The sequence below is a fragment of the Aquarana catesbeiana genome, linkage group LG08 (genome assembly GCF_042186555.1).
Source record: "Aquarana catesbeiana isolate 2022-GZ linkage group LG08, ASM4218655v1, whole genome shotgun sequence".
Classification (NCBI taxonomy): Eukaryota; Metazoa; Chordata; class Amphibia; order Anura; family Ranidae; genus Aquarana; species Aquarana catesbeiana.
This window is the reverse complement of record NC_133331.1, coordinates 294,856,286-294,915,813: the sequence shown is the minus strand read 5'-3', so window position 1 is coordinate 294,915,813 and position 59,528 is coordinate 294,856,286. Positions and strand designations below refer to the sequence as shown.

General features: G+C 46.4%; 3 protein-coding genes and 1 long non-coding RNA gene across 5 annotated transcripts in view; all 4 read left to right on the top strand.

Annotated features, from left to right (window-relative positions):
• Positions 1-2,505, top strand: part of LOC141104795 (uncharacterized) — a 4,600-nt gene extending 2,095 nt beyond the window's left edge. The window contains exon 1 of the mRNA XM_073594548.1: positions 1-2,505. This exon is cut by the window's left edge and continues 2,095 nt beyond it. The gene's annotated coding sequence lies outside the window, so the exon portion shown is untranslated.
• Positions 2,506-23,590: 21,085 nt separating this feature from the next.
• LOC141105000 (uncharacterized) lies at positions 23,591-59,058 on the top strand. The gene is made up of 2 exons (XM_073594807.1): positions 23,591-25,104; positions 57,517-59,058. Exons 1-2 carry the CDS (start codon positions 23,602-23,604, stop codon positions 58,627-58,629), a joined length of 2,616 nt encoding a protein of 871 aa, XP_073450908.1. The 5' UTR covers positions 23,591-23,601; the 3' UTR covers positions 58,630-59,058.
• Positions 33,361-35,283, top strand: LOC141105019 (uncharacterized). Its single transcript, XR_012235522.1, has 3 exons — positions 33,361-34,111; positions 34,921-34,982; positions 35,173-35,283. It is a non-coding gene; the product is annotated as an uncharacterized lncRNA (long non-coding RNA).
• On the top strand, positions 45,131-52,877 carry LOC141104947 (oocyte zinc finger protein XlCOF8.4-like). Of its 2 annotated transcripts, XM_073594753.1 has the most exons (3): positions 45,131-45,888; positions 46,414-46,521; positions 52,481-52,877. In XM_073594753.1, the coding sequence occupies exons 2-3, from the start codon at positions 46,438-46,440 to the stop codon at positions 52,826-52,828; spliced, it is 432 nt and encodes a 143-aa protein (XP_073450854.1). In that variant the 5' UTR covers positions 45,131-45,888; positions 46,414-46,437; the 3' UTR covers positions 52,829-52,877. The 2 variants fall into 2 exon arrangements, with proteins under 2 accessions (XP_073450854.1, XP_073450855.1); XM_073594754.1 differs by lacking the exon at positions 45,131-45,888 and having other exon boundaries at positions 45,922-46,521.
• Positions 59,059-59,528: the final 470 nt, after the last annotated feature.

Genomic DNA, 59,528 nt, shown 5'->3' with positions numbered 1-59,528 from the left:
TGATATACATCTCAGATATACTCCATGGCTGATCTTCATCATGGAAGAAACAGTTGATAAGGAGATCAGAGATCACCAAAGACATGGATGAGGTGTTGTACCGTGTTGGCCATTGATAGCAGGAGAAGATAAAAATGGATTCATTACCTCTCATTGGCTGAGTACATTTTGTGGTGGAAGATTTCATAAACAATTAGAGGTCTATAGTAAGAATAAATCATTGGACAAATGTGGCACGCATTTGCGCAATGGTTATAATTTTGGTAGTATCTTAATTAACATGGTGATTTCCTATAATTGTCAGCTCCATCTAATGGCCATAATGTGGTTTTTCGACATTTTTCCTGATTGAGGTATTTCAGGAAAAATATCCCATTATAGCCACTGGATGGAGATGTTAATCATAGGAAATCAATGTGTTAAATTATAAATATAGTGCCTGGGGAGGGGTCCCCTTAGTCTGCCTGTAAAGTGGCACATCTGTAACATGTATAGAACCTGCTGCAGCAAAACTGACATATATAAAGAAAAAAATGACATTTTCCCTGCAAGCTTTCTTTTTTTTTTATATAAACAACAGTTTGGAAAGCCAGTTTGTATGATGAGGCCTCAATGTAGTGCACTGGGAACAAGAGTAGATATTTTTGGGATAAATTCTGTTGTCTCTTTGTCAGACTTTGGATAGAAGTAACAGGTGCGGAAAAATTGAGCTTTGGGTGCTGGTGGTGCCTTCACACCGTAACCCTATAGAGGTTCTCTTGATGAAAGCAAGAATTGACTTTGCTGTCAAAAAATTGAATTATATGCACCTGTTAAACAGGTGCCGAAAAATTGGTCCTTGGGTGTTAATTATGCCTATGAAACATATACCAAAAAAACTCTTCCCGATAATATCAACACCCACGAAGCTAGGCAGCCTAGACCCTCTTGCAGAGATTGCACATCCCAAAAACATTTAATCAGCATCAGGGGCTTGATAACTGCTGCTAATCCAGGAATTATTCATTTTGATAAATGTCAGCCGGTCAATGGAGTCTGTGGACAGACATGCTCTTTTATCTGTCACAAAACCTCCAGCAGCATCTGAATGGCCGTTTGGAAAGCACGCTGGATGCAGGCAGCCCAACAGCTTAATTGCATACTGGGCAAGTTCTGGCCAGTGGTCTATTCTCATGACCCAGTAATCCAGCGGATTGTCAACTAGAAAGCTCACATGTCTGTTTTTGGCCCCTAGATAATCTCCCGCCATATGATGCAGACACTGCCGATGGGATGTGGATGCTGACCGATAAATTGACTGATAAATTCAGAAATGCATCACTGGGGCGGCCCCCATCTCCACCGCTCCTGTCTTGACCAACAGAAGACTCAAAACTAGCCTTTCCGTGAGACTGTAACCTATCAGAGTTTGGAAAGGGATTACATAAGCTCCTCTTTAAGGTGTGCTCAAGAGGTTTCATCTTTTGCTCCCTCTATGAGGACAGGATGAGGTCCGAGACTTTCCCCATGTAACAGTGGTCAAGAAGGGTTGCCAACCAATAGTGATCCTTCTCCTTGATGTCATATATTCTCTCGTCCTTTTGCAGGCTTTGAAGCATGAGGGAGCCCATGAACTGCAAGCTTGCGCAGGCATGAGAAGCAGAGTCCTCGGGGTCACGTACTACTTCCAAGGGTTCTGGGGACATATGTTTTCCTCTGCTTCAATGTCTCCAAAACTGCCAGAATCCTCCTCTTCCTCCTGTGCGTTCTGTGGCATTGCAAGAATGGTGTCTTTCATAAAGCGAGCCTCGAGAGGAAAGGAAGTCCTCCTCTTCCTTCCGCTGCTCTGCCTCGAGTGCCCTCTCCATAATGCCACGCAGAGTCTGCTCCAGCAGGAACACAACAGGGATTGTGTCACTGATGCATGCATTGTCATGGATCACCATCCATGTTCCTCCTCAAATGGTGACAGTACAGTGCATGCATCGTTTATTAGCAGCCATTAGCTGGGGAAAAAAAGCAGAGCCAGCCTGAGCCTGTCGTTGTGCCATACTCACACAGATACTCGTTGATGGCCCTCTGGCCCCTCAAAGTTGAGTTCCACCTGGTAGGTATTAGACATGTGCGCCGTCAATAAATTAGTTTAGTTTTGTTCCGTTTCGTTTCGTATTAGCCACTAATTCTTATTTCGTAATTGGTGACTGAAATTCAATTTGGATCAGTACGAAATATGAATTTTCGTTAGGTTCGTTAACTTTTCATAACAATTACGAACGTTCGTTATGATGAATTTAAAAAGCAAAAAATACCTTTCTCAATATGGCAGTCGTCTGACTCATTATGAGGGGCTCCCACCATCCCTGTGCTGTGCTAACTTCCTCCTGGGGCTGTACCCCTGCTGTGCTCATTATGAGGGGCTCCCACCATCCCTGTGCTGACTTCCTGGGTTTGTACCCCTTCTGTACTCATTATGAGGGGGCTCCCACCATCCTTGTGCTGTGCTCATTATGAGGGGGCTCCCACCATCCCTGTGCTGTGCCCCTGCTGTGCTTATTATGAGGGGCTCCCACCATCCCTGTGCTGTGATGACTTCCTGGGTTTGTACCCCTGCTGTGCTCATTATGAGGGGCTTCCACCATCGCTGTGCTGACTTCCTGGGTTTGTACCCCTTCTGTACTCATTATGAGGGGGCTCCCACCATCCTTGTGCTGTGCTCATTATGAGGGGGCTCCCACCATCCCTGTGCTGTGCCCCTGCTGTGCTCATTATGAGGGGGCTCCCACCATCCCTGTGCTGTGTTGACTTCCTGGGGCTGTACCCCTGCTGTGCTCATTATGAGGGGCTCTCACCATCCCTGTGCTGTGCTGACTTCCTGGGCTTGTTACTTTGCTGTGCTCATTGTGAGGGCTCCCACCATCCCTGTGCTGGGCTGACTTCCCCGAGGAAGTCAGCACAGGGATGGTGGGAGCCCCTCATAATGAGCCCAGCAGGGGTACAGTCCCAGGAGGAAGTCAGCACAGGGAAGGTGGGAGCCCCTCATAACGAGCACAGGGATGGTGGGAGCCCCCTAATAATGAGCACAGCAGGGGTACAGCCCTGGGAAGTCCACATTCCAGGCAAGTCATTTTCCTGGCCAATCGCATTTCTACCTTTTACTATTTCCTGATTTTATGACTGCAATCTTTTCTAAAGTAAAATTAAAATAAAATAAAAACATTAGGTTCGTTAACTTTTCCTAACAATTACGAACGTTTGTTATGATGAATTTAAAAAGCAAAAAATACCTTTCTCAATATGGCAGTCGTCTGACTCATTATGCTCATTATGAGGGGCTCCCACCATCCCTGTGCTGTGCTCATTATGAGGGGCTCCCACCATCCCTGCGCTGTGCTGACTTCCTGGGGCTGTATCCCTGCTGTGCTCATTATGAGGGGCTCCCACCATCCCTGTGCTGTGCTGACTTCCTGGGGCTGTACCCCTGCTGTGCTCATTATGAGGGGCCCCCACCATCCCTGTGCTGTGCTCATTATGAGGGGCCCCCACCATCCCTGTGCTGTGCTCATTATGAGGGGCTCCCACCATCCCTGTGCTGTGCTGACTTCCCCGAGGAAGTCAGCACAGGGATGGTGGGAGCCCCTCATAATGAGCCCAGCAGAGGTACAGCCCCAGGAGGAAGTCAGCACAGGGAAGGTGGGAGCCCCTCATAACGAGCACGGGGATGGTGGGAGCCCCTCATAATGAGCACAGCAGGGGTACAGTCCCAGGAAGTCAGCACAGGGATGGTGGGAGCCCCCTCATAATGAGCACAGCAGGGGTACAGCCCCAGGAAGTCCACATTCCAGGCAAGTCATTTTCCTGACCAATCGCATTTCTACCTTTTACTATTTCCTGATTTTATGACTGCAATCCTTTCTAAAGTAAAATTAAAATAAAATAAAAACTTTATTGAAAAAAAAAGTTGTGCGTGTCGGTGGAATGACGATATCTGTAGAATTGCTCATAGGAGATGCTTCAGAAGTCTTCGCAGGTCATCAGTTTAGAGTTTGCTGTGAATATTGGATGTGGAATTGTTCTCACTCCCGTGTGCACAGGAATACGTAACATGGAATGCAATCAATATTTTCATACACAGACTGCCATGACACATTCATTTATGTAGGGGCTCAAAATTCTGCAGGAAAAGGGGTTTCAGTGCTTGGGTGTAACTTTTATATCAGAGCCTAAGAAACATGGCAGGGGGGGGGGGGTGAGCAAAAGGAGAAGGACCCCCTTATATCAGTGGTCAGTGTAGTGGTCCCTTACATTGGCAACCAATGAGAGAAGGACCCAGGGCTGGGTGACTCATCATGACAGCATTCTAGTGCCTTCCACTGGTCTAGAAGTTTGGAGAATCTTATAGAACTAGAGGGTGGGGGTTAAGAGGAGCTGCCTTGAAAACTTATAGGGCCTCCCCCTCTGGGGTACCCCCTAGCCTGGGGGAAGGAGTCCTGCCCTGGGCCGGGGCTCGGGTGCTGGAAGGATCCTGCCAAAACACATGGGAGGAGGCTTTCCTAGAGGCACGGGAGCAAGAGAGGACAGCATGAGTAGAGCAACAATGTTGAGGACTAACTGTTAAGGAAATGATTAAGAGCTCCAATCGAGCCCAAGGTTATCTGCTGCTGTCTCTAATTTGAAAAGTGTGGATATGCATGCATATAAAAGTAAACACTCTGAGACACGCTCAGCACCGTTACTTGTTACACTTCTAATTTATTCAAGGCGGTGTTAATGTTTTATACACACAAATACGTCATTGCTATGTTAGTCTAATAGGTACATCTCATTGGTTAAGATAGTAAAGAAGATGGAGAATTTTCATAACGAGGTTTGGCTGTCCTTGGTTTTATCTTCAGTTCCGCGTTCTTCTGATGTGTGGGATGTAGGGGGTACCCGCCATCTTGAGAAAATATAGGAACAGAGCAAACCTGTATACTTATATAATGAGTAAGGAGAAAATATGTATGCACATAAGAAAATAGACATTTTCAGATTACTATTATTATTATTTACATCACATTCCTTCACAATCCCCCCTAAAATGACTATTTTCTCTTTTCTGTCCCTAATACTAAAGGTCCCACTTTGGCCTGGCCCTTCTCCTCAGCAACTCTTTTTGGCTGTATATAGAATTGGGCAGCAACTGTTCACTTCCCTCCTCGATACAGCTGGAGAGGTGCAGTCACGCGCTATCTATCCCTAAAACCCTATAGGATTGTGAGATTATGGACAGGGAGTGACTGTAGAGGAGTGAACAGTTTGTCATCTTTCATCATAAGGGGGTCCTCTTCTTCTTGGTGGAGAAATGTAGGTGTGCTATTGTCTACAGCCTTGCTCATTAACTTTTTATGAAAGGTAGAATACAGCATACAATCAGGGCTAAAAGAACCAGGATTATTAATACCCTTACCCGTATCTGGGCGAGCACCTTCTGCCACCCACTCATCCAGCTAAAGTATTGGTCCCATGGGTCTGTGATACCTGAGTTCTTCTTCAACTCCAGTGACAGATCTTCTAATTTCTTTATAGCTAGAGTAACCTTACCATTTGGGCCAATATTATCAGGAATGTATGTACAACAGGTTCCCGTTTTTTCCTATGATTTTACAAAACACCTCCTTTCCCAGCTAGCACCATGTCTAAGGCCATCCGGTCCTGGAATGTCATGTAGGAAGTGGGGGCTAACTGGTCAGCAATTCGCTGGAGGGCATCTTTAGAGTAATTTACAAATCTCTGTTGGTTATAATATGTGTAGTGTCAGGTCACCTAGAGGCTGGGTGACAGATGCAAACTGTTGGGATCAGGAGTGCACCGCAAGGTAGTGGACCCTACGGGTGACTGCTGCGGACTGAACCCTGGGAGATTCAGGAATCAGGTCTACTGGATCACTGACACAGATCCCACTGGGAGCTAGAGCATAGATTCCCCAGGGCGCGGAGTCTAATGCCGCGTACACACGGTCGGACTTTTCGTCTACAAAAGTCCAACGGACGCTGACGGACTAAAGCTGGCTGGTAATCCGATCGTGTGTGGGCTTCTCCGGACTTTCAACTGACTTTTTTAGCCTCAAATCCGACGGACTTTAGATTTGAAACATGCTTCAAATCTTTACGTCGTAAGTACGACGGACCCCGAAATCCGCTCGTCTGTGTGCTAGTCCGACGGACAAAAACCCATGCTAGGGCAGCTATTGGCTACTGGCTATGAACTTCCTTATTTTAGTCCGGTGTACGTCATCACGTACGAATCCGTCGGACTTTTGTGTGGTCGTGTGTAGGCAAGTCCGTTCGTAAGAAAGTCTGCCGCAAGTCCGCCGAAGGTACGTCGGAAGTATGTCGGACAGGCTGTCGGACTTTTGTAGACGAAAAGTCCGACCGTGTGTACGCGGCATTAGAGCCAGCAGGTGTTCACCAGAGCCTTTAAAGGTAAGGATGGACTGCGCTGCAGTCTGGCTCCAGGTCGCGGCCCCCAGGGTCTCACAGCTCACGCTCACGGTAGACTACAGGAGAAGAGGAAGGAGGCAGCAGGCTGGAACAACAAGGAAAGTAAGGGACAAGCCAAGGTCGGTAACAGGAATCAGATGTAGGAAACACAGCAAGTACACACAGAGGCTAACACACAGTGGTTGATCAGCACTGCTGGCTTGCAGTGCACAGGTTAATATAGGGTTCCCTGATAGGGCCTGGGGTGGGGCCATGCTTAGAGGAGAGGTTACAAAAGCAGTCAGGTGAGGGTCAGCTGGTCTCTAGAGATGAACACATGGAGACAGGTATGCTGATCGACAAGCTCTATTGCATAACCATGACATGTAGTTAATCCAATCTACATTCTTGCTGACAGTTGTTATGGGGATCAAAGACTCAAAACCAGCTTTTACCTGATCCCTGGCTTTAAACTCATCAGGGACCCCCCTTGTAACCCCTATGACATGTATGTATACATGAGGATCAAAGCTTCCGGAGAGAGCTGCTCGCTTCCTCCTCTGACTGTGTGCTGGGTCAGTGTATGTATCAGGGGTATCTTTGGTTAGGATATGGGGCTTTCTATTTTCATCTTTTTTGTATAATGCACTCTGTGGTCGCCCAGTAACTGTCTGTGTGGCATACATATATGTCCTTACCATCAGGGATATCACTGTACCAATGGCATCACCATGAAGGGTCAAACGGACAAGGTACTATGTCACAGTAATCTAAGGTAAAGGTGGTCACATGTGTACCTGAAGAGTTACACCAAAACGTAATTATGTTATCATTTTTGTGATGGCCACCCCCTGGGCCCCCCCCCAGGTCAAACAGAAAAAGGATATGCAGCACCCGAAAACACGCTCTCCTGCAGTGATAAGCGTGCATTCAGGTGTTCTTCCTGGCCAACTTGACTGAGGTAGCTGTGGTCAGCAAAACTTGGAATGGACCATCATAACTTGGCTCAAGGATCTCCAGACAGTAGTTGGTGTGTTCCTGTATCTAATTCAGGATCTGGAATGGAAGAAAACACCTGGACATGCATTCAGGTTAATTCTCGTGATAAAGTGGTTACATAATTAGTCAACACATCAGACTGTAACTGTAACTGTTGTGGAAAGTAACAACCAAGTCTGGGAGCTGAACCAAACAAAATTTCATAAGGGGATAGGGCATGTTTCCCCCGGGGGTGTGTCTGACACTGAACAGGGCAATGGGCTAACTGTCTGGCCGACTCATGTTAGTCTCTTGGGCCATCTTTAACATCCTGTTTTTAGTGTCCCATTCATCCTTTCTACCTTCCCGCTACTTTGAGGGTGGTATGGGGTGTGTAGTGCCAACTGAACCCCCAGTGCTGCCCAAATCTCTTTAGTAAGGGTTGCTTTTAAGGCTGGGCCCTGATCTTTCAATATCACCTCTGGGACCCCAAATCTACATACTATCTCACTCAGTAGTTTCTTAGCTGTGGTCCTGGCAGTCATGACCACTTCCACTAGGGCGTATTCGAATCTGCCACTTCTTGGCACTTGAGAATGATCAATTTACATCCTCTGGAATGGGGTATAGGGCTTTTGCCAGGTGCTTCTTCTGTGCTTCTTCTGTGCATCCTGGGTTACATTTGGTGCAGATAATGCATGATCTGTAGAAGTTGTCGGTCAGTGGAGTAACTCTTGGTGCAACACTTGTTGATAAGAGAGTTCATAAAAGTCTTTGTCAAGTGGGCAGCTCCATGTGCCCATTGCACCACAGCTGGGTACATACTCCTGGGTAGACAAGGCTTCTTGTTGCACTCGAATAGTCCATTTCTGAGAGTTGCTCCTCTCCGTTTCCAGCTTTCCTTCTTATCCGGACTTGTTGTTTCCTGTAGTTCTTTTAGATAAACTCTGTCCACTGGGAAAGTCTGTAAGGTAAGCACGGGGTGGTCTTCTTCTACCACCCTGCTGTCCACTTCCCGTGGACCACCAGCTGTCTGTTTGGCAGCTGTATTGGCTCGATGATTGCCTTAAGCTTCCTTTGAGTTCATTTTGTCGTGTGCTTTACTCAGAATAGTCACTTGGGTTGTGAGAAGCAAGGCATCAATCAAGTTTTCACAAGTGTTCCTGCAGCCATCAGGAATCCTCTGTCCTAGATAACACCATTATCATGGGCAATGCTGAAAGCATATCTTGAGTCCATATGAATGTTGGCTCTTTTTCCCTCTGCCCATTTACATGCTGTAGTAAGTGCTTACAGCTCTGCCTCTTGTGTAGACATCACTGGTGGTAAGGCTTCAGCTTGTAGAACGGTGTTTTCAGTGGTGACCGTGTGTCCTGTGTGGTCATGGGGTGACAAGTCAAGACTCTACTCCTCCTCCTCCTCCTTTCCCCCCTCGAGAAGTGGAAGAAGGGTGGTAGGGTTCAGTGTTTGACAACTTAAGAGAGTAATGCTGTCCAGTAGGAGGGAACACAGGAGTCTCAAGTGTCTGGTAGTGGACAAGTGTTTCGGCTGGATCTGGTTGAATATGGCAACAACGTCATGGGGAGCAAGCAGAACGAGGCAGTGTCCGAGGACCAAGTTCAAAGTTTTGTCAAGCAAGGCTTGTATAGCAAATCCAGCTCGCAGACACAATAGGCCTCCTCTTGCTACCGCATCCAGCCGACGGGAATAATATCCTACGGGGCGTAGGCTGATGCCGTGTGATTGGGTGAGTACACCTGCAGCATGTCCCAGACTTTCAGATACAAAGAGCTTGAGCGTTTTGTCGTAGTCTGGGAGCCCTAGCGCCGGGGGTGGCGCACTTAAAGGCTTCAAACTTTAGATATTTCTTCAGGAGACATCTGGAAGGGTCTGATTGCAGAGCATCAGTAGGAAGGCTTCTGGAATCCATGCTCTGCACTCGGAAATTAGTCCAAGGAAAATGACAGGTGTTGAGCACCACTGCAATTTGGGCTTTGAGGCTCTGCAGCCCTGGTTGGCAGGATAGCACAACAGGCTTTCTGAGGTGACTTCAACAGGGGGTAAGTCAGCTGCACAAAGGAGAAGGTCATCAACATGTTGGAAGAGAATCACTTCCGGCTGTTCCTCTTGTCATGTGTCAAGGATGATAGCCATAGTTTTTGCAGACTGGCTTGGAAAGTTCTGTACCCCTTGTGGCACAACTGTTTAGGTATGTTTCCGTTTCTTTCCGTGGATGAATGCAAAAAGGTACCAGCAGGAGGGGTGAGGGTGGACACTGAAGAAAACGTTTGTAAGGTCCACCTCTGTGAGGTATTTTGCAGTCAAAGGCATCCACAGCAGGTACCTGGTTCTCCTTTAGGGGTTCTCTTCTTGGGGTTATTGTGGTTTCCGGGGCAATGATGCGCCCTCTTTTAGCTTGACTGAAACTGGTGTCACCTTTAAGTGACCGTTGTCTTCCGGTCCTGTGGACCATAGGCACGCAGGGATTCTGTCAAGTACTTCCTGCAGTATTGAACTTGAAGTTTTTTTCTTCATTAAGTGTCATCAGGAGAGGCAGAGAACACAAGGCAGATGAGTCTTCTAAAGATAGGGGAGTATGTAACTTCATCCCCCCTTCAGGCGTGTCCTGATTGAGGCCTGTAGTCTGGACAACACATCAGCTCCTAGTAGATTCAAGGGACATGTAGAGGACACCACAAATCTGGCAAGCAAATCAGGAAGTGGACTGGAGCGGGGCACCCCATCCATTCCTATGCAGGAAACATCAATAGTGGAAAGGAAAGAACTATTAGGCAGGTTCACCGCCCTCAACACACTTTTGGCTGCACCCCTGTCAATGAGGAAAGTGGTAGGTTTTTCGTCTGGGACATCTTGGGGCTCTGCATTCTTTTCTGAAGTGACCCCGTTTCCCACAGTTGTAACAGGTGATCCTTTCCCTGGTATTGGGCAGTGGTGGTGGACTAGTGTAGGCGGGATCTTCGTCATGGGTTACCATGAGGGGCGTTGGTTTTTTACCTTTTTGATTTTCTATACCTCTGGTCACCAACAATAAATCAGACATTTTCATTGAATGGTATTCAGGGCGGGCCACCATCAGGCCTTTTCTGATATCCTCTCTGAGCCCTGAAACAAAAGCAGTTGATAACATGTGTGTGTGTGCCTTTATGAGTCTAGCATGATACTTCTTCACTAGGGATGAGCCGAACACCCACCCCGGTTCGGTTCGCACCAGAACCTGCGAACGGACCGAAAGTTCGCACGAACGTTAGAACCCCATTGACGTCTATGGGACTCGAACGTTCGAAATCAAAAGTGCTCATTTTAAAGGCTAATTTGCATGGTATTGTCCTAAAAAGGGTTTGGGGACCCGGGTCCTGCCCCAGGGGACATGTATCAATGCAAAAAAAACTTTTAAAAACGGCCGTTTTTTCGGGAGCAGTGATTTTAATGATGCTTAAAGTAAAAAAAAAAAAAAGTGAAATATTCCTTTAAATATCGTACCTGAGGGGTGTCTATAGTATGCCTGTAAAGTGACGCGTGTTTCCCGTGTTTAGAACAGTCCCTGCACCAAATGTCATTTTTAAAGGAAAAAATCTCATTTAAAACTGCTTGCGGGTTTAATGTAATGTCGGGTCCTGGCAATATGGATGAAAATCAGTGAGACAAACGGCATGGGTACCCCCCAGTCCATTACCAGGCCCTTTGGGTCTTGTATGGATATTAAGGGGAACCCCGCACCCAAATTAAAATAAGGAAAGGTGTGGGGCCACCAGGCCCTATATACTCTGAACAGCAGTATACAGGCTGTAGGTTTGTTGTTAAGTAGAATCTCTTTGTAATTTTGAACGGGTACATTTTTAACGTGTTTAGCTCCAGCCAAAAAATCTTTTTTAAGCTTTTTGGAAAACATAGGGAAGGGTTATCACCCCTGTGACATTTGTTTTGCTGTCTTTCCTCCTCTTCAGAAGATTTTACCTCACTTTTTGTCCCAATGGATTGGAAAGCATCAGTGGAAAGGAGAAATATTTTTCCCATATTAACTCTTACAGGAGAGAATTTCCCTTCCTAGGGGTAGATTTATTCTCACTTCCTGTTGTCTCCTTCCGTTTGCAAGTAGGAGTCGTTTGTAAGTTAGTTGTTTGAAAGTAGGGTCCTGCCCTATATACTCAGCAGAAATTTGGGCCTTAGGTGTTGCTGTGGCCACAACACTGTAAGCCCTCACAGGGCTCTGCTGTGAAATATTAGATCAAGAATTGTAATTACATGCCCCTGTTGAACAGGAGCTGAAAAATTAGGCCTTAGGCACTGGTGCTGGTGCCACAACACTGCAACCCCTCACAGACACTCTAGTTGGAATGCAGGAACGAGCCCTGCTGCAAAGTATTGCATCAAAAATTGTAATTACACGCCCCTGTTAAACAAGGGCTGAAAAATTGGGCCTTAGGCACTGGTGCTGGTGCCACAACACTGCAACCCCTCACAGAAACTCTAGTTGGAATGCAGGAACGAGCCCTGCTGCAAAGTATTACATCAAAAATCGTAATTACACGCCCCTGTTAAACAGGGGCTGAAAAATTGTGCCTTAGGCACTGGTGGTGGCGCCCAGAACCAAAAATGCTCTTACAAGCTATCAGCGTGATGATTGAGGAGGAAGAGGATAATTACTCAGGAAGAGTCACTCAGCATCAGCATAGGCAGTCTTTGAAGGGATCTGAGATTTCAAAAAAAATTATTCGGTTACATCAGCATCAGGTGCTTGGTAGCTGGTGGTGATCCAAGACTCATTCATTTTTATGAAGGTCAGTCGATCGACCGAGTCAGTGGACAGACGCACCCTGTGATCGGTTACCACGCCTCCAGCAGCACTGAATGTGCGTTCTGAAAGAACGCTGGATGCAGGACAGGCCAGTAGCTCAATTGCATACTGTGCAAGCTCTGGCCAGTGATCCATCCTCAAGACCCAGTAACCCAGAGGATTTTCGGTGGGAAAGGTGTCCAAGTCTGATCTTGCCCCTAGGTATTCCTGCACCATGTAAAACAGACGCTGGTGATGGTTGCTGGAACCAATCATACCTTGGGGCTGCGGACCAAAAAATTGTCTGAACGCATCGGTCAGACGGCCACCTTCTCCACCGCTCCTTCTTTGACTGACCGAAGCCTCAGCAACACGTTGTCCAGAAACAGGAGTTTGTAACCTCCCAGTCTCTGGGAACGCGTTGCACAGACCTTTCTGCAAGGCCTCCCGAAGATGTTTCATCCTCTGCTCCCTCTGCGATGGCAAGATAAGGTCCGCAACCTTACCCTTGTAACGTGGATCAAGGAGGGTTGCCAGCCAGTATTGGTCCTTCTCCTTGATACCACGAATACGAGGATCCTTACGCAGGCTTTGCAGGATCAGGGAGGCCATGCAGCGTAGGTTTGCTGAGGCATTCGGTCCGGAGTCCTCTGGGTCACTAAGGACGACATGGTCCGCAGCCACCTCCTCCCAGCCACGTACAAGTCCATGTGTTTCTTGGGACTGATCCCTTAAAGACTGCTGCTGATGCTGAGTGCCAGGCTCCACCTCCATACTGACACAATCTTCCTCCTCCTCCTCTTCCTCCTCGTCCTCTTCCTGTGTGATCGGCGGGCACGCAGGAACACTGTCTGGATAAAGGGGGCCTTGAGAGCTAAGGAAGTCCTCCTCTTCCTGCCTCTGTTCTGCCTCAAGTGCCCTGTCCATTATTCCACGCAGCGTGTGCTCCAACAGGTGGACAAGGGGGACAGTGTCACTGATGCATGCACTGTCACTGCTCACCATCCTCGTGGCCTCCTCAAATGGTGACAGGACAGTGCATGCATCCCTGATCATGGCCCACTGGCGTGGGGAAAAAAAACCAAGCTCCCCTGACCCTGTCCTGGTGCCATAGTCGCACAGGTACTCATTGATGGCCCTCTGCTGCGTGTGCAGCCGCTGCAGCATGGCCAACATTGAGTTCCACCTGGTGGGCATGTCACAGATTAGGCGGTTCTTGGGCAGGTTAAACTCCTTTTGGAGGTCCGTCAGCCGAGCACTGGCATTATATGACCGGCGGAAATGCACACAGACTTTCCTGGCCTGCCTCAGGACATCCTGTAAGCCTGGGTACCTGCCCAAGAACCGCTGCACCACCAAGTTAAGGACGTGAGCCAAACAGGGCACATGGGTCATTTGTCCCTGTCGGAGGGCAAAGAGGAGGTTGGTGCCATTGTCGCAAACCACCATTCCTGCCTTAAGTTGGCGTGGCGTCAACCACCTCTGAACCTGCCCCTGCAGAGCTGACAGAACCTCTGCCCCAGTGTGGCTCCTGTCCCCCAAGCACACCAGCTCAAGCACCGAATGGCATCTTTTGGCCTGCGTACTTGCGTAGCCCCTTGAACGACTACGGAGCACCACTGGTTCCGAGGAAGAGGCCATGGAGGAAGAAGAAGAGGAGGGGGTGGAGGAGAGAGGTGTGTCACAATCATTAGCATTTTGGAGGCGTGGTGGCGGAACAACCTCCAACACTACTGCACCTTGTCCTGCATCCTTCCCAGCTGCCAGCAGAGTCACCCAATGCGCCGTGAAACTTAGGTAACGTCCCTGTCCATGCCTGCTGGACCATGAGTCAGAATAATAATATAATAATAATATAATAATAAGTAATATGCACCTTACCGCTGACCGCCCTGTCCAGCGAGGCATGGACATTGCCTTCCACATGCTGGTAGAGAGCCGGAATCGCCTTCCGTGAGAAAAAGTGGCGTTTGGGTACCTGCCACTGAGGAACTGCACATTCCACAAACTCACGGAAGGGGGCAGAGTCTACCGACTGAAAAGGCAGCAGTTGAAGTGCTAGCAATTTTGCCAAGCTAGCATTCAACCGCTGGGCATGTGGATGGCTGGGAGCAAACTTCTTTCGGCGGTGCAGCAGCTGGGGCAGGGAAATTTGCCTGGTACAATCTGACGTCGGTGTACCAAAATCAGATTGCCCACAAGTACGTGGCTGTGACACACCTAATTCTACACCTTCATTCCTCTCAGTGCAGGTCTCAGAGAGGACTGAAGGTCTAGTGGGGTTGGAAATCTCAGCTGATGAGGAGCAAGCAGAGGTCCTCTTTGTTCTTTGGTGTGGGTCTTTTAGATACGCTTGCCAACGAACTGCATGGCAGGTCAACATATGTCTGGTCAAGCATGTGGTACCCAAGCGGGAGATGTTTTGGCCACGCGAGATACGCTTGAGACATATGTTGCAAATAGCAGCGGTGCGATCTGATGCACTCGTCTCAAAAAAGGCCCACACCAAAGAACTTTTTGAATAACGCGCAGAGACTGCAGCGCCCTGCACATGTGGAGCTTTGGGGTGTGATGCAGTCAATGTGCTGCCCTTAGGCTGGCCCCTGGAGGGCATCCTGCCTCGTTGGTGATGTGCCGCCTCCTCCTCCTCCTCCTCCTCTTCTCTCCTATCAGGCACCCACGTTGAGTCAGTGACCTCATCATCCCCTCCCTCCTCATCACTGGAGCAAACCTGGCAGTATGCTGCAGCAGGGGGAGCATGACTGCCAGATTGCTGTCCTTCTTGGGCACCCCCTCTGTCCGTGCTCGTGTTACTGCCTTCATCGAGCTCAGTATCATCATCAGAGCCTTCCAAACGCTGGGCATCCTCCTGGAGCATGTACCCAACACTGTGGTCAAACAGTTCGAGGGACTCCTCAGGAGGACATGGTGGGGCTAGGGAAGGAGTCACTGATGACATTGAGCCGAGGGAAGAGGCCGCTGCTTTGCCAGACAAAGTACCCTGGGCATGGGTGAGAGAGGATGAGGAGGATGAGGACGGCTTGGTCATCCACTCGACCAAGTCTTCCGCATGTTGCGGCTCAACATGGCCAGCTGCCGAAAAAAAGGCCAAGCGTGTCCCATGGCCACGTGCTGATGAGGATGCACCGTCTCCACGACCAGCACTAGACACAGAGCTTGCTTGCCCTCTCTTATTGGCTTGTGACTGTCTGCCTCTCCTTCTTGGCCTTCCAGACATACTAATGGCCTGTAGCTGCACTAAGCTGGGATATATATATATATATATATATATATATATATATATATATATATATATGTACTGATACTGCAGCTAGCAAAATCAACTGCCTGCCTGTAGTATGAGAACACCACCAACCTTCTACAGGTAGCTTTAGCTGAACACTGTGAGCAGGGCGCACCCCACTAACTTGTAGGTTTAGCAGAACACTGTGAGCAGGATGCACTGCACTAACTGTAAATAGTCTAGCTGCCTGACTGTGGTACTAATAGGATCAAAAGAACACCAGCAATTTTATTTAAAATACTGTAACAAGACAAGCCTGCCTGTCAGTAAGAAGATAACAGGAACGGATCTAGCTGAACACTGTGAGCAGGACGCACCCCACTAGCTTGTAGGTTTAGCTGAACACTGTGAGGTGGACGCACCCCACTAACTTGTAGGTTTAGCAGAACACTGTGAGCAGGACGCACTGCACTAACTGTAAATAGTCTAGCTGCCTGACTGTGGTACTAATAGGATCAAAAGAACACCAGCAATTTTCTTCAGGTAGCTGTATTTACTGTAACAAGACAAGCCTGCCTGTCAGTAAGAAGATAACAGAAATGGATCTAGCTGAACACTGTGAGCAGGACGCACCCCACTAGCTTGTAGGTTTAGCAGAACACTGTGAGCAGGACGCACTGCACTAACTGTAAATAGTCTAGCTGCCTGACTGTGGTACTAATAGGATCAAAAGAACATCAGTAATTTTCTTTAAAATACTGTAACAAGACAAGCCTGCCTGTCAGTAGGAATATAACAGGAACGGATCTAGCTGAACACTGTGAGCAGGACGCACCCCACTAGCCTGTAGGTTTATCTGAACACTGTGAGGTGGACGCACCCCACTAACTTGTAGGTTTTGCTGAACACTGTGAGCAGCACGCACCCCACTAACTTGTAGGTTTAGCTGAACACTGTGAGGTGGACGCACCCCACTAACTTGTAGGTTTAGCTGAACACTGTGAGCAGGACGCACCCCACTAACTTGTAGGTTTAGCAGAACACTGTGAGCAGGACGCACTGCACTAACTGTAAATAGTCTAGCTGCCTGACTGTGGTACTAATAGGATCAAAAGAACACCAGCAATTTTCTTCAGGTAGCTTTATATACTGTAACAAGACAAGCCTGCCTGTCAGTAGGAAGATAACAGGAACGGATCTAGCTGAACACTGTGAGCAGGACGCACTGTACTAAATGTAAATAGTCTAGCTGCCTGACTGTGGTACTAATAGGGTCAAAAGAACACCTGTAATTTTCTTCAAAATATTGTAACAAGACAAGCCTGCCTGTCAGTAAGAAGATAACAGGAACGGATCTAGCTGAACACTGTGAGCAGGACGCACTGCACTAACTGTAAATAGTCTAGCTGCCTGACTGTGGTACTAATAGGATCAAAAGAACACCAGCAATTTTCTTCAGGTAGCTGTATTTACTGTAACAAGACAAGCCTGCCTGTCAGTAAGAAGATAACAGAAACGGATCTAGCTGAACACTGTGAGCAGGACGCACCCCACTAGCTTGTAGGTTTAGCTGAACACTGTGAGGTGGACGCACCCCACTAACTTGTAGGTTTAGCTGAACACTGTGAGCAGGACGCACCCCACTAACTTGTAGGTTTAGCTGAACACTGTGAGGTGGACGCACCCCACTAACTTGTAGGTTTAGCTGAACACTGTGAGCAGGACGCTCTGCACTAACTGTAAATAGTCTAGCTGCCTGACTGTGGTACTAATAGGATGAAAAGAACACCAGTAATTTTCTTTAAAATATTGTAACAAGACAAGCCTGCCTGTCAGTAAGAAGATAACAGGAACGGATCTAGCTGAACACTGTGAGCAGGATGCACTGCACTAAATGTAAATAGTCTAGCTGCCTGACTGTGGTACTAATAGGATCAAAAGAACACCAGTAATTTTCTTCAAAATACTGTAACAAGACAAGCCTGCCTGTCAGTAGGAATATAACAGGAACGGATCTAGCTGAACACTGTGAGCAGGACGCACTGCACTAAATGTAAATAGTCTAGAAGATAACAGGAACGGATCTAGCTAAACTGAATACAGTGTATATATATATATATGCAACACCTGGGATGCATATATATACACAATACACTTTAAGTGCAGCTAACTGACTGACTGTCCTGCCTAATCTAGCTAACTCAAATGAAATGACACTGTCTCTCTCTCTCTCTCTAAGCACACCGGAACACACTGCACAGGGCCGCCGTGCAGGCGGCCTTATATAGTGTGGGGCGTGTACTAAATCCCCTGAGCCATAATTGGCCAAAGCCTCCTTGGCTTTGGCCAATTATGGCTCTCTGTTAAGGCGGCGCTGTGATTGGCCAAGCATGCGGGTCATAGTGCATGCTTGGCCAATCATCAGCAAGCAATGCACTGCGATGCCGCAGTGAATTATGGGCCGTGACGCGCCACACGAATTTGGCGCGAACGGCCCATATCGTTCGCAATTCGGTGAACGATCGAACAGCCGATGTTCGAGTCGAACATGGGTTCGACTCGAACACGAAGCTCATCCCTATTCTTCACAGACTCCCCTTTATCTTGGGTAATATCTTGGATTGTGGTCTTCTGATCCGTCAACTTCTCCTTTGCCCAGTCGTGGAGTTGTGCACAGAACTCCACGCCTGAGGTGTAGGAAGTGGCACTTGTCAGGCAGGCATCATTGAAGGCCATCTGCATGACTGGCCAAAAGACATATCCTGCTTTGATTTGGCATAGGCTGATCAAGTCTCTCCAGGCAGCTGAGTAAGTTTCTTGTATCTGCACTATCCTGTGGTAGAAGGGAATTGGCTGCTTCTCTGGGTCAGGCAGACTTGTCACTAAGGCCGCTGCTTGTGATAGAGTAAAAGCGACATACATCACTGGTGCCCCTTCTGGTAACCGAGACTGTTGTTGGGGCGGGGGCTGGCAAGGGGCACTGTTCTTTACGGTTGCCAGCATGTGTTTGAGATGCTCTCGGAACTGTGAGTCCGGAGCCGGATTGGGGGTTAAATCAGTGGGTGGCCTTGCTGCCTGCTGTTGGGCTTCCCACTCAGATGCTTCTTCATCATTAACATATCCGGCCTGGGAATGTGATGCTCCCGTATTGGGGAAGACAGGTGTGTGGTATGTACCATCTTGGTTTAAAACAGGGAGGGCTGGGTACAGGCTGTTTAAGCTTACTGGGTGTACCAAGATGGCCGCCGGCAGGAAGTGCACTGGACTGGGTAGAAAGTGAAGGCATGGGTGCACTAAGATGGCCGCCGGGCTGAGTTGTCACAGTGGGTTGTGCTTGGGTGGTGAGAAAGGAGTGGTTGTTAGACGGAGGGCAGTGCTGTCCCTCCCCTCCTTTGTTTCAAGTTCCAACATATCATCAGCTCTGTGATACACATACATAATACAATCGCCATCTTTCTTAACTTCCTTTATCCAATTTTCTTTATCACACAGGATTTTTCTCCCTGTTTCTTCAGCAACATAACTTTCGCCACTTCTTTCAACTTTGTTAACTATTTCAACATCTTCTTCTCTCCTTCTTTGCAATATCACTTTCTTTACAATATCACTTTCTTTTCTCTTTCTCGGCTAACGGCTTGAGAGTAGAATACATACAACCAATGGGGTTAATGTTTTTTCTCAGTGTTCTTATCAAAAAATTCCTTCGGTGGGGGCACTTACTGCGCTCCTAGTTGCTACTGTTTGCTATAACCCTGTAATGTACCGTTAATCTCAGAACAAGAACAAACACATCAGGGGTAATAGGGAGCAACGTAGCAAACAGTAAATCACAAATACACTCACGACAGGACATTACACCTGCCACTCTTCGAACTGCAAAATTTCAGCAGGCTAAGATAACCCCAGGGGCAGACATCACCCCCTTCACAAATAAACCCGTTTTATAGACGTTTGCTACAAGGGAAACCAACTCATTCCAGAGACCGATAGTTCATCTGGAGATGAGAGCACACATTCACACATGTAGCACTTTAGACTGCAAAGCCAGCAGCTAAAATAACCCTCAAAGGTTCGTTAAAAACCTAGAGTAATCCGTCTATAAACGTTTGCTACAAGGGAAACCATCTCATGTCAGAGAGCACACATTCACACATGTAGCACCCTTAGACTGCTGAGTTTCGTAGCCCAAAGAATGGCAGACAGTGAACAAATACAGTCAGCAGAAACCCATTGGCAGGTTCGTTAAAACAACCTCAGGCGAGGAAATACCTGCCTCTAAGACAGTCTCAGCATACCGACAGAATCCAGCCGTCAACCGAAAGATAAGAGAGTCGTACAGTGGTAAGAATATAAATCAAACTCACCGGTACTGTTAGGGCTGCGCAAACCCCTCTGTCTCATCAATCAGTTAACGCCCGAATGCTTATCGCGGTATAACTTCGACTGTAGCCTGAGGTCCCGGGTTTCGGCACCATCTGTTAAGGAAATGATTAAGAGCTCCAATCGAGCCCAAGGTTATCTGCTGCTGTCTCTAATTTGAAAAGTGTGGATATGCATGCATATAAAAGTAAACACTCTGAGACACGCTCAGCACCGTTACTTGTTACACTTCTAATTTATTCAAGGCGGTGTTAATGTTTTATACACACAAATACGTCATTGCTATGTTAGTCTAATAGGTACATCTCATTGGTTAAGATAGTAAAGAAGATGGAGAATTTTCATAACGAGGTCTGGCTGATCTTTGGTTTTATCTTCAGTTCCGCGTTCTTCTGATGTGTGGGATGTAGGGGGTACCCGCCATCTTGAGAAAATATAGGAACAGAGCAAACCTGTATACTTATATAATGAGTAAGGAGAAAAATATGTATGCACATAAGAAAATAGACATTTTCAGATTACTATTATTATTATTTACATCACATTCCTTCACATAACAAGCGGGGGAGATTGCCACATGTAGCCAGTCTCCCTTGAAGACAGCGATGTGCTTAAGTCTTTAAACCTTACCTAAGAGATCTCCTGAAAGTCAACCAGGTTTACTGGTGACTGGAAGACTGCCCCTCTTACAGATCATTGATATCAGTTGTTACTGAGAGACAGAAATTGTTCATTGCTCAAGGAACCCCTAGAAACCTTTGGAGGAACTCTGCCTGAGAAAGGCTGGACTAGGCAGTAATATATTTCTCTCCCCCTTGGTGGGAGTGGAGATGGCCCCATCTATAAGGATATACAGTACATACACACAGCACAAGGCCGTGTTCACACTACCAGACGTTTCTCCGGGCTGCAGTTCCTCTGATCTCCACGAGGTGGTGATCTCACTTCTACCATAGAGGAAGTCTCTATGGAAGACAGGAAGTGATGTCAGGTACAGACAGGAAGTTCCGGGTGAGGGTTGAGTCGGGAGGAAGTAGAGAGGAGACATTGCTGGAAAAGGCAGTAGAGGAGGTAATAAGATCTTATTTTCTATTTACACCCAGTAACCCCCCGTCATGTCCGTCCTCTTCCTCCATAGTCACTGTGATGTCTTTTATCTCCAGCAGATGATGATACACACATATATAGTGTGGGAACCTAAATTAACCCCTTCAGGGCCAGAACATTTCCCCACCTATGGGGTAGGAACATTCCCTTCATATTAGAGATGTGTCACCTTTCCCACCAATCACCTAATCAGTCTATACTAACGGGTTATACCATTTTTATTAGTGGGGGGGGTTACAAAGAGACTCATAATCAGCTTTCTTAAAAACGGACTTTACAAAAATAACTGCGATTCATCGAGCCAAAAACATAGCAAACCCTAAACTGAATGTTCCTCTGTATTTAATCCCACCAGGGACCGTTCTTCCCTGATAGAAACCCTCATATTATCCCCCATACGTCCCCATCCTATTATTGTACAACCCGTACAGTCCAGATCATTCTCTCTTATCAATTATTAGTCTACAGGAAACCTGTACAGATCACATGACCAATGAGGATGGAGGAGGACTGGAGTCACATGACTGAGAAGATTCTAAACCTCACCCTGGAGATCATCTACCTGCTGACCGGAGAGGTGAGGAGGATTCTGGGAGGTCACATGACATCACTCTTATCTCTATTAATAAAACATAGACCTGACCGGAGAGGTGAGGAGGATTCTGGGAGGTCACATGACATCACTCTTATCTCTATTAATAAAACACAGACCTGACCGGAGAGGTGAGGAGGATTCTGGGAGGTCACATGACATCACTCTTATCTCTATTAATAAAACACAGACCTGACCGGAGAGGTGAGGAGGATTCTGGGAGGTCACATGACATCACTCTTATCTCTATTAATAAAACACAGACCTGACCGGAGAGGTGAGGAGGATTCTGGGAGGTCACATGACATCACTCTTATCTCTATTAATAAAACACAGACCTGACCGGAGAGGTGAGGAGGATTCTGGGAGGTCACATGACATCACTCTTATCTCTATTAATAAAACACAGACCTGACCGGAGAGGTGAGGAGGATTCTGGGAGGTCACATGACATCACTCTGATCTCTATTAATAAAACACAGACCTGACCGGAGAGGTGAGGAGGATTCTGGGAGGTCACATGACATCACTCTTATCTCTATTAATAAAACACAGACCTGACCGGAGAGGTGAGGAGAATTCTGGGAGGTCACATGACATCACTCTTATCTCTATTAATAAAACACAGACCTGACCGGAGAGGTGAGGAGGATTCTGGGAGGTCACATGACATCACTCTTATCTCTATTAATAAAACACAGACCTGACCGGAGAGGTGAGGAGGATTCTGGGATTCTAACATGATATTCCTATTGGTTCCTCAATACAGAGATTTCCTCTGGTGAAGTCAGGTGATCATATGACCATCACAGTGCCTCCATGTGACTCCCTAAAACCTGAGAGACAGAAGATTCTAGAAGTCACCAAGAAGATGATGGAGCTGCTGACAGGAGAGGTGAGGAGGATTCTGGGAATTCTGGGACATTATCCAGTAACAGACAAGGGATGTGTCTGGATGGTGACTGTATCATTGTGTGTGTCAGGTTCCTATAAGGTGTCAGGATGTCACTGTCTATTTCTCCATGGAGGAGTGGGAGTATTTAGAAGGACACAAGGATCTCTACAAGGACCTCATGATGGACAATCAGCCGCCCCTCACATCTCCGGGTAAGAGGAGACTTTATTGTAAAGGAGAGAGCAGTACGGAGGCTCCACCTAGATCCCCCATCATCTGATAAACACATAGAAACAATGTATTCAGTCAGTGTGTGTGTTTCCTACAGATGGATCCAGTAATGGGAACCCACCAGAGAAATGTCCCCGTCCTCTGTATTCCCGGGATTCCACACAGGAAGGTCACACCATCCCTCACTGTTACAAGGTTGGTGGCATGGAGCATCTACAAAATGGACCCGTGGAGGTGGTTTCAATATTTTTTCTATATAATCTCACATCATTGTAGATTATATTTTACAGATGATATTTTCTCTCCTTCTCTTGGTTTAGGGTGAAGATCTGATAGATATAAAAGTTGAGGTTAAATCAGAAGAAGAAGAGAGGTATGTGAGGGATGATCAGCAGTCTATGGAGGAGGATGGAATAACGGGGACATTTATAGAGGAGGACACTCCTACAGAGATCAGCACAGGTGGGTCATTAACACTAAATACATTCCTCCACCCATACTGCTCACTGATTGGTCCAGAGTAGGGCGGGGACTGGGTGATATCAGCCTGTAATCCCCTGGTCACTTTCCTGAGCTGTGTTCCCCGTCCTGTATTCCTGTATTTCTCTCGGATAATCTTCCTTCTCTGTGCTGCAGACACATTTTATGTATCTAGACTGGTGGGACTCAGCCCCGCTGTTATTCATGACTAAATCATGGACTAAATAAGGAAGTGCAGGACTTCTTGTGTTGGGAAGATGGCAATGAGTGATAGAGGGGGTGGGGACACTCGTCCTATAATCCCCTCATCACTGTCACTCCTATAAAAGACAGTTCTCGTTGTTTCCTCACTCTCTGACTAAGGTCCATGAATAAAGAAATGATCTGGTAGGAGATCAGAGGACCCATTTACTAGTTACCTTGAGGGGGGAATTGTAAGATCCTCAGAGACAAAGCTGCTTGATGTGGGCGGAGTCCTGGTTTAGGGGAACCAATCTGCTCATGTCTAGTAATAATCTTTGTATTTCTATTTTAGTAGATGGACGGGAGATGAGGAAAACCTCAGAGGATTGTCTCACTTTGTCTCCAGACTGTAAAGTAGAAGATGAGGACCTCACACAGTATAGTCCAGGAGAAAACCCGACTACCTCAAATGTCCATCCGGCACCACACAGTGTAGATGGACCATCGTATTCCTCTTATCCTGAGGAACCTCAGACTGTGAGGGACGGTGCCGGACCATCGTATTCCTCTTATCCTGAGGAACCTCAGACTGTGAGGGACGGTGCCGGACCATCGTATTCCTCTTATCCTGAGGAACCTCAGACTGTGAGGGACGGTGCCGGACCATCGTATTCCTCTTATCCTGAGGAACCTCAGACTGTGCGGGACGGTGCCGGACCATCGTATTCCTCTTATCCTGAGGAACCTCAGACTGTGAGGGACGGTGCCGGACCATCGTATTCCTCTTATCCTGAGGAACCTCAGACTGTGAGGGACGGTGCCGGACCATCGTATTCCTCTTATCCTGAGGAACCTCAGACTGTGAGGGACGGTGCCGGACCATCGTATTCCTCTTATCCTGAGGAACCTCAGACTGTGAGGGACGGTGCCGTCCTTCCAAAACATAAGAGGTTTTCCTGTACTGAGTGTGGAAAATGTTTTCCAAAGAAGTCCAATCTCTCCATTCATCAGAGGTCGCATACAGGAGAGAAGCCGTATTCCTGTCCTGTGTGTGGGAAACTTTTTTCAAATAAGTGGTATCTTTCCACACATCAGAGATGTCATACTGGGGAGAAGCCGTATTCCTGTCCTGAGTGCGGGAAATGTTTTTCAGATAAGTCCAATCTTCACACTCATCAGAGATCTCACACGGGAGAGAAGCCACATTCCTGTCCTGACTGCGGTAAATGTTTTCTACAAAAATCTGACCTTGTCAAACATCAGAGGACTCACACGGGGGAGAAGCCGTTTTCTTGTTCTGAGTGTGGGAAACATTTTTCAAAGAAGTCCAGCCTCAGCAGACACCAATGGTCTCACACGGGGGAGAAGCCACATTCCTGTCCTGAGTGTGGGAAATGTTATTTAGACAAGTCTAGTCTTTACAGACATCAGAGATTGCACACGGGAGAGAAGCCGTATTCCTGTCCTGAGTGCGGGAAATGTTTTTCACAGAAGATCATTCTGTACAAACATCAGATGTCTCACACAGGGCAGAAGCCGTATTCCTGTTCTGAGTGCGGGAAATGTTTTTCAATGAAGTCCAATCTTAACACCCATCAGAGATTGCACACGGGGGAGAAGCCACATTCCTGTCCTGAGTGCGGGAAATGTTTTTCACAGAAGTGCATTCTTTACAAACATCAGATGTCCCACACGGGAGAGAAGCCGTATTCCTGTCCTGAGTGTGGGAAATGTTTTCAAACTAAATCCGGTCTTAACATACATAAGAGATCCCATACAAAGGTAGAGCCACTTTCTTGTCCTGAGTGGCAGAAGTGTAACCCACCGAAGTCCTCTGTTTACAGTCATCTGAGATTGGACACGGAAGAGAATGAACTTTCCTGGTCTGACTGAGGGAATTGTTCCTCACTGAAGTCCTGTCTTCTTGTACATCAGGGGTCCCACACAACCCTCGAGGTGTATTGGAGTGCGGGAAATGTCTTGTATATGAATGTTGCTGGACATGTGGGGAAGAAACACACCCTGATAGACACCTCAGATATACTCTATGGCTGATCTTCATCATGTAAAAAACAGTTGACAAGGAGATCAGAGATCACCAAAGACATGGATGAAGTGTTGTACCGTGTTGGCCATCGATAGCAGTAGATAAAATAAAAATGGAGTCATTACCTCTCATTGGCTGAGTACATTTTGTGGTGTAAACACTGCAAGAGGTCTGTTTTCTCAAGTCGTCTTCCAGGACGAAACACGTTAACCCCACCACTTAAAAGGCGGCTCTTTAGGCCTTTTAAAATAAAAATGGAGTCATTACCTCTCATTGGCTGAGTACATTTTGTGGTGTTAACTCTTGCAAAAGGTCTATTTTCTTAAGTCGTCTTCCAGGACGAAACACGTTAACCTCACCACTTAAAAGGCAGTAAAAAATAAAAATGGAGTCATCATTACCTTTTATTGGCTGAGTACATTTTGTGATGTAAGATTTCACAAACACTTAAATAATGTACAAAACACATGTGGTCATCTGCGCTACCAAAAATATCTCCTGTTACAACAATACAAACCTGTTTGTGGCAAAATGGGAGGAGGACGTCATCTATACCAACAGGACAACCAAGTTGGTCTTCTGGGGGAGGTATATAGATGACGTCCTCCTCCTATGGGAAGGCGACATGTTGTCGTTAGAGACGTTCCGGGAGCAGCTCAATAATAACACCTTGGGCTTTTCTTTGCAATACGAGGCCAGCCAAACTCAAACCCATTTTTTTCGATCTTAATATTGAAATCAGGGGAGGTTCTCTAATCAGCTCAACATACTTTAACCGCTTGCCGACCAGCTGCCGCAGTCGTACTGCGGCTACACGGCTCGGCTGCGCGAATCGCCGTTATGTTACGTCGCTAACATAAGCGGGCCCTGCTCCCTCCCCGAGCCGATGCGAGTGCCACCGCCGGTGTTCCCACGATCGCTCGGGGCACACGGAGAACCCCGAACTGTGTGTGTAAACATTACAGTTTCCGGTTCTCTGAGGGGAAAACTGACAGATCGTCTGTTCATTAACAGATCGCTGTTCATACTGTGTGTTTCCCTGCACAGTCCCCATCCCCCCTTCAGCTAGAACACACACTAGGACACACATTAACCCCTTCACTGCCCCCTAGTGTTAACCCCTTCACTGCCAGTGACATTTTTACAGTAATCCGTGCATTTTTAATCGCGCTGATCGCTGTATTAATGCCGAAAGGTCCCAAAAATGTGTCAAAACTGTCCGACGTGTCCGCCATAATGTCGCAGTCATGATAAAAATCGCTGATCGCCGCCATTACTAGTAAAAAAAAAAAAAAATTATTAATAAAAATGCCATAAAACTATCCCCTATTTTGTAGACGCTATAACTTTAGCGCAAACCAATCAATAAACGCTTATTGCGATTTTTTTTTTTTTTACCATGTTTTTTTCTATATTTTTTGGGGATGTTTATTATAGCAAAAAGTAAAAAATAATGCGTTTTTTTTTTTCAAAATTGTCTGTCTTTTTTTGTTTATAGCGCAAAAAATAAAAACCGCCGAGGTGATCAAATACCATCAAAAGAAATTTCTATTTGTGGTGAAAAAAGGACGTCAGTTTTGTTTGGGAGCAACGTGGCACGACCGCGCATTTGTCAGTTAAAGCGACGCAGTGCCGGATCGCAAAAAGTGCTCCGGTCTTTGGCCAGCCAGATGGTCCGGGGGCTGAAGCGGTTAAAACGTAGTGACCGGAATGGCTTTATTGGGCAGGGGAGTTGCCATCACCCTACGTGGTGAAGATCAGTACCCAAGAGCCAGATTGAGGCGGAACTGTACCGGGATGAATTTTTCCAACTGGCCTTGTTCTTGGAGGTTTTTCGATAAGGGATATTAAGGGATATAGGCCTGAGGAACTGGATGGGATCATTACAGAAGTGGGAAATATGGATAGAAGTGTTATTTTGGGAGGTAGGTCAAAAACCTAATGCAAATCAGAAGGATCATCAACTTTTCATTTGTTACCACAAATTCCCACCAATGTTACGATATTGAAACCCACTTCCATACCACGCGGATTCCAGCGCTCTTCTCCTACATGTAAAAATCTTTTTTTTTTTTTTGCTAGAAAATTACTCAGAACCCCCAAACATTATATAATATATAGATATCTATATATATTTTAGCACACACCCTAGGTAATAAAATGGCGGTCGTCAACTTTTTATGTCACACGGTTTTCGCGCAGTAATTTTCCAAACGCAATTTTTTGGGAAAAAAAAAAAATCATAAATTAAAAAAAAAACAAAACGGTAGTTAGCCCAATTGTTTGGTATAATGTGACAGATGATGTCACGCCGAGTAAATAGATAAGTCACACGTCACGCTCTTTAATTTGCGCACGCTTGTGGAACGGCGCCAAACTTCGATGCTTAAAAAATCTCCATAGGTGACGCTTTTTTTTTTTTTGTTTTTTTACAGGTTGCCTGTTTAGAGTTACAGAGGAGGTCTAGGGCTAGAATTATTGCTCTCGCTTTAACGATCGCGGTGATACCTCACATGTGTGCTTTGAATGTCGTTTACATATGCGGGCGCGACTTACGTATGCGGTTTCCTCTGCGTGTGAGCTCGCGGGGACAGGGGGGCGCTTAAAATTTTTTTTTTTTTTTTTTAAACTTTCACTTTTTAAAAAAAAAATTTGATCACGTATATTCCTATTACAAGGAATGTAAACGTCCCTTGTTATGCCCCGTACACACGGTTGGATATTGGTCGGACATTCCAACAACAAAATCCTAGGATTTTTTCCGATGGATGTTGGCTCAAACTTGTCTTGCATACACACGGTCGCACAAAGTTTTCGGAAAATCCGATCGTTCTAAACGCGGTGACGTAAAACACGTACGTCGGGACTATAAACGGGGCAGTAGCCAATAGCTTTTGTCTCTTAATGTATTCTGAGCATGCGTGGCACTTTGTGCGTCGGATTTGTGTACACACGATCGGAATTTAAAGGATTGGATTTTGTTGTCGGAAAATTTTATAGCCTGCTCTCAAACTTTGTGTGTCGGAAATTCCGATGGAAAAAGTCCGATGGAGCCCACACACGGTCGGAATTTCCGACAACGAGCTCCGATCGCACATATTCCGTCGGAATGTCCGTCCGTGTGTACGGGGCATAATGGGAATAGTGCTTGATCGGTCCTCTTTATGGAGAGATGTGGGGTCTATAAGACCCCACATCTCTACTCCAGGCTGGAAAGCATCAGATCGAAAAAAAAAGATTTAACGAACTGCCGCTTTCTAGCCGAGATCTCGGCTTTATTTCCTCCCGGCGGCTCGGACGTAACGTCATAACGTCGCGCCCAGGCCTCCGAGAGTCCTTGAGATTGCCAGGGACCATCTGTCCCTCAGTTTTCTCTTTGACTTCCTTCCGGCACTGGCCGATTCCTTCTCCGGGTCCCCGATCGCACGGGCGAGCCTGGAGAAGCACCAGAGTGCGGCAGGAGGGGGGAACGTCCCCTCCCATCGCCGGTATGGTGTAGGGAGTCAGCCGCTGAAAAAAATGATATCTGGATGATGCCTGCAGCTGCACCCATCATCATTCAGATATCACCACTGAAAGCCCAGGATGTCATATGACGGCTTGCGGTATGGAAGTGGGTAAAAGAATAATGTCTAAGCACTGGAGGGGTATTGAAAAACAACAGGCTGTTGGGTTGGTTCTTCCTGACCGCCCACAAGTCATCTTCAGGGATGTTCCACCTCTGGGGCTTCAAGTTGCACCAAATGTCCTGGATGCACCGAATAGTGTTTCCTTTTTCCAAGGATTAACCACTTACGGACCGCCCGCCGTCGTCGTACGTCGGCTCTTTGAAGAGGAGTATCGTTGTTATGGCAGCAGATATCTGCCATAACCCCGGTATGCTCTTCTTCAGTGGGCGGTCCGCTTTCAGATAAAAGTGGTCTCTGTGACGGATTCACCGCAAGATCACTCTCCCGCCGCACTCCGGGGGTCTCAGCCGCTTACCGGACCCGCCGGTAGCGGTGGAGACGATCACGTCTGCTCTCCTGATGGCCTGGCTGCCGAGTGAGGGGAAGATGGCCCCTTCTCGGCCCCATCGCATTGACTGGCGGAAGCGACGTCAAAACTTCACTTTTGCCCAATGCTCTTAAAAAAAAATTTTTGGAATTTTTTTTTTTAAATGACATTATTTATTATTATTTTAATGATAATATTTTTTTTCTTTATTGCATTTTAGTGTAAATATGAGATCTGAAGTCTTTTATACCCCAGGATCTCATATTTAGGAGGTCCTGTAATGCTTTTTTTCTATTACAAGGGATGTTTACATTTCTTGTAATAGGAATAAAAGGGACCCAATTTTCATTTTTTTTTAAAAAAAGAACAGTGTAAAAATAAAAAAAAAAAGTAAAATTAATAAGAAAAAAAAATGTAAAGCACCCCATCCCGCCGAGCTTGCGCGCAGAAGCGAACGCATACGTAAGTCGCGCCCGCATATGAAAACGGTGTTTAAACCACACATGTGAGGTATCGCCACGATCGTTGGAGCGAGAGTAATAATTCTAGCCCCAGACCTCCTCTGTAACTCAAAACTGCGAACCTGTAGATATTTTTAAAGGTCGCCTATGGAGATTTTTAAAGGGTCAAAGTTTGTCGCCATTCCACGAGCAGGCGCAAATTTTAACATGACATGTTGGGTATCAATTTACTCGGCGTAACCGTATCTTTCACTATATAAAAAGAAAATTGGGTTAACTTTACTATTGTCTTATTTTTTAAATTAAAAAAAAGTGTATTTTTTTTTTTTTTAAAAGTGCGCTTGTAAGTACTACTTTTATTGAGATTGATGGGTTTTACGCCCCAATGGAGGGGGAGTTTTGTGAGAAGAGCGATCTCCTGAACGGAGACCCGCTGGATCTATGAATTAAAATGTTACGTCACTTGCGGTTTGAATGTGGACTGGGACGTAACTTATTTTATTAATAATGGATAATGTCTGATTTGGTTTCTGATTATCCAATTTTTATTACTAAGTCTGTTTTATTGTCTTTTTTATATTAAATGGGTTGTATTATTCTAAAATGTCCTCTTCACCTGCTGGATGTTCTTTTTAGAGCTTTGATGAGAGTTTGGGCTAAGTTTTTTTGTTTGATGTTTTAATTTACATTTTTTTTAATTGATAAAACGTTTTTCTAATAATGTACAGCAAGAAGTATTCATACCCCTTGAAAGTTCCCACATTTTGTCATGTTACCCCCAAAAATGTAAATGTATTTTATTGGGATTTTATGTGATAGACCAACACAAAGTGGCACATAATTGTGAAGTGGAAGGAAAATGATAAATGATACAAATAAATATGTGAAAAGTGGGGGGGAGGGGGGCATTTGTATTCAGCCCCCTTTACTCTGATACCCCTAACTAAAATCTAGTGGAACCAACTGCCTTCAGAAGTCACCTAATTAGTAAATAGAGTCCACCTGTGTGTCATTTAAACTCAGTATAAATACAGCTGTTCTGTGAAGTCCTCAGGGGTTTGTTAGAGAACCTTAGTGAACAAACAGCATCATGAAGGCCAAGGAACACACCAGACAGGTCAGGGATAAAGTTGTGAAGAAGTATAAAGCAGGGTTAGGTTATAAAAAAATCTCCCAAGCTTTGAACATCTCACGGAGCTCTGTTCAATCCATCATCGGAAAATGGAAAGAGTATGGCACAACTGCAAACCTACCAAGACATGGCCGTCCACCTAAACTGACCGGCCGGGCAAGGAGAGCATTCATCAGAGAAGAGCCAAGAGGTCCATGGTAACTCTGGAGGAGCTGCAGAGATCCACAGCTCAGGTGGGGGAATCTGTCCACAGGACAACTATTAGTCGTGTTCTCCACAAATCTGCCCTTTATGGAAGAGTGACAAGAAGAAAGACATTGGTGAAAGAAAGTCATAAGAAGTCCTGTTTGTAGTTTGTGAGAAGCCATGTGGAGGACACAGCAAACATGTGGAAGAAGGTGATCTGGTCAGAGGAGACCAAAATTCAACTTTTTGGACTAAAAGTAAAACGCTATGTGTGGGGGAAAACTAACACTGCACATCACCCTGAACACACCATCCCCACTGTGAAACATGGCGGTGGCAGCAGCATGTGGTGGGGATGGTTTTCTTCAGCAGGGACAGGGAAGCTGGTCAGAGTTGATGGGAAGATGGATGGAGACAAATACAGGGCAATCTTAGAAGAAAACCTGTTAGAGTCTACAAAAGACTTGAAACTGGGGCGGAGGTTCACCTTCCAGCAGGACAACGACCCGAAACATCCAGCCAGAGCTACAATGGAATGGTTTAGATCAAAGCATATTCATGTGTTAGAATGGCCCAGTCACAGTCCAGACCTAAATCACATTGAGAATCTGTGGCAAGACTTGAAAATTGCTGTTCACAGACGCTCTCCATCCAATCTGACAGAGCTTGAGATATTTTACAAAGAAGAATGGGCAGAAATGTCCTCTCTAGATGTGCAAAGCTGGTAGAGACATCCCCAAAAAGACTTGCAGAGAAAGGGGGTTCTACAAAGTATTGACTCCGGGGGGCGCCATACAAATGCCCCTCCCCCCACACTTTTCACATATTTATTTGTATCATTTATCATTTTCCTTCCACTTCACAATTATGAGCCACTTTGTGTTGGTCTATCACATAAAATCCCAATAAAATACATTTATGTGGAGAATTTCAAGGGGTGTGAATACTTTTTCAAGGCACTGTATAACTTTTTATGCACGGGGAACCTCTAGCAATATGAAATTGTATCCCGCTTTACTTTTTTGGGGTGTGGGAGTGCATATGGGACTGCGGCGGTCCCTTGTTTTTCTGCCTTCCGGATGAAAAAAAAAAACCCATCCTTCTTTTTTCGTTTGGTGGAGTTCGGTTGATGTAATATCCGGGTCTTACGGAAATAGGCGTGCTTGTGTAGAATGGCCACGCTTCTGACGATATCCTATTGGATGAAACGCATCGGACTGGGTCCTCCAGGCGCAAGCACGTGGTGAGCCGCGGCAGTTCGTTATTTCCAATATTTCGTAACTTCAGATAAATTCGTATTCGTTGCGTTCACTAACAGCCAAATTTGAATGGAAATTCCAATACCTTATAATTTAATAGTTAATAATAGTTATTATAAGTTAGTTAGTTATCTTTTTCGGATTTTTAGTTATATTTTTGGATTTAGGAATTTTCAATTTTTTTTTGAATGTTCAAGATTTCAAATTTTCGGAATTTTAAAATTTTCGAATTTCGTTGAAAAACGAATTCGGAACCAAACAAATTGCACGTGTCGCTGTGTGTACGGCGTAGAGCTTTTTCGTGAAGCGGTTGTTAAATAATGTAACACGTTGTGTATTGTACACAAGTTATTAACGACTCCGCCTCCACATTCCAGACAAGTCATTTTCCTGACCAATCGGATTTGTACCTTTTACTATTTCCTGATTTTATGACGGCAAACTTGTAAAAGTAAATTTATAATTAAAAAAATGTATTGAACGAAAAAAAATAATTCTGTGTCGGTGGAATGACGACAAACATCACTATCTGTAAAATCTCTCATAGGTGAAGCCTTAAAAGTCCTTACAGGTCATCAGTTTAGAGTTTACTGTGAATATTGGGCCGAGAATTGACCAATGAGAGAAGGACCCCCTTATATGAGTGGTCAGTGTAGTGGTCCCTTACATTGGTGACCAATGAGAGAAGGACCCCCTTATATCAGTGGTCAGTGTAGTGGTCCCTTACATTGGTGACCAATGAGAGAAGGACCCCCTTATATCAGTGGTCAGTGTAGTGGTCCCTTACATTGGTGACCAATAGGAGAAGGACCTCCTTCTATCAGTGGTCAGTGTAGTGGTCCCTTACATTGGTGACCAATAGGAGAAGGTCCCCTTATATCAGTGTAGTGATCCCTTACATTGGTGACCAATGGGAGAAGAACCCCCTTATATCAGTGGTCAGTGTAGTGGTCCCTTACATTGGTGACCAATGGGAGAAGGACCCCCTTATATCAGTGGTCAGTGTAGTGGTCCCTTACATTGGTGACCAATGAGAGAAGGACCCCCTTATATCAGTGGTCAGTGTAGTGGTCCCTTACATTGGTGACCAATGGGAGAAGGACCCCTTATATCAGTGATCAGTGTGAGAAGGAAATTCTTATATTGTCATCAGTGGGAAGACTGCCCCACCTTACTGATCATTGATGTAAGTTGTTTAGAGTTGCCACCTCATCCCTTTAAACCCGAACACCTTTGAATTACACAGGTTTTGAGGCTAATTAAATGCAGATAAGGCACCAAGTGAGTTTAATTACCACCTTAATCAGCCACAGAAGCTGTGTAATGCATATGTGTTCGGGTTTAAAGGGATGAGGTGGCAACCATAAAGTTGTTACTGAGAGACAGAAATTGTTCATTGTTCGAGGAACCCCTAAAAACCTTTGGAGGGACCCTGGCTGAGAAAGGCTGGACTAGGCAGTAATATATTTCTCTCCCCCTTGGTGGGAGTGGAGATGACCTCATCTATAAGGATATACAGTACATACACACACAGCACAAGGACGTGTTCACACTCCACAAGGTGGTGATCTCACCTCTACATCCTTCCCAGACAGGAAGTCTCTATGGAAGACAGGAAGTGATGTCAGGTACAGACAGGAAGTTCTGGGTGAGAGGTGAGTCGGGAGGAAGTAGAGAGGAGACATCGCTGAAAGTTGCAGCAGAGGAGGTAATTAATATTATTTTTTTTTTTTTTCAACAATATATTTTTTTTAATTTTATCAAACAAATACAAATCAATTGAAGTTGCTGCATATATTATACAACATTTGTAATACAAAAACTGAGAAGGCATAAAGTATAGTAGTGATATAAACCTTGATGGCCTAGTCCAGCCTACCCCGGTTGGGTTCAAGCTGTAGGACTGGAAGGTCACCACTTTAACTAAGCTTCTTACAGTATAAACTATGAGTATGGAAATAATGTTGGGAAGGGAAATTAAAAATGACGAATAACCAAAAAGTAATGAATATCAGAGATATTGCTCTACACTGACTAATGTAATTATTATTATTATCATTATTATACAGGATTTATGGAGCGCCAACAGTTTACATAGTCCTTTACAACTTGAGGGTAGACAGTACAAATACAATACACTTTAATACAGTTGGAATCAGAGGGCCCTGCTCCTTAGAGCTTACAATTTAAGAGAATAAGATCTTATTTACACCCAGTAACCCCCCGTCATGTCCGTCCTCTTCCTCCATAGTCACTGTGACGTCTTTTATCTCCAGCAGATGATGATACACACATATATAGTGTGGGAACTTAGATTAACCCCTTCAGGGGCAGAACATTCCCCCACTTACCGGGCCGGAACATTCTCTTCATTTTAGAGATGTGTCACCTTTCCCACCAATATCCTCCTCAGTCTTTACTAAATTGATTATACTACTTTTATTAGTGTGGGGGGGGGGGGGGGGGCGGGTTTATGAAGACATAATAGAAATCTTAAGCAGTTTTCTTTGCTGGCAGATCAAGAATGAAGCAAAATGGACTTTAGAGAAAGACAACTTTGTGATCCATCGAACCGAAGGGTTAGAGGCTCCCGTATCATAAAAACACAGCAAACCCTAAACTGAATGTTCCTGAATGTGTAATCCTACCGGGGGGCTGTTCTTCCCTGAAAAAATGCCCTCATACACCCCCCCCCCATACACCCCCATCCTAATATTGTACAACTGGTACAGTCCTCATCATTTTCTCTTATCAATTATTGGTCTACAGGAAACCTGTATAGATCACATGACCAATGAGGATGGAGGAGGACCAGAGTCACATGACTGAGAAGATACTAAACCTCACCCTGGAGATCATCTACCTGCTGACCGGAGAGGTGAGGAGGATTCTGGGAGGTCACATGACATCACTCTTATCTCTATTGATAAAACACAGACCTGACCGGAGAGGTGAGGAGGATTCTGGGAGGTCACATGACATCACTCTTATCTCTATTAATAAAACACAGACCTGACCGGAGAGGTGAGGAGGATTCTGGGAGGTCACATGACATCACTCTTATCTCTAGTAATAAAACACAGACCTGACCGGAGAGGTGAGGAGGATTCTGGGATTCTAACATGATATTCCTATTGGTTCTCCAATACAGAGATTTCCTCTTGTGAAGTCAGGTGATCATATGACCATCACAGTGCCTCCATGTGACTCCCTAAAACCTGAGAGACACAACATGGAGAAGATTCTAGAAGTCACCAAGAAGATGATGGAGCTGCTGACAGGAGAGGTGAGGAGGATTCTGGGAATTCTGGGACATTATCCAGTAACAGACAAGGGATGTGTCTGGATGGTGACTGTATCATTGTGTGTGTCAGGTTCCTATAAGGTGTCAGGATGTCACTGTCTATTTCTCCATGGAGGAGTGGGAGTATTTAGAAGGACACAAGGATCTCTACAAGGACGTCATGATGGACAATCAGCCGCCCCTCACATCACCGGGTAAGAGGAGACTTTATTGTAAAGGAGAGAGCAGTACGGAGGGTCCACCTAGATCCCCCATCATCTGATAAACACATAGAAACAATGTATTCAGTCAGTGTGTGTGTTTCCTACAGATGGATCCAGTAATGGGAACCCACCAGAGAGATGTCCCCGTCCTCTGTATTCCCGGGATTCCACACAGGAAGGTCACATCATCCCTCACCATCATCAGGTAGATGAGGAACAATTATTGGTAGTTATGAGTTATACACAGCATGTTTGTTACAATTAATGTTTTATTATATATTCAGAGTGGAAACCTCAGGCATAATAATATTGTTGTTAAAGAAGAGTATAAAGAGGAGGATGAGGAGTATGGAGTGATGGAGGAGTTTTCAGAAGGACACAAGGATAAGATGGAGCCACCTAATACCAGGAACCTACCAGAGAGATGTCCCCGTCCTCTGTATTCCCGGGATTCCACACAGGAAGATCACACCATCCCTCACAGTTTCAAGGTTGGTGGGACGGAGCATCTAGAACATGGACTGGTGGAGATGATGTGTGGATTTCTTATGTGATGTCACAATAATAAAGCTTATATTTTACAGATGATATTTTCTCAAATTCTCTTGGTTTAGGGTGAAGATCTGATAGATATAAAAGTTGAAGGTAAATCAGAAGAAGAAGAGAGGTATGTGAGGGATGATCAGCAGTCTATGGAGGAGGATGGAATAACGGGGACATTTATAGAGGAGGACACTCCTACAGAGATCAGCACAGGTGGGTCATTAACACTAAATCCATTCCTCCACCCATACTGCTCACTGATTGGTCCAGAGTGGGGCGGGGACTGGGTGATATCAGCCTGTAATCCCCTGGTCACTTTCCTGAGCTGTGTTCCCCGTCCTGTATTCCTGTATTTCTCTCGGATAATCTTCCTTCTCTGTGCTGCAGACACAATTTATGTATCTAGACTGTTGGGTTTCACTCTCTGACCTCTGGTGGGGCTCAGCCCCGCTGTTATTCATGACTAAATCATGGACTAAATAATGAAGTGCAGGACTTCTTGTGTTGGGAAGATGGCAATGAGTGATGGAGGGGGTGGGGACACTCGTCCTATAATCCCCTCATCACTGTCACTCCTATAAAAGACAGTTCTCGTTGTTTCCTCACTCTCTGACTAAGGTCCATGAATAAAGAAATGATCTGGTAGGAGATCAGAGGACCCATTTACTAGTTACCTTGAGGGGGGAATTGTAAGATTCTCAGAGACAAAGCTGCCTGATGTGGGCGGAGTCCTGGTTTAGGGGAACCAATCTGCTCATGTCTAGTAATAATCTTTGTATTTCTATTTTAGTAGATGGACGGGAGATGAGGAAAACCTCAGAGGATTGTCTCACTTTGTCTCCAGACTGTAAAGTAGAAGATGAGGACATCACACAGTATAGTCCAGGAGAAAACCCGACTACCTCAAATGTCCATCCGGCACCACACAGTGTAGATGGACCATCGTATTCCTCTTATCCTGAGGAACCTCAGACTGTGAGGGACGGTGCCGGACCATCGTATTCCTCTTATCCTGAGGAACCTCAGACTGTGAGGGACGGTGCCGGACCATCGTATTCCTCTTATCCTGAGGAACCTCAGACTGTGCGGGACGGTGCCGGACCATCGTATTCCTCTTATCCTGAGGAACCTCAGACTGTGAGGGACGGTGCCGGACCATCGTATTCCTCTTATCCTGAGGAACCTCAGACTGTGCGGGACGGTGCCGGACCATTGTATTCCTCTTATCCTGAGGAACCTCAGACTGTGCGGGATGGTGCCGGACCATCGTATTCCTCTTATTCTGAGGAACCTGAGACTGTGCGGGACGGTGCCGGACCATCGTATTCCTCTTATCCTGAGGAACCTCAGACTGTGAGGGACGGTGCCGGACCATCGTATTCCTCTTATCCTGAGGAACCTCAGACTGTGAGGGACGGTGCCGGACCATCGTATTCCTCTTATCCTGAGGAACCTCAGACTGTGAGGGACGGTGCCGGACCATCGTATTCCTCTTATCCTGAGGAACCTCAGACTGTGAGGGACGGTGCCGGACCATCGTATTCCTCTTATCCTGAGGAACCTCAGACTGTGAGGGACGATGTTTATCAGAGGTTGCACACAGGAGTGAAGCTGTATTCCTGTCTTGAGTGCGGAAAATGTTATTTAGACAAGTCTAGTCTTTACAGACATCAGAGACTGCACTCAGGTGAGAAGCCGTATTCCTGCCCCGAGTGTGGGAAATGTTTTTCACAAAAGCCCAGTCTTAACACACATCAGAGATCTCACACAGGGGAGAAGCCGTATTCCTGTCCTGAGTGCGGGAAAGGTTTTTCACAGAGGTCCCATCTTTACAGCCATCAGAAATCTCACACAAAGGTAGAGCCACTTTCTTGTCCTGAGTGGCAGAAGTGTAACCCACAGAAGTCCTCTGTTTACAGTCATCTGAGATTGGGCACGGAGGAGAATGAACTTTCCTGGTCTGACTGAGGGAATTGTTCCTCAATGAAGTCCTGTCTTCCTGTACATCAGGGGTCCCACACAACCCTCAAGGTGTATTAGTGAGTGCGGGAAATGTCTTGTATATGAATGTTGCTGGACATGTGGGGAAGAAGCACACCCTGATATACACCTCAGATATACTCCATGGCTGATCTTCATCATGGAAGAAACAGTTGATAAGGAGATCAGAGATCACCAAAGACATGGATGAAGTGTTGTACCGTGTTGGTCATTGATAGCAGGAGAAAAATAAAAATGGAGTCATTACCTCTCATTGGCTGAGTAGATTTTGTGGTGGAAGATTTCAAGTAATTTTCCTGACCAATCAGATTTCTACCTTTTACTGTTTCCTGATTTTATGACGGCAAACTTATAAAAGTAAAATGATAATAAAAAAATTTATTCAACTAAAAAATAATTCTGTGGGTCGGTGGAATGACGATAAATATCACTATCTGTAAAATCTCTCCTAGGTGAAGCCTTAACCACTTCCCGCCTGCCCTATAGCGGATTGACGTCCGGGAAGTGGTTCTGTTATCCTGACTGGACGTCATATGACGTCCAGCAGGATAACATGCCGCAGCGCGCCCCCGGGGGCGCGCATCGCGGCGATCGGTGGAGCGGTGTGTCAGTCTGACACACCGCTACACTGATCTTGGTAAAGAGCCTCCGGCGGAGGCTCTTTACCACGTGATCAGCCATGTCCAATCACGGCTGATCACGCTGTCAATAGGAAGAGCCGTTGATCGGCTCTTCCTCACTCGCGTCTGACAGACGCAAGTAGAGGAGAGCCGATCGGCGCCTCTCCTGGCAGGGGGGGTCTGCGCTGATTGTTTATCAGCGCAGCCCCCCCTCAGATCACCCCACTGGACCACCAGGGATGCCACTAGGACCACCAGGGAAGGGGCAACGTGGATGGCCAGGTATGTGCCCAATCTGTGCCAATCAGTGCCCACAAATGGGCACTGATTGGCACTATTATGTCAATGATCTGCCCAGCAATGCCCAAATCTGCCCAGCAATGCTTTATCAGTGCCACCTGTCATTGCCCATCTGTGCCACCTGTCATTGCCCATCGGTGCCACCTGTCAGTGCCCATCTGTGCCCATCAGTGCCACACATAAGTACCCATCAGTGCCACCCATATATACCAATCAATGCCACCTACGAGTGCCCATCAGTGCCGCCTATGTGTGCCCATCGGTGCCACCTATGAGTGCCCATCAGTGCCGCCTATCAGTGCCCATCATCAGTGCCCGTTAGTGCCATCTCATCAGTGCCACCTCATTGGTGCCACCTCATCGGTGCCCATCAGTGCCGCCGTATCAGTGCCCATTATTGAAGGAGAAAGCGTACTTATTTACAAAAAAATTTAACAGAAACAAAGAAAAACTTGTTTTTTTTCGAAATTTTCGGTCTTTTTTTATTTGTTGCGCAAAAAATAAAAAGCGCAGAGGTGATCAAATACCACCAAAAGAAAGCTCTATTTGTGGGAACAAAATGATAAAAAATTTGTTTGGGTACAGTGTAGCATGACCGCGTAATTGTCATTCAAATTGCAACAGCGCTGAAAGGTGAAAATTGGGCTGGGCGGGAAGGTGTCTAAGTGCCTGGTATTGAAGTGGTTAAAAGTCTTTACAGGTCATCAGTTTAGAGTTCATCGTGAATAATGGGCTGAGAATTGTTCTCACTCCGGTGTGTAAGGGTTAAAAAAAATTGGAGAAAAGGAGGTTTAAGTGCTTGGGTGTCCCTTACATTGGTGACCTATAGGAGAAGGACCCCCTTATATCAGTGGTCAGTGTGGTGGTCTCTCACTAGGGATGAGCCGAACACCCCCCCCTGTTCGGTTCACACCAGAACATGCAAACAGGCAAAAAATTTGTTCGAACACGCAAACACCGTTAAAGTCTATGGGACACGAACATGAATATTCAAAAGTGCTCATTTTAACCACTAGGCGTCCGCGCTATAGCCGAAAGACGGCTACAGCGCGGACTCCAATTGCCGGGAGGGCGTCCCTGGACGTCCTCCTGTTTACTTCCGCGTTGCGCGCTCCCGCGGGCGCGCATCGGGGAAGTTTTGTGCTGGCCGTGGCCCTCGGACACAACCAGTCACAGATCGCCGTAAACGGCCAATGACAGCGGCCGTTTACAGTGCGATCGCTCTGCCAATGAGAGAGGATCTCATATGTAAACATATGAGATCCTCTCTCATCGCCGGCTCTCCCTCCTCACACAGAGACAGCGTGTGATTAGGGAGAACGAACCGCTGCGGCGGTAAGTAAACAGAAAAAAACAAAAACGAAAAAAAGTGTCAGCGCTGTTATCTGTCCTGCCATCTGTCCTGCCATCTGTCCTGCCATCTGCCCCTGCCATCTGCCCCTGCCATCTGCCCCTGCCATCTGTCCTGCCATCTGCCCCTGCCATCTGTCCTGCCATCTGCCCTGCCATCTGTCCTGCCATCTGCCCCTGCCATCTGTCCTGCCATCTGCCCCTGCCATCTGCCCCTGCCATCTGTCCTGCCATCTGCCCCTGCCATCTGTCCTGCCATCTGCCCTGCCATCTGTCCTGCCATCTGCCCCTGCCATCTGCCCCTGCCATCTGTCCTGCCATCTGTCCTGCCATCTGCCCCTGCCATCTGCCCCTGCCATCTGCCCCTGCCATCTGTCCTGCCATCTGCCCCTGCCATCTGTCCTGCCATCTGTCCTGCCATCTGCCCCTGCCATCTGTCCTGCCATCTGCCCCTGCCATCTGTCCTGCCATCTGCCCCTGCCATCTGTCCTGCCATCTGCCCCTGCCATCTGCCCCTGCCATCTGTCCTGCCATCTGCCCCTGCCATCTGTCCTGCCATCTGCCCCTGCCATCTGCCCCTGCCATCTGTCCTGCCATCTGCCCCTGCCATCTGTCCTGCCATCTGTCCTGCCATCTGCCCCTGCCATCTGCCCTGCCATCTGCCCCTGCCATCTGTCCTGCCATCTGCCCCTGCCATCTGTCCTGCCATCTGTCCTGCCATCTGCCCCTGCCATCTGTCCTGCCATCTGCCCCTGCCATCTGTCCTGCCATCTGCCCTGCCATCTGCCCCTGCCATCTGCCCTGCCATCTGTCCCTGCTGTCATGTCCCTGCCATCTGTCCCCACTGCCATCTGTCCCCAGTGCCACGTATAAGTGCCATCTGTCATCAGTGTCACGTGTCATCAGTGCCACGTATCAGTGCCATCTGTCATCAGTGTCATCAGTGCCACGTATTAGTGCCATCTGTCATCAGTGCCACGTATTAGTGCCATCTGTCATCAGTGCCACGTATTAGTGCCATCTGTCATCAGTGCCACATCAGTGTCAGTGCCACGTATCAGTGCCATTTGTCATCAGTGTCACGTCAGTGTCACATGTCATTGTCCTGGTTCTCCAGGGCCTTCAAAAGTGTAATAGGTAGTCAACAAATTAGATGTGTAATTTATGCTCCTAGAACACGTGACGGTGCTCCCTGCATGTTGGGCCTCTCTATGTGGCCACACTGTGAAAAAGTCCCACACATGTGGTATCGTAATACTCAGGAGGAGTAGCAGAATGTATTTTGGGGCGTCATTTGTGGTATACACATGCCACGTGAGAGAAATAACCTATGACAATGACAATTTTGTGGGGGGGGGGGGGGGGGGAATCTTAATTTTGCAAAGAATTTTGGGAAAAAATGACAACATCAAAAACCTCACCATGCATCTAACTAAATACCTTGGAATGTCTACTTTCAAAAAAGGGGTCATTTGGGGGGTGTTTGTACTTTCCTGACTTGTTTAGGTCTCAAGAAATGAGATAGGCCGTCAGTACTTCAGGTGTGATCAATTTTTTATGATTTGCACCATAACTTGTAGACTCTCTAACTTTCACAAAGACCAAATAATATCCACTAATTTGGGTTATTTTTACCAAAGATATGTAGCAGTATAAATTGTGGCCAAAATTTATGAAGAAAAATTACTAATTTTCAAAATTTTATCACAGAAACAAAGAAAGATGCGTTTTTTTTCAAAATTTTCGGTCTTTTTTCATTTATAGCGTAAAAAATAAAAAACCCAGCGGTGATCAAATACCACCAAAATAAAGCTCTATTTGTATGAAAAAAAGAACAAAAAATTCATTTGGGTACAGTATTGTATGACTGAGTAATTGTCATTCAAAGTGTGAGAGCGCAGAAAGCTGAAAATTGGTCTGGTCACGACGGGGGTTTAAGTGCCCAGTTGTCAAGTGGTTAAAGGCTTATATTCATGGTATTGTCATAAAAAGTGTTTGGAGACCTGGGTCCTGCCCCAGGGGACATGGATCAATGCAAAAAAAAGTTTTAAAAACGTCTGTTTTTTCAGGAGCAGTGATTTTAACAATGCTTAAAGTGAAACAATAAAAGTGTAATATTCCTTTAAATTTCGTACCTGGGGGGTGTCTATAGTATGCCTGTAAAGGGGCGCATGTTTCCCGTGTTTAGAACAGTCTGACAGCAAAATTACATTTCAAAGGAAAAAAAGTCATTTCAAACTACTCGCGGCTATTAATGAATTGCCGGTCCGACAATACACATAAAAGTTCATTGATAAAAACGGCATGAGAATTCCCCACAGGGGAACCCCGAACCAAAATTAAAAAAAAAAACTGGCGTCGGGGTCCCCATAAATTCAATACCAGGCCCTTCAGGTCTGGTATGGATTTTAAGGGGAGCCCCGCGCAAAAAATTAAAAAAAAAAAATGGCGTGGGTTACACCCAAAAATCCATACCAGACCCTTATCCGAGCATGCAACCTGGCAGGCCGCAGGAAAAGAAGGGGGGACGAGAGAGCGCCCCTCCCTCCTGAACCATACCAGGTCACATGCCCTCAACATTGGGAGGGTGCTTTGGGTAGCCCCCCGAAACACCTTGTCCCCATGTTGATGGGGACAAGGGCCTCATCCCCACAACCCTTGCCCAGTGGTTGTGGGGGTCTGCGGGCGGGGGGGCTTATCGGAATCTGGAAGCCCCCTTTAACAAGGGGACCCCCAGATCCTGGCCCTACCCCCTGTGTGAAATGGTAAGGGGGTACAAAAGTACCCCTACCATTTTACACAAAAACTGTCAAAAATGTTAAAAATGACAAGAGACAGTTTTTGACAATTCCTTTATTTAAATGCTTCTTCTTTCTTCTTTCTTCTATCTTCCTTCGGTTTCTTCCTCCATTCTCTTCTTCTTCTGGTTCTTCCTCCGGTGTTCTCGTCCGGCATTTTCCTCCGCGGCGCCTTCTTCTCTTGATCTTCTTCTCGGGCTATTGGATCACGATTGGATGGGAGGCTCCCGCTGTGTGATGCTTCTCGTCTTCTGACGGTTCTTAAATAACGGAGGGCGGGCCACCTGGTGACCCCGCCCCCTCTGACGCACGGAGACTTGACAAGGACTTCCCTGTGGCATTCCCCGTGACGTCAGAGGGGGGCGGGGTCACCCGTTACGTAACGGGTGACCCCCTCTGACGTCACGGGGAATGCCACAGGGAAGTCCTTGTCAAGTCCCCTTGCGTCAGAGGGGGCGGGGTCACCAGGTGGCCCGCCCTCCGTTATTTAAGAACCGTCAGAAGACGAGAAGCGTCACACAGCGGGAGCCTCCCATCCAATCATGGATGCGGAGCGGCCTGAAAAGAAGATAAAGAGAAGAAGATGAAGAGAAGACGCCGCGGAGGAAGATGCCAGGCGAGAACACCGGAGGAAGAACCAGAAGAAGAAGAAGATGGAGGAAGAAACCGAAGGAAGATAGAAGATAGAAAGAAGAAGCATTTAAATAAAGGAATTGTCAAAAACTGTCTCTTGTCATTTTTAACATTTTTGACAGTTTTTGTGTAAAATGGTAGGGGTACTTTTGTACCCCCTTACCATTTCACACAGGGGGGAGGGCCGGGATCTGGGGGTCCCCTTGTTAAAGGGGGCTTCCAGATTCCGATAAGCCCCCCCGCCCGCAGACCCCCACAACCACCGGGCAAGGGTTGTGGGGATGAGGCCCTTGTCCCCATCAACATGGGGACAAGGTGTTTTGGGGGGCTACCCCAAAACACCCTCCCAATGTTGAGGGCATGTGGCCTGGTACGGTTCAGGAGGGGGGCACTCTCTCGTCCCCCCCTCTTTTCCTGCGGCCTGCCAGGTTGCGTGCTCGGATAAGGGTCTGGTATGGATTTTGAGGGGGACCCCACGCCATTTAAAAAAAAAAAATTCGCCGGGGTTCCCCTTAATATCCATACTAGACCTGAAGGGCCTGGTATGGAATTTAGGGGGACCCCCAACGGCATTTTTTTAAAAAAAAATTTGGGGTTCACCTGTGGGGAAATTCCATGCGGTTTTTATCAATGAACTTTTATGTGTATTGTTGGACCGGCAATTCATTAATAGCCGCAAGTAGTTTTAAATTACTTTTTTTCCTTTGAAATGTCATTTTGCTGTCAGACTGTTCTAAACACAGGAAACATGCGCCCCTTTACAGGCATACTATAGACACCCCCCAGGTACGAAATTTAAAGGAATATTACACTTTTATTGTTTCACTTTAAGCATTATTAAAATCACTGCTCCCGAAAAAACGGCCGTTTTTAAAAAAAATGTTTGCATTGATCCATGTCCCCTGGGGCAGGACCCGGGTCCCCAAACACTTTTTATGACAATACCATGCATATAAGCCTTTAAAATTAGCACTTTTGATTTCTCCCATAGACTTTTAAAGGGTGTTCCGCGGCTTTCAAATTTGCCGCGAACACCCCAAATTGTTCGCTGTTCGGCGAACTGGCGAACAGCCGATGTTCGAGTCGAGCATGAGTTCGACTCGAACTTGAAGCTCATACCTATCCCTTACATTGGTGACCACTAGCAGTGTAGTGGTCCCTTACGTTGGTGACCAATGGGAGAAGAACCCCCTTATATCAGTGGTCAGTGTGGTGGTCCCTTACATTGGTGACCAATGGGAGAAGAACCCCTTATATCAGTGGTCATTGTGGTGGTCCCTTACATTGGTGACCAATGGGAGTAGGACATCCTTACATTATCATCAGTGGGAAGACTGCCCCACTTACCGATCACTGATGTCAGTTGTTACTGAGAGACAGAAATTGTCCATTGCTCATGAATCCCCTAGAAACCTTTGGAGGAACCCTGGCTGAGAAAGGCTGGACTAGGCAGTAATATATTTCTCTCCCCCTTGGTGGAAGTGGAGATGAACCCATCTATAAGGATATACAGTACATACACACACAGCACAAGGCCGTGTTCACACTACGAGACGTTTCTCTGAGTGCAGTTCCTCTGAGCTCCACAAGGTGGTGATCTCACCTATACCATAGAGAAAGGAAGTCTCTATGGAAGACGGAAAGTGATGTCAGGTATAAAAAGGAAGTTCCGGGTGAGAGGTGAGTCAGGAGGAAGTAGAGAGAAGACATTGGTGGAAGTTGTAGCAGAGGAGGTAATAAGATTTTATTTTCTATTTACACCCAGTAACCCCCCCCCGTCATGTCCGTCCTCTTCCTCCATAGTCACTGTGATGTCTTTTATCTCCAGCAGATGGGGGCAGAACATTCCCCCACTTACAGGGCCGGAACATTCTCTTCATTTTGGAGATGTATCGCCTTTCCCACCAATCACCTTCTCACCTCATCAGTCTATAGTAAACGGATTATACCACTTTTATTAGTGGGGGGGATGGGGGGTATATGAAGACATAGGGAGGGATCTTAATCAGTTTTCTTTGCTGGTGGATCAAGAACGAAACAAAATGGACTTTACAGGAAAAAAAAAAAAAAGAACCTTGTGATCCAAAGTAACGCGAGTCAAAGGGTTAGAGGCTCCCGGATCACAAAAACATAGCAAACAATAAACTGAATGTTCCTCTGTGTGTAATCCACCGGGGGGCTACCCCATACACCCCGTCCTAATATTTTACAACCAGTACAGTCCTCATCATTCTCTGTTATCAATTATTGGTCTACAGGAACCCTTATAGATCACATGACCAATGAGGATGGAGGAGGACCGGAGTCACATGACTGAGAGGATACTAAACCTCACCCTGGAGATCATCTACCTGCTGTCCGGAGAGGTGAGGAGGATTCTGGGAGGTCACATGACATCACTCTTATCTCTATTAATAAAACACAGACCTGACCGGAGAGGTGAGGAGGATTCTGGGAGGTCACATGACATCACTCTTATCTTTACGAATAAAACACAGACCTGACCGGAGAGGTGAGGAGGATTCTGGGAGGTCACATGACATCACTCTTATCTCTATTAATAAAACACAGACCTGACCGGAGAGGTGAGGAGGATTCTGGGAGGTCACATGACATCACTCTTATCTCTATTAATAAAACACAGACCTGACCGGAGAGGTGAGGAGGATTCTGGGAGGTCACATGACATCACTCTTTTTTAAAAATATGAATGCAAGTTACTCGCTAGAGGGAAAACCTCTGTGGGAATCCAGGATGGAGAAAGATCTGGGGGTCCTAGTAGATGAAAGGCTCATCAATAGTATGCAATGCCAAGCTGCGGTGATAAAGGCTAGCAGATAATTAGCATGCATTAAAAGGGTATTTATTTTAGAGATAAAACTATAATTCTACCATTTTACAAAATTCTGGTTCGGCCACATCTTGAGTATTCTGTCCAGTTCTGGTCACCAGTCCTCAGGAAGGATGTGCTGGAACTGGAGGGAAGTCCAGAGAAGGGCAACAAAGCTAATAAAGGAGCTGGAGGTCCTCAGTTATGAGAGATGGAGGAGCTTGGTCATGGGGGATGGAGGAGCCCTGTTATTGGGGATAGAGGACTCCTGTTATGGGAGATGTATGACCTCAGCCATGGAGGATGAAGGAGCTCAGTTATCGAGCTCGGTTATTGGAGATGGAGGACCTCAGGTATGGGTTATGGAGGACCTCAGTTGTGGAGGATGAAGGTCCTCAGTTATGGGGGACCTCAGTAATTGGGGATGGAGGGCATCAGTTATGGGGATGGAGGAGCTTTGTTATGGGGGATTAAGAAGCTAAGTTATAGGGGATAGAGGAGGAGCTCAGCTATGGGGAAGCCTGGTTATGGAGGACCTCAGTTGTGGGGGATGGAGGTCCTCAGTTATAGGGGACCTCAGTTATGGGGGACAGAGGAGCTCAGTTATGGGGGATAGAGGTCCTCAGTTATTTGGGATGGAAGACCTCAGTTATGGGGGACGGAGGAGCTTAGTTATGAGGGATTAAGGAGTTCAGTTATGGGGCATGGAGGAGCTCAGTTATGGGGCATGGAGGAGCTCAGTTATAGGGGAAGAAGGAGCTCAGTTATGGTGGATGGAGGAGGTCAGTTATGGTGGATGGAGGAGGTCAGTTATGGGGGATGGAGGAGGTCAGTTATGGGGGATGGAGGAGGTCAGTTATGGGGGATTGAGCAGCTTAGTTAAGGAGGGTAGAGCACCTCTGTTATGGGAGATGGAGGACCTCAGTTATGGGAGATGGAGAAGCTCAGTTATGGAGGATGGATAAGCTCAGTTATGGGGCATGGAGGAACTCAGTTATGAGGAATGGAGGACCTCAGTTATGGGAGATGGAGAAGCTCAGTTATGGGGCATGGAGGAACTCAGTTATGGGAGATGGAGGACCTCAGTTATGGGAGATGGAGAAGCTCAGTTATGGAGGATGGATAAGCTCAGTTATGGGGCATGGAGGAACTCAGTTATGAGGAATGGAGGAGCTCAGTTATGGGGCATGGAAGAGCTCAGTTATGAGGAATGGAGGAGATCAGTTATGGGGGATGAAGGAGGTCAGTTATGGGGGATGGAGGAGGTCAGTTATGGGGTATGAAGGAGGTCAGTTATGGGGGATGGAGGAGGTCAGTTATGGGGGATGAAGGAGGTCAGTTATGGGGGATGACCTCAGCCATGGAGGAGCTTGGTTATTGGGGATGGAGGACCTAATTTCTGGGGGATGGAGGACCTAATTTCTAGGGGATAGAGGAGCTCAGTTATGGGGAATGGAGAAGTCTGGTTATGGAGGACCTCAGTTGTGGAGGATGGAGGGTCTCAGTTATGGTGGATGGAGGAGATCAGTTATGGGGGATTGAGCAGCTTAGTTAAGGAGGGTAGAGGACCTCTGTTATGGGAGATGGAGGACCTCCATTATGGCAGATGGAGGACCTCAGTTATAGGAGATGAAGGTGCTCAGTTATAGGGGATGGAGGAGATTAGTTATGGGGGATGGAGGAGATTAGTTATGGGGATGAAGAAGCCTGGTTATTGAGGACCTCAGTTATGGGGAATGGAGGAGCTGAGTTATTGGGGATAGAAGACCTCAGCCATGGAGGAGCTTGGTTATTGGGGATTAGGGATGAGCTTCGTGTTCGAGTCGAACCCATGTTCGACTCGAACATCGGCTGTTCGATCGTTCGCCGAATTGCGAACGTTATGGGCCGTTCGCGCTAAATTCGTGTGGCGCGTCACGGCCCATAATTCACTGCGGCATCGCAGTGCATTGCTGGCTGATGATTGGCCAAGCATGCACTATGACCCGCATGCTTGGCCAATCACAGCGCCGTCAGTAGAGAGAGCTGTAATTGGCCAAAGCCAGGGTGGCTTTGGCCAATTATGGCTCAGGGGATTTAGTACACACCCCACACTATATAAGGCCGCCTGCACGGCGGCCCTGTGTAGTGTGTGTTCCGGTGTGCTGAGAGATAGAGAGAGAGACAGTGTCATTTGATTTGAGTTAGATAGATTAGGCAGAACAGTCAGTCAGTTAGCTGCACTTACAGTGTATTGTGTATATATATGCATCCCAGGTGTTGCATATATATATATATACACTGTATTCAGTTTAGTTAGATCCGTTCCTGTTATCTTCTATCTAGACTATTTACATTTAATGCAGTGCGTCCTGCTCACAGTGTTCAGCTAGATCCGTTCCTGTTATCTTCTAGACTATTTACATCTAGTGCAGTGCGTCCTGCTCACAGTGTTCAGCTAGATCCGTTCCTGTTATCTTCTAGACTATTTACATTTAGTGCAGTGCGTCCTGCTCACAGTGTTCAGCTAGATCCGTTCCTGCAATTTACATTTAGTGCAGTGCGTCCTGCTCACAGTGTTCAGCTAGATCCGTTCCTGCTATTTACATTTAGTGCAGTGCGTCCTGCTCACAGTGTTCAGCTAGATCCGTTCCTGTTATCTTCTAGACTATTTACATTTAGTGCAGTGCGTCCTGCTCACAGTGTTCAGCTAGATCCGTTCCTGCAATTTACATTTAGTGCAGTGCGTCCTGCTCACAGTGTTCAGCTAGATCCGTTCCTGCTATTTACATTTAGTGCAGTGCGTCCTGCTCACAGTGTTCAGCTAGATCCGTTCCTGCTATTTACATTTAGTGCAGTGCGTCCTGCTCACAGTGTTCAGCTAGATCCGTTCCTGCTATTTACATTTAGTGCAGTGCGTCCTGCTCACAGTGTTCAGCTAGATCCGTTCCTGTTATCTTCTAGACTATTTACATTTAGTGCAGTGCGTCCTGCTCACAGTGTTCAGCTAGATCCGTTCCTGTTATCTTCTAGACTATTTACATTTAGTGCAGTGCGTCCTGCTCACAGTGTTCAGCTAGATCCGTTCCTGTTATCTTCCTACTGACAGGCAGGCTTGTCTGGTTACAGTATATAAAGCTACCTGAAGAAAATTACAGGTGTTCTATCCCAGCTTAGTGCAGCTACAGGCCATTAGTATGTCTGGAAGGCCAAGAAGGAGAGGGACAAAAAAGTGAGGTGAAATCTTCTGAAGAGGAGGAAAGACAGCAAAACAAATGTCACAGGGGTGATAACCCTTCCCTATGTTTTCCAAAAAGCTTAGAAAAGATTTTTTGGCTGGAGCTAAACACGTTAAAAATGTTCAAAATTACAAACAGATTCTACTTAACAACAAACCTACAGTCCCTGTCTTGTTTGCACCACCTGTATACTGCTGTTCAGAGTATATAGGGCCTGGTGGCCCCACACCTTTCCTTATTTTAATTTGGGTGCGGGGTTCCCCTTAATATCCATACAAGACCCAAAGGGCCTGGTAATGGACTGGGGGGTACCCATGCCGTTTGTCTCACTGATTTTCATCCATATTGCCATGACCCGACATGACATTAAACCCGCAAGCAGTTTTAAATGAGATTTTTTCCTTTAAAAATGACATTTGGTGCAGGGACTGTTCTAAACATGGGAAACACGCGTCACTTTACAGGCATACTATAGACACCCCCCAGGTACGATATTTAAAGGAATATTTCACTTTTTTTTTTTTTTACTTTAAGCATCATTAAAATCACTGCTCCCGAAAAAACGTCCGTTTTTAAAAGTTATTTTTGCATTGATACATGTCCCCTGGGGTAGGACCCGGGTCCCCAAACCCTTTTTAGGACAATACCATGCAAATTAGCCTTTAAAATGAGCACTTTTGATTTCGAACGTTCGAGTCCCATAGACGTCAATGGGGTTCTAACGTTCGTGCGAACTTTCGGTCCGTTCGCGGGTTCTGGTGCAAACCGAACCGGGGGGTGTTCGGCTCATCCCTATTGGGGATAGAGAACCTCATTTATGGAGTAGGAGAAGCTCAGTTATGGGGGATTGAGGAGCCCAGTTAAGGAGGATGGAGGACCTCCGTTATGGGAGATGGAGGACCTCAGGTATGGGGGATGGAGGAGCTCAGTTATGGGGGATGGAGGAGATTAGTGATGGAGGAGCTCAGTTATGGGGGATGGAGAAGCTCAGTTATAAGGAATGTAGGAGCTCAGTTATGGGGGATGGAGGAGCTTTGTTATGGGAGATGGAGGACCTTAGGTATGGGGGATGGAGGAGCTCAGTTATAGGAGATGGAGGACCTCAGGTATGGGGGATGGAGGAGCTCAGTTATGGGGGATGGAGGAGATTAGTGATGGAGGAGCTCAGTTATGGGGGATGGAGAAGCTCAGTTATAAGGAATGTAGGAGCTCAGTTATGGGGGATGGAGGAGCTTTGTTATGGGAGATGGAGGACCTTAGGTATGGGGGATGGAGGAGCTCAGTTATAGGAGATGGAGGACCTCAGGTATGGGGGATGGAGGAGCTCAGTTATGGGGGATGGAGGAGATTAGTGATGGAGGAGCTCAGTTATGGGGGATGGAGAAGCTCAGTTATAAGGAATGTAGGAGCTCAGTTATGGGGGATGGAGGAGCTTTGTTATGATCGATGGAGAGGTCAGTTATGGGGGATGGAGGAGCTCAGTTATAAGGAATGTAGGAGCTCAGTTATGGGGGATGGAGGAGCTTTGTTACGATCGATGGAGAGGTCAGTTATGGGGATGGAGGAACTTGGTTATCAGGAACAAATACAAACATTAAACTTACTTTTCCTGAAAAGAGATGCTAAAAGTGGCTCTAAAGGCATTCTCTACATTAATGTATAAAAAACCTTGTGAGTGCAGCCCCCAGCCCTCGCTTTATACTTACCTGAGCCCAATGTCAATCAAGCGCTGTGCCCAAGAGCAGTGGCTCTCTCCCTCCTCATTGGCTCAGAGACAGCAACCGGAGCCATTGGCTCCCCTGCTGTCAATCTCAGGCAGTGGGGCAGGTGGGCCTCCATAGGAAGCGTTTTCCTATGGGGTACCACCGAGAAATGGAGGAGACCGGAGCGCCGGCGGGGGGAACCCAAATAAGGAGGATCGGGGCTCCTCTATGCAAAACCAATGCAGGAGCAGGTTAAAAGATATGGGTTTAGAGTCACTTTAAGAGGGGATTTGATTGAAGTATAGGAATCCTTGCATGGTGACTCTAGCATTGGGAGAAAACTTTTTAATCTAAGTATGTAAAGAAGACATTGAACAACATAATGAAGCTGAGTGAGAAGCAGTTCACTCTTATTCTGTGTAGGGGGTTCTTTACTGTTAGAGGAGTGAGGATGTGGAACTCCCTTCCACAGTTGGTGGTGTCGGTGGAGAGTATAGAAAAGTTAAAAAACTTTAAGATGTGGGGTTTTTTTTGGCCTTACTAACTATATAACTATTATTGGTCTTTATTGTAGAGTTTCCCTCCCGTGAAGTCTGATAAGGTGACCATCACAGTGCCTCCATGTGACTCCCTAAAACCTGAGAGACACAACATGCAGAAGATTCTAGAAGTCACCGAGAAGATGATGGAGCTGCTGACAGGAGAAGTGAGGAGGATTCTGGGAATTCTGGGACATTATCCAGTAACAGACAAGGGATGTGTCTGGATGGTGACTGTATCATTGTGTGTGTCAGGTTCCTATAAGGTGTCAGGATGTCACTGTCTATTTCTCCATGGAGGAGTGGGAGTATTTAGAAGGACACAAGGATCTCTACAAGGACGTCATGATGGACAATCAGCCGCCCCTCACATCACCGGGTAAGAGGAGACTTTATTGTAAAGGAGAGAGCAGTACGGAGGCTCCACCTAGATCCCCCATCATCTGATAAACACATAGAAACAATGTATTCAGTCAGTGTGTGTGTTTCCTACAGATGGATCCAGTAATGGGAACCCACCAGAGAGATGTCCCCGTCCTCTGTATTCCTGGGATTCCACACAGGAAGGTCACACCATCCCTCACCATCATCAGGTAGACGAGGAACAATCACTGATAGTATCATTAGGATCTGTACATTATCTGAATTGTTACCATTGATGTCATTTTTATTATATATTCAGAGTGGAAACCTGAGAGATCCTAAAGTTGATGTTAAAGAAGAGATAAAAGAGGAGGATGATGAGGATGGGGTGACAGAGGAGTCAGAGTTTCCAGAAGGACACACAGATCTGTACCAGGACACCATGGTGGATTCATCCAGCTACAGAAACCCACCAGAGAGATGTCCCCGTCCTCTGTATTCCCGGGATTCCACACAGGAAGGTCACACCATCCCTCACCATCATCAGGTAGGTGCATCTAGAACTTGAAAGTGACTCATTGAGAAGATCTGTAGACCCTACAAGATGTTATTTTCTATTCTTGATATAGGGTGAAGATCTGATAGATATAAAAGTTGAAGTTAAATCAGAAGAAGAAGAGAGGTATGTGAGGGATGATCAGCAGTCTATGGAGGAGGATGGAATAACGGGGACATTTATAGAGGAGGACACTCCTACAGAGATCAGCACAGGTGGGTCATTAACACTGAATACATTCCTCCACCCATACTGCCGGCACAAAATTGTTTCACTATTTTGTTTTTTACAGAAGCTAAAATAGTATTTTCGTACTCGCTGTAAAAGTTCTGTAATTGATTGAGGAACACAGCAACTATTAAACTTTTGGGTCAGATTATCCCTATAGGAAATTTCAACATTAACAAATAAAATAATTAAAAAAAACCTGCAGGCCAGCCCAGAATAACCACGATCGGCATACCTCTGTTTGTAGCAAAGCAATACCGAGAGTATAATCCACAACACAGAAGGGTGGGACCTGTGGACACCTCAGTGGACTTCAAGAAAAGGATTTTGTGGGGAGTACAAAAATTCTGTTTTTTTACTCAGCTTTTGAGGGACGTAGGAATGCCCCCCCCCCCACCACACTTTTCACATATTTATTTGTATCATTTATCATTTTCCTTCCTCTTTACAATTTTCTTACTCGCCTTTTCAGGGACTTAGGAAGGTTTGACTTTCAGGAAGTACAATAGCAGTCCAACCAAGGGATGAGAAACAGCAAACAAATGCTAACCGGGTCAAGAAAAAACAAACAAGACAGAGCTGAGAACTGCCTGCAGCTCAAAGAGCGGCCCTAATGAACTTCTACATGTATCTGGCCTCGGATGAGGCTGCAACATCCACATGGTAGAACTTTGGCTTCAAAGTGTCTCCAAAGCCTACATAGAAGTCTAAGACAACGCTCGCTTACACCACCCAAAGCTTTTAGAAGGGCTTTTATTCAGCATTTTAGGTATGAGATATCCCAGGATGCACTGGGAAACGAACAAATGCACCAGAAGGACGTCATCAGCAGTCCCTTTTCGGCTCATGTGGATATATTCTGGGAAAGTCTGGTGCAGACGTCACCTGTGGAGCAACTAGCAGATGGCACACAAGGTGGTTGCATTATGGGTCCGCTATAACGGAAGGTGAACAAGGACTGGGGAGATAGGACTGAGCGGCAGAGGATCAGCAGAGCTGGAGGACCGGAGAAGGAGAAAATAGCAATGTCACACATGGTGCACAACGTGGGGGCAATATAGCGAGAGGGTGAGCGGGGACCGGAGAGAGAGGAGGATCGGCAAACCAGAGGATCAGCAGAGCTGGGGGTTATTAGCTAAGCTGGGGGTACTACTGAGCCGGGGAGCAGCAGAGCTGGGGGTTACTATATTATACTGTATATGCATTGTCATATGTTACATACAGTGCCTGGAAAAAGTATTCATACCCCTGGAAATTCTCCACATTGTGTCATGTTACAACCAAAAACGTAAATGTATTTTATCTGGATTTTATGTGATAGACCAACACAAAGTGTCACATAATTGTGAAGTGGAAGGAAAATGATAAATGATACAAATAAATATGTGAAAAGTGGGGGAGGGGGGGGGGCATTTGTATGGCGCCCCCCGGAGTCAATACTTTGTAGAACCCCCTTTCTCTACAAGTCTTTTTGGGGATGTCTCTACCAGCTTTGCACATCTAGAGAGGACATTTCTGCCCATTCTTCTTTGTAAAATATCTCAAGCTCTGTCAGATTGGATGGAGAGCGTCTGTGAACAGCAATTTTCAAGTCTTGCCACAGATTCTCAATGTGATTTAGGTCTGGACTGTGACTGGGCCATTCTAACACATGAATATGCTTTGATCTAAACCATTCCATTGTAGCTCTGGCTGGATGTTTCGGGTCGTTGTCCTGCTGGAAGGTGAACCTCCGCCCCAGTCTCAAGTCTTTTGCAGACTCTAACAGGTTTTCTTCTAAGATTGTCCTGTATTTGTCTCCATCCATCTTCCCATCAACTCTGACCAGCTTCCCTGTCCCTGCTGAAGAAAAGCATCCCCACCACATGATGCTGCCACCACCATGTTTCACGGTGGGGATGGTGTGTTCAGGGTGATGTGCAGTGTTAGTTTTCCCCACACATAGCGTTTTACTTTTAGGTCATAAAGTTGAATTTTGGTCTCATGTGACCAGATCACCTTCTTCCACATGTTTGCTGTGTCCTCCACATGGCTTCCCACAAACTACAAACAGGACTTCTTATGACTTTCTTTCACCAATGTCTTTCTTCTTGTCACTCTTCCATAAAGGGCAGATTTGTGGAGAACACGACTAATAGTTGTCCTGTGGACAGATTCTCCCACCTGAGCTGTGGATCTCTGCAGCTCTTCCAGAGTTACCATGGACCTCTTGGCTCTTCTCTGATGAATGCTCTCCTTGCCCGGCCGGTCAGTTTAGGTGGACGGCCATGTCTTGGTAGGTTTGCAGTTGTGCCATACTCTTTCCATTTTCCGATGATGGATTGAACAGAGCTCCGTGAGATGTTCAAAGCTTGGGAGATTTTTTTATAACCTAACCCTGCTTTATACTTCTCCACAACTTTATTCCTGACCTGTCTGGTGTGTTCCTTGGCCTTCATGATGCTGTTTGTTCACTAAGGTTCTCTAACAAACCTCTGAGGGCTTCACAGAACAGCTGTATTTATACTGAAATTAAATGACACACAGGTGGACTCTATTTACTAATTAGGTGACTTCTGAAGACAATTGGTTCCTCTAGATTTTAGTTGGGGATATCAGAGTAAAGGGGGCTGAATACAAATGCCCCTCCCCCACACTTTTCACATATTTATTTGTATCATTTATCATTTTCCTTCCACTTCACAATTATGTGCCACTTTGTGTTGATCTATCACATAAAATCCCAATAAAATACATTTATGTTTTTGGTTGTAACATGACAAAATGTGGGGAATTTCAAGGGGTATGAATACTTTTTCAAGGCACTGTACTCCTCACCCCTGCACTATTTACACATTGTTATGAAATTCTGACCCCTGCGCTCTGTATGTTATGTTGTATGTTACATTGTCCTAACTCGTATCTAACCAGAACTTTTCTATTTCTATTTTAGTAGATGGACGGGAGATGAGGAAAACCTCAGAGGATTGTCTCACTTTGTCTCCAGACTGTGAAGTAGAAGATGAGGACATCACACAGTATAGTCCAGGAGAAAACCCGACTACCTCAAATGTCCATCCGGCACCACACAGTGTAGATGGACCATCGTATTCCTCTTATCCTGAGGAACCTCAGACTGTGCGGGACGGTGCCGGACCATCGTATTCCTCTTATCCTGAGGAACCTCAGACTGTGAGGGACGGTGCCGGACCATCGTATTCCTCTTATCCTGAGGAACCTCAGACTGTGAGGGACGGTGCCGGACCATCGTATTCCTCTTATCCTGAGGAACCTCAGACTGTGAGGGACGGTGCCGGACCATCGTATTCCTCTTATCCTGAGGAACCTCAGACTGTGCGGGACGGTGCCGGACCATCGTATTCCTCTTATCCTGAGGAACCTCAGACTGTGAGGGACGGTGCCGGACCATCGTATTCCTCTTATCCCGAGGAACCTCAGACTGTGAGGGACGGTGCCGGACCATCGTATTCCACTTATCCCGAGGAACCTCAGACTGTGCGGGACGGTGCCGGACCATCGTATTCCTCTTATCCCGAGGAACCTCAGACTGTGCGGGACGGTGCCGGACCATCGTATTCCTCTTATCCTGAGGAACCTCAGACTGTGAGGGACGGTGCCGGACCATCGTATTCCTCTTATCCTGAGGAACCTCAGACTGTGCGGGACGGTGCCGGACCATCGTATTCCTCTTATCCTGAGGAACCTCAGACTGTGAGGGACGGTGCCGGACCATCGTATTCCTCTTATCCTGAGGAACCACAGACTGTGAGGGACGGTGCCGGACCATCGTATTCCTCTTATCCTGAGGAAACTCGGAATCTGGGTGATGGTACTGCCCTTCCCAAAATGTTTTCTTGTACTGAGTGCGGGAAATGTTTTGTCAATCAATCAGGTTTAAGTAGACACCAATTATCTCACACAGAGGAGAAGCCGTATTCCTGTCCTGAGTGCGGGAAAAGTTACCCGTATAAATCAGAACTGGTCGGACATCTAATGTCCCACACGGGGGAGAGGCCGTATTCCTGTAATGAGTGTGGGAAATGTTTCCCGGTGAGATCTGCGCTTCTAAGACATCTAAGATCCCACACGGGAGAGAAGCCGTATTCCTGCACAGAGTGTGGGAAATGTTTCCTAATGAAATCATCCCTTGTCAGACATCAGAGTACTCACACAGAAGAGAAGCCGTATTCCTGCCTTGAGTGCGGGAAATGTTTTTCACGGAAGTACTATCTTTCTGAACATCAGAGATTACACACGGGGGAGAAGCGATATTCCTGTTCTGAGTGCGGGAAATGGTTTATTGGTAAATCAAATCTCGATGCACACCGGAGGTCTCACACAGGTGAGAAGCCGCTCTCCTGCCCTGAGTGCGGGAAATGTTATTCGCTGAAATCAAGGCTTGTCGCACATTTAAAATGTCACACGGGGGAGAATTCCTGCCCCGAGTGCGGGAAAAGTTTTTCAGTGAAGTCCAGTCTTTACAGACATCAGAGATCTCACACGGGGATGAAGCCGTATTCCTGTCCTGAGTGCGGGAAATGTTTTTCACAGAAGACCCATCTTTCCACACATCAGAGATCTCACACGGGGAAGAAGCCGTATTCCTGTCCTGAGTGTGGGAAATGTTTTTCAGATCAGTCCGGTTTTAACAAACATCAGAGATTGCACACTGGGGAGAAGCCGTATTCCTGCCCCGAGTGCGGGAAATGTTTTTCACAGAAGTGCAGTCTTAACACGCATCAGAGATCTCACACGGGGGAGAAGCCGTATTCCTGTCCTGAGTGCGGGAAATGTTTTTCACAGCTGTCCTATCTTTACACACATCGGAGGTCTCACACGGGGGAGAAGCCGTATTCCTGTCCTGAGTGTGGGAAATGTTTTTCAGTGAAGTCCAATCTTTCCAAACATCAGAGATCTCACACAAAGGCGAAGGCACTCTCCTGTCCTGAGTGCGGGAAATGCTTTTCAAGTAACTCCAATCTTTACAGACATCAGAGATCTCACACGAGGGAGAAGCCATATTCCTGTCCTGAGTGAGGGAAATGTTCCTCACTGAAGTCCTGTCTTCCTGTACATCAGGGGTCCCACACAACCCTCGAGGTGTATTAGTGAGTGCGGGAAATGTCTTGTATATGAATGTTGCTGGACATGTGGGGAAGAAGCACACCCTGATATACACCTCAGATATACTCCATGGCTGATCTTCATCATGTAAGAAACAGTTGATAAGGAGATCAGAGATCACCAAAGACATGGATGAAGTGTTGTACCGTGTTGGCCATTGATAGCAGGAGAAAAATAAAAATGGAGTCATTACCTCTCATTGGCTGAGTACATTTTGTGGTGTTAACTCTTGCAAGAGGTCTGTTTTCTCAAGTCGTCTTCCAGGACGAAACACGTTAACCCCACCACTTAAAAGGCAGTCTCCTAGGCTTTTTCAAATAAAAATGGAGTCATTACCTCTCATTGTCATTTCCTGACCAATCAGATTTCTACCTTTTACTATTTCCTGATTTTATGACGGCAAACTTATAAAAGTGAAATTATAATTAAAAAATGTATTGAATGAAAAAATAATTCTGTGTGTCGGTGGAATGACGATAAATATCACTATCTGCAGGGCCGTCTTTAAGGGAGGGCAAAAGGGGCGGCTGTCATGTCATTATTGTAGGGCCCAGAGCAGCTGCCTCACACTCGCCAACTATCCCGGTTTAAATTCCCTTATCCCTTGAGGTTTTAGTCCCGTGCTGTGTCCTGATATCTCAGCGTGAAGTGCTGCTACTAATGCTGCCCAGCTCTGTCCTATTGTTGTGTTATGTTGGCTTTTGGAATTTACAAATGGAGCAATTTAGAAATCCGATAAAAGGTTTAGCGCTGAAAAACACTTTTGAGTGGATAAAAAGGGAATTTTATATACAACTATAGAGATCAGACCA

Bases quoted from the DNA above. Each gene is read 5' to 3' on its own strand.
- LOC141105000 (XM_073594807.1), top strand. From the start codon at position 23,602: ATGTGGGCGGAGTCCTGGTTTAGGGGAACCAATCTGCTCATGTCTAGT. The intron at 25,105-57,516 runs GTAGAGCCACTT...TCTCACACAGAG, and splicing joins ATAAGAGATCCCATACAAAG to GAGAAGCCGTATTCCTGTCC.
- LOC141104947 (XM_073594753.1), top strand. From the start codon at position 46,438: ATGAGGATGGAGGAGGACCGGAGTCACATGACTGAGAGGATACTAAAC. The intron at 46,522-52,480 runs GTGAGGAGGATT...TCTTTATTGTAG, and splicing joins TCTACCTGCTGTCCGGAGAG to AGTTTCCCTCCCGTGAAGTC.